At 37.7% G+C, this 60,948-nt stretch overlaps 1 protein-coding gene and 2 long non-coding RNA genes across 3 annotated transcripts; 2 read left to right on the top strand and 1 right to left on the bottom strand.

Annotated features, from left to right (window-relative positions):
• Positions 1 to 11,226: 11,226 nt before the first annotated feature.
• Positions 11,227 to 37,220, bottom strand: LOC134792218 (protein timeless homolog). Its single transcript, XM_063763471.1, has 22 exons — positions 36,852 to 37,220; positions 36,577 to 36,760; positions 35,010 to 35,144; positions 33,372 to 33,628; positions 32,678 to 32,875; positions 31,695 to 31,877; positions 30,943 to 31,230; positions 30,428 to 30,546; positions 28,414 to 28,573; positions 27,279 to 27,359; positions 22,696 to 22,805; positions 22,407 to 22,451; positions 22,258 to 22,330; positions 21,184 to 21,382; positions 20,079 to 20,227; positions 19,623 to 19,717; positions 19,135 to 19,344; positions 14,270 to 14,446; positions 13,631 to 13,825; positions 13,201 to 13,397; positions 12,435 to 12,885; positions 11,227 to 11,925 (listed from the first exon to the last, which is right to left on the bottom strand). Exons 1-22 carry the CDS (start codon positions 37,103 to 37,105, stop codon positions 11,837 to 11,839), a joined length of 3,849 nt encoding a protein of 1,282 aa, XP_063619541.1. The 5' UTR covers positions 37,106 to 37,220; the 3' UTR covers positions 11,227 to 11,836.
• A 3,160-nt stretch (positions 37,221 to 40,380) lies between these two features.
• LOC134792511 (uncharacterized) lies at positions 40,381 to 42,302 on the top strand. Its single transcript, XR_010144436.1, has 3 exons — positions 40,381 to 40,544; positions 41,511 to 41,564; positions 42,105 to 42,302. It is a non-coding gene; the product is annotated as an uncharacterized LOC134792511 (long non-coding RNA).
• An 11,458-nt stretch (positions 42,303 to 53,760) lies between these two features.
• On the top strand, positions 53,761 to 58,915 carry LOC134792223 (uncharacterized). Its single transcript, XR_010144401.1, has 3 exons — positions 53,761 to 53,907; positions 54,525 to 54,578; positions 58,246 to 58,915. It is a non-coding gene; the product is annotated as an uncharacterized LOC134792223 (long non-coding RNA).
• The last annotated feature ends 2,033 nt before the right edge of the window (positions 58,916 to 60,948 follow it).

Raw genomic sequence — 60,948 nt, 5'->3', positions numbered from 1 at the left:
AAATCATGGCGCAAATTAAAACTTCCAACATTCAGTGTTTTTGCGTTTACTTTTTCTATTAAACTTTGTTTTTCGTAGGTACGGGATGAGGCAGCTTCGAGATTTATCTACGCGATACCGTCCTATTTGGCTGGGGAAAATTCAATTTGGTTTTTACCTGAGGCGGTAGTGCGAACCCTCGTATCCTCTCCTTAATGTTATGGAATGCCCTCTACCAAAACACTTTTTAGAGCCGGCTTTAAATTATATGTTAGCGTTATCCGTTTGTGAATTCGGGAGCGCAGAATTTAATTTTGAAATGGCACAATAAGGCACTTTGAGAGAGAATTTGTATAATTTATAGTAGCAGTTAGGTGGGGAAAGTAAAACTGACATAATGCTCAAAACTAAACAATACCTTGTCAATCTACATATGTACTTAAGTCAATTCACAAAACTGACATAAATGAACTAAACGGTAAAGTTCTTCGGCTGTGATGGTAAACAAAAAGTACTTACACAACACGACAAAACGAACGCTTATAAAAATACGGTAAAACTCTTATATTTAGGTAATTGAATTTAAACCTGTTTTAATAATAAAATTCTTCGTAGACTTTTTGAACCATTTCAGACTTTTTTTAAATCAATAAAGCCAGTGATGTTTATTATATTGCTTTTAATAATAGCTTAGGGGCCCCCCTGCACGTGTCTCCATTTATAATAAGTAGGAACTTATGCCGCAGGAAACTTTTCAAAAAACGCCTAGAATAAATTCATGCGGTGAATTCGCAAGAAGGTTATTATAACTTTGCCTCGTTGTGTACTTACGGAGTTTTTTAAATATTTCTGAATGCCGACAATGAAGGAGGAAAGCGGTTGACAAAAGTGATTTTGCTGTTTTCATTTACTTTCCATTATTCTTTCATCTCGTTTGTCATCCTTTTCTCTCCGTCGTTGCGAGTAAAGAAGAAGAATGACACTCGTTTATATTTGCGTAACTAAGTGACTAGATGCTGTTAGTTCTCATTGCTACGGGGTCGAATGGATCGAATGCTCAAGCTAAACCATTGTAACCGTGAGCTCGAGATCTGTGACAAGTATGTCAAATCGGAGAGCGCATTTATTCTATTTTACCAGTTTTTTCTCGCCTGGCCTCGCGTATACGATTGGAAAAAGTGTTCAGAAAAGAAACATTCCGTACAACGATATCGGCAACTTCTGTTCGTTTCCTATATCGAGTCGAAGTTTAAACGTTTGCGCGTAACGAGTGCCGAGTGTGCTCACAATTGCATTGAGGGAGTTATTCCGGGTATGCACGATTCAATAACACGTGATGCTACTTTGAAATTCACCACAATCACAATTTGCAAGCTTCACGAGTCAAATAGGTAATCATTTTACCTTTATGGGCGTATGCTTTCGAAACTGCGGGACAAAGAGAATAAATAGGAATGTTTGGAAACACATTTTACCGCCACTTAGGACCATGATCACTTACTAATGTTTACAAGTTTAATGTGACTACTGTGACAGTAGACTTACCATGACTGCCTTAGTAGTGTCAAACTGACATATTCGCAATAAACTCGCATATTAGTGCGAGCGAGATGTATAGAAAGTAAGATACGCAGACGTTAGCGAATATGTCAGTGTCAAACAGGTGGTAGCCTAAAATACTTGTTCTTCAAGCTTTTGACCGTTTCTGGTGGCTAGGTAGTAGGTACCGTAAAGTGGAGGCTGATTGTTATCTACGAGTACCTACGCGAGCTCCGGTCTGTCATATCAACCTTTTTTTTGGCTACAAATATAATGACCATCAAAAAACCCTAAATAAAAAAATCATGCTTACCAAAAAAAAATACTGAACACCAAAAAAATTAGGGCTAAAAATACAAAAGTACCGCCACCGTTTTAATTACGACTACACTTCAAATTGTATTCAAATACCAAATATATTGAATGGTCACCAAAAATCATTAATGATCACCAAATCTTGAAGACCAAATTAATGCGATATTTTCACCTAAATAAACCACTATTATTACCAAAAAATGTATACATATTACCAAATAAAGTAAACTGTTGCCAAAATTACTAGCCCCTCCCGCTCAACATTTCGCGCATTTCATTATGCTACTAGAAAAGTAGGTTAAACTGCTATCAGTTAAGTGGGTTAGGCTAGGTTAGCATTGCGACCCATACAGAAACGAAATGCTACTAGAAAAGTAGGTTAGGTTAGGTTTGAACTGCGACCTTTACAGAAACGAAATGCTACTATAAAAGTGGGTTAGGTTAGGTTAGAACTGCGATCCTCACAGAACCGAAATGCTACTAGAAAAGTGGGTTAGGTTAGGTATCAACTGCGACCCATACAGAAACGTAATGCTATTAGAAAAGTGGGTTAGGTTAGATTTGAACTGCGACCCATACAGAAACGAAATGCTACTAGAAAAGTGGGTTAGGTTTGAACTGCGACCCTTACAGAAACGAAATGCTGCTAAAAAAGTGGGTTAGGTTAGGTTTGAACTGCGACCCTTACAGAAACGAAATGCTACTAGAAAAGTGGGTTAGGTTAGGTTGGAACTGCGACCCTTATAGAAACGAAATGCTACTAGAAAAGTGGGCTAGGTTAGGTTAGGTTAGAACTGCGACCCTTACATAAACGAAATGCTGCTAAAAAAGTGGGTTAGGTTAGGTTTGAACTGCGACCCTTACAGAAACGAAATGCTACTAGAAAAGTGGGTTAGGCTAGGTTTGAACTGCGACCCTTGCAGAACCCAGGACCCAGGCCCAGGACCTGCTAATGCAGGTCATAACCGAGTGGGACGTGAGTGTAGCGGTAGTGGCGGAACCATGGTGCATCCCCCCTCGAACAAACTGGGTGGGGGCAACGGACGATAAGGTGGCTCTAGTCATGCCAGCTGTCGGAGACTTCCCCCCTCTGACCAAAGTACACACAGAGCCAGGCATTGCAGCGGCTAAGTGGGAGAACATTATTCTGATCGGCACATACTTCTCCCCCAACCGGCCGTTGCCAGCCTTTGAGAGGCACCTGGAGAATTTAGCGGTGCTCATACGAAGGGTGGCACCAACTCCGGTGCTGTTGATGGGAGACCTAAACGCCAAAAGTGCGACATGGGGCTCGCCCATCACGGATCCGAGAGGGGCAACACTAAGGGATTGGGCAGCTACAATGGGACTGATAACACTCAACCAGGGAAATGCTAATACTTGCGTGCGACGACAGGGAGGGTCCATCGTGGATGTAACATTCGCTACCCCTGTCGTCGCTGCTCGGATTGGTGACTGGCGAGTTTTAGGCGACATAGAGACCCTCTCCGATCACCTTTACATACGGATGAGGGTCTCTCCCATCCCCACAGCTGTGGTGACAAGAGGAGGCCAAAGAAGAGCGGGAAGGGAGCTCCCAAGGTGGTCACTGGCACAGCTCGACCGGACTATGGTGGACGAAGCGGCCATGATAGAAGGCTGGAATGCCCCCTCACCAGATGTAGTAGGGACTGAGGCGCGGGCAATAAGCTTTCGGTCGTCTCTTACGACCATATGCAATGCGGCGATGCCCCGCATTAGGCGACCTTCTGGCAAAAATCAAGTTTATTGGTGGTCGGCAGAGATAGCGGCATTACGAACAGCCAGCAACAGCGCCCGCCGTGCTTACACTCGATGTAGGCGACGGCGTCATACTGTCGGAGAGGAAGAGCAACTTTACGCCACCCTTAAAGCGGCAAAAGAGGCCCTCACATCAGCCATTGCCAAAAGGAAGGATAAGGCAAGAGAGGAGTTTTTTGCCACTCTTAACAGGGCTCCATGGGGGCGGCCATACAAAATGGTACGGAATAAGATGAAACAAGCTACCTCAATGGATTCACTTGAGCCGGAACTCCTCGCCAGAATTGTCGAGGGTCTCTTTCCACAAGCGCCGGATTTTGATCCTCCAATAATGACCGCCCCATATGAGGAACCGGAGGGCCAGCTGGAAATACCACCAGTCACCGAGGATGAGATGGCGTGGATCGTCGATCGACTGCGGGGGTGTAAAAAGGCACCGGGACCCGATGGGGTGCCTGGGAAAATCCTACCCATTGCCCTGAAGCACCTAGGGACCCGGTTAAAAGACCTATTCACCGACTGTCTCCAAGAGGGTGTCTTTCCGAGGTGCTGGAAAGAGGGCAGACTCTGCCTCTTAAGGAAAGATGGTCGACCGGCAGATGCGCCTTCCGGATATCGTCCACTCGTCTTGCTAGACGAAACGGGAAAGGCGTTTGAGCGCATTCTCGTCCTGCGCATTGCCCGACATCTGAGGGAGACTGGCCCGGATATAAGTGACCGACAATTTGGTTTTCGGGTGGGACGGTCCACCATAGACGCCCTAAACTCTCTCAGAGAGTTCAGCAATTATGCGGCGGGAAGAGGAGAGGGGATAGTGGCGGTGTCATTGGACATAGCCAATGCTTTCGGTACCCTTCCCTATGCAGTAATTGCAGAGGCACTACGCTTCCACCGAGTGCCGCTCTACCTACGGCGGGTTATAGAACACTACCTAACGGACAGGGTAGTGATCTATAAAGATCAAAACGGCCTAAAACAAAGGGCAATGGCCTGCGGGGTTCCACAGGGGTCGGTATTAGGGCCCTTACTGTGGAACCTCGGCTACGACTGGGCAATAAGAGGTGCCCAACTTCCCCGCATGATCACCATTTGTTACGCCGATGACACTATGGTGGCTGTGCGGGGAAAAGATAAGGCAGAGACTATGCGAAGGGCAGCGGTAGCCACAGAGCTCACTGTGGGTAGAATAGAGCTTTTAGGCCTAAAGGTGGCGTTAGCAAAAACTGAAGCCATAATCTTTGGAGGGCGAGGGTGGAAGATTCCAGCAGGAACCAACATACCCGTTGCGGGCGAGGCGGTCCAGATCAGGGCCAACATCAAATACCTTGGCCTCATTCTGGACCGCAAATGGAACTTCGAGGAGCACTTTAACAAGTTGGCTCCTCGAGTAGTGGGCGCGGCCTCGGCCCTTAGTCGTCCCCAATATAGGCGGACCTGGCTCACTGTGTAGGCGCCTATACACAGGTGTTGTGCGGAGTATGGCGATGTACGGAGCTCCCATCTGGGCGGACCGGCTCTCCAGCCGCAATAGAGTACTCCTCCGTCGGCCTCAGAGGGTCATTGCCCTGCGTGTAACAAGGGCATATCACAATGTGTCATACGCGGCGGCATGTGTGCTGGCAGGCACCCCCCCATGGGAGCTGGAAGCGGTAGTCCTCGCGGAAAGATATAGGGTGAGAGCTGGCGCCAGGGCACGCGGAGAGCAGCTAGATCCTGAAGATGGGGAAAGAGCGGAAAGGCGTGCGTTGGACCGCCTTAAAGAGAGGTGGAAAGACCTACTGGAGGATTCCCCCTATGGAACACGCACAATAGGGGCAATCCTACCATCCCTAGACCAGTGGGTTGGAAGAAAATTTGGCGTCCTCACATTTAGATTAACGCAGGTAATGACCGGGCATGGCTGTTTCGGTCATTACCTGCATAGAATCGAGAGGGAGCCCACGCCGGTGTGTCATGAGTGCGGTGACCCAGACGATACGGCCCAACATACCCTTGAGGTATGCCGAAGATGGGACATGGAGAGACAGCAGCTCATAATTGATGCTGAAATAGGAGGTGACCTTTCGCTGCACAATGTGGTATCTGCTATGTTGCGCGGCGAGAGGCAATGGGGAACGGTTGCCTCCTTTTGCGAAACTATAATGAAGCAGAAGGAGGAAGCCGAGCGAGTGCGTGAAGATGACGTGAACGCACACCCGCTACGGCGCAGGCGAAGGGGAAGAAGGAGGTTACAATACATTAACCGCCTTCTTCCCCAGTAAAACCGCGGATTGGGGACCCGCAGATGAGGCTCTATATAATACGTCTGGGGAGGGGTTGTAGCGTTACACAATCCCTCCTCCTTCGGCCGAGGGTACCCCCGGTAAATTTGCTGGGGCAGCCGGGGGAGCATCCTGGTAGAATACTCGTGATCTCATGGTGCTCCCCGAAAACGGCAGAGAGGGTAACGCCGCAGGGGAAGTTAGTGGGTATTCTCCTCCCCTCCCTCTGAGTAATCAGAGAGAATACGGGAGGAGCGAGTCCCACATACCACCCCATCCCCAACGGGCCTTCGCAGCCCGGGGGTGAGATACGTAAACGTATTTACCCCTGCGAGGAAAAAAAAAAAAAAAAAAAAGGTTTGAACTGCGACCCTTACAGAAAATAAATGCTACTAGAAAAGTGGGTTAGGTTAGGTTTGAACTGCGACCCTTACAGAAACGAATGCTACTAGAAAAGTGGGTTAGGTTAGGTTAGAACTGCGACTGTTACAGAAATAAAATGCTACTAGAAAAAGGTGACGAAGTGGATTAATTAATTTAATAGGATAACCATATATTAAATGTTTGCACATTTTTAATTAAAATGTGGTTACAATTTTGGTGGTCCTTACCTACTACTATTTTTGGGTTTACAATTACTATTTTGGAGTAATTTGCTTTAATAGGATAGCAAGATTTAAAAATTTGTTTAATATTTTACATTAAAATGGAGTTCTAATTTTGGTGGTCATTTACTATTTCTGGGTTTACAATGATTATTTTGGTGTAATTTTCTTTAATAGGATAGCAAGATGTAAAAATATGGTTATCACTTCACATTAAAATGGGGTTTGAAGTATGGTAATAATTTACTATTTTTGGGTAAATAATTATTAGTTTGGTGTCATTTCCTTTAATAGGATAGTAAAATGTAATAAAATCGGTAATCATTTCACATTAAAATGGTGTTATAATTTTGGTGATCATTTATTATTTTAGGGTGGTAAAATAGATTTTTTTGGTATTAAATTTTACTAAATCTGGTGATCAGTTAAATAGCAGCCTTTTTTTTCATTAATACCTATGTGACTGAATAGAATACTGTGCAATGCAGTGTAGGTCCTGTCTTTTACTCGTTCAATCCATTTGACTTCTGGCGAAATACGAAAACGTAAAACATTTTCATTATAAAAAGTCACTTTGAGGAATTAATTTGCACTGTACGCGTTCGTTCTATGTATAATATCAGGTGACCAGTCATTATGGTGAATAATAAAAGCACAGGATTTAAACTGACGATATTTGGCACGATAACCAGGTAATATCCGTGCGGCTGACACAGCCTGCTGAATGGGTGATTAAACAGCACCCATAAAATTATATTACCTATCCACATTAACTCCATTGACATGGAAAATGTTGTTGAAAATGTTCCTGCTGAAATACGACAAGCTGACTGCATTCAGTGCTGAAAATTATATCCCCAATGTACTAACTATAGTAGGTATTAAACACCGAAAGCGCGACGTAGGTACCTTCTATCTAGGTACGGTAAAGTCTAATAGACGCTCAGTAGAATGACATGTCAATTATGAAGGAATTCGTTTATATGGTTCAAATTCTAATGATGAAATAAATAGGCGAATACATATATTTAGCAAATATCCTGGTGTCATTCATTTCAGGTTATGTAATCTAACGGAATAACAAATGGGATTCTAGAATTATGAATACCTAAAGACACTTTGTGACTAAGTGTTTTCTTTTATGAAATTTGCCTTTATTATTGTCGTTAAGCAGAAACGGAAAAATTATCAATGCCAGATTCAATTCATGGCGTCCAATTTTATTACAACTCAACGAGTTTTCGAAATTTTGCGCAGGTGCTCCGACTCCCATCGAAATATTTTTAAATCGATGTACCTACGATGTTTAGGTAAATCAAGCTCAAAGCAAACAGAATAAATCTTTTAAGACATACACCCTAGACCCTGCCCCATTTCAAAAAGACAGACCCCGAATTATTCACCGCCTAGCTTTAGCTCGCCTAGCAATAAATCTGCTAGTATTAACAAAAATCTGTAATAATAGATAGAATATTAAGTAAGGGTCGTGCTTAAGATCTCACTATCGAGGAGGGTAAGAATTAATCACTTAGTCAGACAAGCTCTGCAGAGATATCGTTAATTTAACACTCAAAACGTTTTTATTCGACTGGATAATTGTAAGGGGCGGTCGTAATGGGCACGTTCGAGCGCCGCAAAGATTGATGATGTGCTGTGTTGAAACATTAAAAAAGCTGACTGAACATTTGAATAAGAAAGCCGTGGCCCGAGGGATTACGCGATGAAGCGATCGTTTGTGTTTTTTTGGCGTGTGAATATATTCAGATTGGTACAGGGCTCTCGATTTTGAGTGGTTTTTCAATACCGCCGATAGCTCGCCTTAATACTGTTGTAACCTATCGATTCCGAAGTCAGTTTTAAAGTGAAACTCGTACATCATTCGGGATTGGCTAGCATAAGTGAGACAGAGCGAATTTATGATACTTTGAATCTCCGCAGGCATTCTGAATTTGCAACTGACTCAGCAACTAGAACAGTTTCCATTTTTCTAAATATCTATTAAGGTACCTACTTTTCCTTTGTGGGAAAATGAATTACATTAATTTGACCCGGTCCTAGGAATTTAATTTAGGTAATAACTGTTTTGAAACTAAGTTATTTTGTATGTGTCCTCGTGTTAAATTTATTACATAATTCAGTTGGATATTCCGAAGGTCTGCAGATATCCTTGGAATTAGTGTTTTTAAATAATGAAAGCTCTGATTGTAGCCGAGTTCTGTTCACCAATGTTAAACTGTACGTACCTATTTGATTTGGTGAAAATACTCTTACATTTACTTTGGGACCCGTCTATTTACACAAATTTTGCTTTGTGTACAGTAATAATTAAGTAACGTATAGCAAATTATGCCGGGTCCGCAGATTAAATGCAAAGTAGAAATAATTTGAATGTTATTTTAGGGTGGGACTGTTTATGGAGCTAGATAATGTTAGAAAAACACTGATACATTTCCGAGAGGGCGCTAATCTGATGGCAAGTGAAAAGATTTAGTGTAGGCCCAGCGAAATTAATCTCCGCAAGTTGTATGATAGGTATAATAGGGCTAATCTCTTACGGTACGAGGTCGAGGGGAATTTATTTAATTAGTAACGGGCAGTTTGTGAACGTATCTGCCCATTACCGGGATAGGTATGAGGAAACTACTTATACATTAATCCGGTAGGATTAAGAGGTTGGCAAACGGATTTGTTCAATTAATAGGTTACATGTCTAATGTGGGAGATACCATAACTGGTTTAAAACCGCAGCCACGTGTAGCTAACTGACAAAGGCACTTTAAAGGTACAAGCGGTTATTATACTTTCCTTGGCAATTAATCCAACATTTAGGCGGGATTCCACCAGCGTGCGGCATGTGTGCGGCACAAGCATATATTCAGTATAAAAATGCTTGTGCCGCATACTGGTGGAATCCCGCCTTAACACTATTTAACTACACTTTTCCACACACGTCAGTTTTGATACAGAATAGTTGAGTTTGTATCTAATATGATGATGCTGAAATAATACGACAAACCGAACTCTGAACTCAATATCGTCGTGTTCCACATTACTACAATAAAGTCAGTCCTTCTAAAAATCCGACAACCCCAGTACATCCTCCAAAAGCTCCATTTGCAGATACCTTCATATATTTCCAATTTGCAGTAACGCTTGGTTATACTGCAATTGCAGAGTATTTGCAATATCGGGCGAACACACGGTCTCGCAGTGGAAAGAAAATACCAACAAGTGCGCGCACTGAATCGACATATCGCTAGCTTCAATGATATTGGAATTCCTGCGTTTAATAAAGTTTTTTGATATTTGTATTACAGAGCCATCTGTTACGATACCACATTTTTTTAAATTAAGAAAAAATGATAGACTTACTGCTTCCGGCGAGTTCAAATCCATAAAGCGTGAAAGTACTCAAACTAATAAAAAACTATAAAGGATATGATGAAAATATTTCTGTAGTTAGACTGCCTAAGCTTTTGTTTTGTTAGCTTCTGGACGTGGGTTCAAATCTCGCCTGAGGCGATAATTCTTGCATTTTTCTTTATGGTATAAAACTGTAAAGCGCTTTATGTTTTTCATTACGGCTTAAAGGGATTTGACCCATAAGCAGATAACTGATAACATACGCCGATAATATTCCGCCGGCTAGCACAGTAGGTTATGGTAAGTACTATTGTTCATTGCTAAAATAGGTAGGTAGGTAGGGTTGTAGGTAGGTATTTATATAGTCATTTGCAACACGCATCGTCAAATAACTAGACAACTAACTCCTTGTCTTGTAGGTATCAACCGAAAACTTTTCAAACTTGCCGCATAGCCAGTTTGAAACAGGTACGAAACAGACCTAGGATCTCACCCCTATCTTGAAAGGATTTCGTAGATCCCTTATAAAATACTTTGCCTCGGAACACCAGAGCCCAATCGTTTCGGGGTTTTTACATTTTTAGCCCAAAATGCAGCACGACCAAAATACGAAACGAAAATTATACAAGCGATAACCCATTACACAGCTACCCTCACTGTTACCCTCAAACCAATAGGAACAAAGGCCGCTAAGAGGCCACCGCATAAACAAACGATTGTCCCTTTTGACATGTTTCGAGTGTAATTGTCCGACGTTTACATATACCGTGTTGCTCGGCCGAGGTAAATTAATTTGCATAGAGATTCGAAATACGCCACACTGGGTTTGCTACAAATATGCCTGAATAACCAGGAATTAGTGAATGAAATACGCATCAATAGACCATTAAATAGTAACTGCTATCACTAAATATTTATTAGTAATAGATTCGGATTTGTTCACTCCAATACTAGTTTATTAATGGACCGGATGGTTTACCCATTAGTTGGTGGTAGTAGTCAGTGCGTTATATCATTATGACATGTATGATAATATGTACATGGAATTAAATATAGAAAAGTGTTGTGCAGGACGGTCCCAATTATGTAAAATTGTAAATTGTAAGCGATATAATAAAAGTTTAAGTAATAAAAGCCGGTCTGAACTGGATAGCACTTAGTGTCGACAGACGAGGTAGTTCTTTCGTATTGTATAAAAATAGTGGTAATAATTATAGACCTAGAGAACCCCCATTTGAATTTTTTTAAATCTTAATTGTTAAAATTCCGTCAAAATTTCACAAGAATCGTGTTAGAAATGCGACCTGGAGAGGAGAAAAGGCGGACTACGTAAGCATTCTCCCAATCTGAAAGGTCGCTTTGCGCTCGCTCGGTCAATTATACGCACTTAGCCGGATTTCCCGGTGTTCACCTCTATCGGCCCAAATTGGAGCGCAAAAAGATTGAACGTTAAATATTTGTTCATGTAAAAATGTAAATATTTAACGGGCGCAATTTCTGTTTGATATTTCATTCAGGCTCGCCACGGTAAAGATTGCCTCAGCAAAAACAAACTTAAATTATAATACCCGCAGGAAATACTTTTTGGATTAAAATTAGATTCCCTAAGGGCCAGGCGAAACCAGCCAATTAAAAAAAAATCTGACTGATTAAGGGAAGGAGGGATTAAAAAAAGTTTTGTTTAACTTACAGTCATTATAATTAATGGACGTAGAAACATTTGAGGGAACAATACAAGACCGACCAAAAATATCTCAAGAGTATGAAAATTGTAAAATAATTTTGAACAAAGGAGTATTATATAGACCATTAGTCTTTTTTTTTGCTACTTACAAACTAACTCGTAATCTAATGTCTAACAGATAACGAATGAGTAAATCATTCTAAATTTAAAATGGCTCTGTCAGTGTAGTACAATACGAGTACGTGGTATGCGCGTAACCTCTATGGTGAGACGGAGGTGGTATATTACCGGCCGGTGCTGTATAAGGTGTATTAGTCCGAATCGTCGTCGATAATGACTCTGCGCCTCTTCTTGTCTCCGTTGATCGGCAATACTATTTGCTCTTCATCTTCGCTGTCGTCTGCAAGGAGACAATGAATTGATTAGACGATTTCCTTTCTAAAAAAGTCTTAAACAGACGCAGAGATAGCAGAGACTCAGCAGACATAGTCAGACCTCGTTACACACATAGTTCAAGTGGGTAAAGAGGCAAGCATAGGTATGCAGGTTACACTACTTTCTTGCTGGTACAAAATAGTGTCAGTCCATAATTTTCGCACCCACTTCTTCTTTCCCCTGCCCTTATCCCACGTTATGTGGGGTCGGCACAACATGTTTTTCTCTTCCATTCTTCTCTGTCTTTCGTCTCCTCAGCACTCACTCCTTTCTTTCTCATATCCTCTTTCACACAATCCATCCATCGTTTTTTGGGTCTACCTTACGCTCTCCTGTTGTCATTTTTGACTCTATTGTATAAAATTTACCCGAAAGCTGTTTTTATACTAATATAGCGATAAACCGCCTTGATCGAATGTTGACACGTTCAGTTTATTAACTGGTGGGGACTAAAACTTTAAAAATAAAACTTACCTGAATCTGCTTTAGGCAACCCACTTAAAAATTCCTCCGTATCCGGCAGTTCAGTCTGCAATGTCTTCTTAGCAAACGAGAGAAAATCCTCACTATCATCCCCACCATTCACAATCTCTTCCTCAATTCTCGGCAATTTCCCTCTGCTGTTCGATTCGTTCGATTCCACGCTCCGACTTCGTTTCTGACTCCTCTTGACTTCGGTACTTGAAGCGCTTTTTACGTTTTCAAGATTACTTTCCCTCATCTTTCTCAAATTGGCGAATAGGTCGTCGTCATCACTAGATTCTGCGTTCGTATTGTCATTTGAGACTTCGGGAACGTTTTCGATTGCAGTTTCGTCTACTGTGGGATCTATTATTAACTCTTTATTTACAGCTTTGATTATAATTTCGCGCCTCTTTCTAATCGTTTCGAAATGTAAACTGCTAGGTATCCTCCAATATGCTTCCTAAGAAATAAATCAATGCATGAGGAATGGTAATATATCCAAAATGCAATAAAATACAGTAATTTTTCTAGCAGCCAGGCTGCTACCAAAGATATTTGCCCCAACGAACAAAAAGAAGTAAAACGTACTTTTGTAATACATTTAATAAGCATTGTGGTAGGTACTTAAATAACGAAATCAAATTTGAAATAAACAAATTCATACACTAGCATATAAAATGAAATAATTAATTGCTTCAGTAACAAAAACATGTCAGCAAAGAAAAAAATCATACTTAAACGAAAATTGTATTTTTTCCCAAGATTGAAAACTTACTTGCTCATCACTCGGCGGCATGATCCCAATACCCATCAAGACCTTCTTGAACAACTCGTTCTCCATGGCATCCACACACTCGCTGGACAGGGGGAGTAGGGGGATACCTTCGGCAGTCGGATCGAACCCTTCCGCCTCTTGGTCGAGTGCCACTTCTTCTAAACTTTCAGCTACCCACTTTAGTGGTTCCGTGAGACCTTGATATGTGAGAAAAATAGTTTAAGAGGACACTATGGAATTACAAAATATTATATTCAAAATTACCAACATTATACCAATACGTGATGTGACCCTAATCAATATGAAATTTTCAGATATGTTCACCACATCCGGCCCGATTGCTCTGACTGAGCTACTTACCTAATATCTATGTCGCTAGGAGACGTCTCTGCTTTGGAATAAAAAAGTTTTTTATATTTAAAGAAATTACCATCGTCGACAGTGCTGACCAATAACTTGGCAATTTCGTTGGCGCTGAGTTGGATCTGTTTCTTCGCCGGTTTCTTTTTGGAAACTTCTTTGGCTTTCACAGTCTTTTTGACTGGTTTCATCGTAACAGGAGATGACGGTCGTGAACCATCGTCGTCGGAGTCCGAGTGCGCCGACGATTCGGAGGAAGACGAATCTATTGAAATAGAAAAGTGAGGCTATATAAATAAATAATTTAATTGAATAAAAAAAATATTGGTAACTTGAATTGTAGAAATTATTTCTGGGAGTAAATAGGGCACATCGTTTCTTATATAAAAACGAATTGAGAAATACCTAAATGAAGGTAAAGATAGCATTCTATGAGTAAGACGGTTACGGTGTCTGATGGTTAGAGCCTGCAACTCCAAGCACTCACTTCTCACCACTATTTAGACTTATCGTTATCGCTATTGACTTAATTTCACGTTTTCTTACTGTATATTTTAAATATAAAATAAATACTTCGGCCGCCAGCGCGGCATATGACCCATTATTAAACACTAGACCAAGTTTTAAAAGGCTCAAGCCATCAAGGCTACGGCTAGCCTACTAAGAACGCCTTGTCCTGATGGCTAGAACCTTTAACTCTGCAACTTACCACTAGACTTATCATTATCGCTGTTGCCTTTCACTTCACCGTTGCTCTTCATTCCTTTCTGTCTCTTCCTCCGACACTGTTTCTTGTCCTGTATAATACCCAGCTCCAACATCCTCTCGACGAAGCTTCGCTTCGGTCGCCTGCGCGGCATGCGGCCCATTATTAACAGCATCGGATCTGTAATGGAGGGAAATGAATAGAACTCTTTACAATAGCCGGTGTTAACGTTATCCGTTTATTGTATTGTAGTCGTTACTGGAGGTGTACAAAAGGTGCTACGTCCAATATAATTTCATTGAATATACCTATTGGTTTGATTTATTACACTGTATTTCTACCTGTTATATGTAAAACGTATTGCACATAATTAGGCACATACCTACAATGAATAGGTGCATTAAAAAATATCATGTGATGATAGTAGTTAAATTTTAAAGCTATAGTTACCTAATTATTATGAAAGAAAAAGGGATTAGACGAGACTAGGACCATAAAAAATAGAATGGCTGGCAGAAAAGTAAATTATACCTATGTAGTTTAGAACCGAGATACCCAGAGAAACAAAATGACAGAAATTGTGATGAGGTCATTGATTGTATGTATGTATACATACAGGTAATACGGCTTTAATTAAACACAACCCTCTCTTAAAATAATAATAGTAAAACTCTGTGAAATTCGTTCTCTTTCTAATAAACACATTTATAAATGATAGATAGGCACTAAGGATTATCAACGGCTTGTTACTCGTATGTATTTAAATATGTAGATTTGACAGACGTTCAAGAATAAGTCACCACAATGGTTTTACAAGTTAACTAAACAGTGATATCATTACACGTTTAATAGAGTTAGACCAAGGAAAGCCTGCAGCGATTTTGATAGCCCACGCAGTGCAAGTGTAATTTACACGTCATAATATCATAGAAGTTTGACGTTTAAAATGACACTTGCACTGCGTGGGCTATCAAAATCGCTGCAGACTTTTTTAGGTCTGACATGAGGTATTAATTCAACAACTTGAATGGAGATAATGAGTTTAATCTAGGTAATTATTGAGTGTTTCCAACGGCGGGGTTAATGACCTCAGCGAGCCGACCGGCAGGTTATATGAACATTTTAAAGGCTTACGAGGGCTTACGAGTAGCATTCATAATTATAAATTATCATTATTGGATAATGTCGCTGAGTATTAAAAGATTGATTTATCTAAGTGAAAACTATTATTGTGACTACTTGTGCTTTAGGTTGACTGTACGCCCACTTTATAATGATTTAATTACTTATGCGGTAAACGTATTTAGACATGACTTAGAATGAAAAACATAAAGTGGCATTTAGGCTTTTTAAAATAAATCGCCCATTATTCTCATATTGATCACGGGTACTGGTAATTTTTATTGTGAAAACCTAGTCCTATTGTACTTCGCTATTCATATACTACAACCCTTAATTTTTGTATTTACATTTCTAGTTAAATTTATTCACGAGTACCACCCAACTGAAACAAGCGTCCATATTACATTAGTATGGGAACACTTATGTATGTGTGGTGACCGTGAGTTGTCGAATTACACTCTAAGTGATATTAAGCCTAGGGGCTGTCCATAAATTACGTCATCGATTTTTTACGATTTTTGACCCCCCCCCCCCCCCTTAAAATCATCCAAAAATCATGCTTCAAATGACCCCGTTTCCTCCTACGTCATGCTACCGTCATCCGATGTCCAGACCCATAATTTGAAATGACGTAATTTATGAATAGCCCCCTATCAGTCATAAAAGCCAAATGACAGGTTTTTTTGGAAAGAATTTCAGTTTTGAATACCTATGTAGATTAAGTCAGCAAAGGGTTTTCTTGTTTATAAAATCGCGGGTCACCATGCCAAGTGTCTGTCCGTCCGGTGGTTCGCGGACCACACCTAATACCACACGTAATTTAGTAATCACGGGTCCACGGACTACTATTGCTACGGGTTACGGCGTAGCATGTGTAGCATTGTTTCGACTCGCAAAATAAATACTTAGCAATTCATTTAAAGAGTTTTAATAATATACCTACCTAAATTTAATATTAAAATATTAAACACAAATAAATTATTCAAATACTTAATGAAGAATTGGCAAGTTGAAATTACGGAGGGTTTTCCAATGGGGTCGTCGGACTCGTCCGAGTCGAAAGGCCCGGCTGCGGTTTACTTTGAAATCAGGGGCTGTACGAGTATGTATCATTCATAATGATGTTAATTTAATTACGCCATTGAATCTAACCTATCTAATACCTAGGGAATGCTCCCGGTACTGAGTTTGTATGGCGAGAACCGGGAATTCCCGGTTCCGGTACTGTGTTTGTATAGAAAACCGGTACCGGGAGCACTCCCTACTAATACCTTTAAACAAGCAATCCTTGTTATTTATATATTTCGGGGATCTCGGAAACGGCTCCAACGATTTCGATGAAATTTGCTATATGGGGGTTTTCGGGGGCGATAAATCGATCTAGCTAGGTCTTATCACTGGGAAAACGCGCATTTTTGAGTTTTTATATGTTTTCCGAGCTAAGCTCGGTCTCCCAGATATTAAACTTTTATGAAATGTGGTGATGTCACCATAAGTTTTGTATTTCGGAATAAAATTGTCACTGCTGCACATATGCAACACGGCCCTATGGATGACTTTTGCTGTAGGTAGAAGGTAATACTTCTTGTTATAAACCCAATTATGTAAATCAGCCTTTTTGACACGCCGCCACTGTTACCTATAAACCTACATAATAATGTATGCTTCATACCTATACCTGTCAATCGTAGGAAGCACAAACAAATGTACACAAAAGGGATAATAATTGAGACCTGAAATAGTCCAAACTAGGACGGGTTGTGCGTAAGGACAACATATATAAATATAATTATTAGAATGTCGGATTGGAATCGGCATCTGTTCAACAACGGCAACTGTGACAAAGCGACGAATCCTTTAGTAATTTACCCGGATTTCAGCTAATTTGCACAAAACATTTGCTGGAATCTCCACAATCACATTGCTACGTCTGCGGTCCCTTGACCAAATCTTGGACGTAACTTAAGTAACTTTGCGAGGTTTTGCGTTGACTAATAAGTTTAAACATTTAACCAACGGGATCACAGGGCCGCAGGGAAGTCACTTTTATCAGGGCGAAATGGCTGGTAAAATAGACACGTTTCGGCACAGCCAACAGCAAGAATGCGGGCGAGTTCATATAGAATAATTTTACGGTTTAGACTCACTTGTTTTAAGTCACTCGCGCGACATGTAAAATTATTCAATGTTAGTATGTCTTACAACAGTTTAAATTCGAGTTCATGTTGAATTAAACACGACTTTATTGTAAATTTTAAGTTTATAGTAGGTAATGAGTGTGCGTGTAACTGAACACTCCACCCTATTTGTTAGGTACTTCTGCTGCTGACTGTTACACTGTTTTTGATAGTGTTTGGCCCCGCCAGTCTTAACCTAAGAATTCTTACAAATAAATTATAAGTAGATAAGATCCTAGTGTAGACAATATAGTGCTATATACATATAGTGTATCTGTTGTAACCGCGCCTGATCAGGCTATTCTCTTTAGGTAACCTTCTTTTGTCGTCCTACAAAAGGCCGTCCTTATCTAGACAAGATAGCAGGAGTCCGTTAAATACTTTAGGCAGGTCCTTTTCATTGTAGACGTTTTTATTACACACTTTTATTTAGCTTCACTGCGTATATTTGTATATATTTACCTACCTCTATGTATATAGTGTGCTTCAAATCTTATAAATTAAATTTGAACCACTTCCCGGTGTATGAGTCAGTTGAAATTTGGACTATACCATACCTACTTTGGCAATTTCGATGACAATGCAATAATATGCTACCAAGGAGTTGATCAGATGATGCAGTCGGAAGGTAGCCAAAGGAACTGTTCGATGGAGAAACACATTAAAAAAGTTTCGAGAAGTACTCGATAGACATCCAAATGAGAAGAATTCAGTCAGCAATAAATAACTGTCACAATTTTTTTTTTACAGTTCTTTGTTTTTACTATAGTCATACCACAGAATAAATAATGGTACTAATTACAGAAGACTCACTCTCTAACAACGCGTCTGTTACGATCAGGACAGATATGGCCGCTAGGTGGCGACAGCGCCACGCGCGGCTTATGGCTAGCCACCAAAATTGGTATGGAACGGATGTACTTTTAGCTACCTGTAGCAAAGCAACAAAATCGCGGAGAGAGCCACGCCTGATCATACTGACTTACCAATAGAATCGCCAAACTCTTCCCAAAGCTGCCTAAGCATGTCATCTTCCTCCTCACTGAACTCCTTTGGCACTCTCTCCCGCTGCCGCTCCTTATTGCTTCGTTTGGCGGGAGCGCAGAATATGTGGCCAAGCTCTTTTAGTTCCTTGATGACGTTATTGTGAACGTATTTTAACTGAAATGATTATAAAAACTTACCAAAAGAATCGCCAAACTCTTCCCAAAGCTGCCTAAGCATTTCATCTTCCTCCTCACTGAACTCCTTTGGCACTTTGTCCCGCTGCCGCTCCTTATTGCTTCGTTTGGTGGGAGCGCGGAATATGAGACCGAGCTCTTTTAGTTCCTTGATGACGCTATTGTGAACGTATTTTAAATGAAATGATTATTAAAACTTACCAATAGAATCGCCAAACTTTTCCCAGAGCCGCCTAAGCATGTCATCTTCCTCCTCACTGAACTCCTTTGGCACTTTGTCCCGCTGCCGCTCCTTATTGCTTCGTTTGGTGGGAGCGCGGAATATGAGACCCAGCTCTTTTAGTTCCTTGCTGAACTTATTCTAACTGAAATGATCATAAAAACTTACCAATAGAATCGCCGAACTCTTCCCATAGCTGCCTAAGCATTTCATCTTCCTCCTCACTGAACTCCTTTGGCACTTTGTCCCGCTGCCGCTCCTTATTGCTTCGTTTGGTGGGAGCGCGGAATATGAGACCGAGCTCTTTTAGTTTTTTGATGACGCTCCGCCGCGTTCGGGTCTGGTCGATTAGGTTCTCGAGGATCCAGTCGATGACGTCTGTTCAATGTGTTATCAAATTTACTAATATTATAGTGAAAGTCTACAGACTTTGTTACGAAAAAAACTATAATTATTAATTGTCAATTGTCGTCTTGTCAAATCAACTGTAGCAATAAACAATGAGAAATACACATATTTCTCTTATATAAGGAAAGGTGAGGTAAGAGGAACATACTTTATATTGACCGGGTTAAGACAAGCCCATAAATGTGGTCCCTCTTTCCCCATCTGATCTTTTATATGTACGTTTAGGGGTGCATTAAAAATGTACGGACCTTGATCAGTTTGTGGATTAGACTGGTTCTCCATATACAGGTTCCGTAATTCTTCTTCTTGTTCCTCGCTCCAGGTACCTTTACCCACTCTATCCCTGTCATATAAAAAATATTTTAAAATAAGTAGGTATATTTCAATACAGGTTAGATCTTATGAGTATATGAAGTATATGTTTATTATATGCATTATGATTTTATTAGGAATAATGAACTGTATTTTGAAAGATGTTTCATCTATTCCACTGAGACAAGTGTCCCAGACTGCCCCTATATTTTGTACTAAGTAACATGATTTGTAAAGAAAATTACATAAATGTTTTTATTTAGTTGTCCATAATAGTGATTTCATATTGCTATATATTCTTATAGCAGTATCGCCTTATTAACAATCGACACTAAATTCAACAAACACTTAAAAAAATCACAAATTCGTTTTATAATATAATGAACACTTACTTTTGATCGGAGTAGAGGTCGTATCCGCACTCTATATCGATGGCATCCTTAGAATTAGTCCAGAAAAGTAGCTCGATAAAAACTTTAGGATTTTTCTGCGCGACTTCAGTAAATTTCCTTAGTATAAATATAGCGAACTTTTCTAACTCCTGAATAAAAGGAAACGAAATTAATGATTGAAATTTTTATTTGGCTTCGTTTTGGGGTCGTCCAGAAATCATATGATCGTATTTGGCCTATTTTTGACCCCCCCTCCCCCTTGGTGATAATGATGCGGGTACCCTTAGACGCTAAGCAATCAAGGCCATGGCGCCGATGCGAGCTTTTATTATGAATGTTTTAAAGTTGGTGCGATGAATGTTTTTTATTGGGTAATATAAAATAGAGTGCATATAAAATAGAGCGGATTATTTGATCTGATTTAATTTTTGAGTAATATGTATTGTTGTTCTTGGCTTTCCCGCTTTGAAAAAAAAATTTACACGTGATATCCCCTCCCCCATCGTGATAATTCGTGATATTTTTCTTACCCCCCCCCCCCCCCCCTCTTCTAAACGATCACATGATTTCTGGACGACCCCTTTTCAGAAAGTAAAAACTAAAGTTACATTTTTTTTTCTAACAAGTTGGATTTAAATAAGCCTTTACCAATATTTCTCAATTTCTCAGTTGTAAGCGTTCCACGTGGCAGGAATTAATTTCGACCTGAATATTTAATTAAGGTGGCTTGGATTAATTCCAACCAAAGGATAAATCTGACATTGGCGTATTTTCTTGTTAAAAACATGACAACAGCAGTAGCTGTTAATTTAATGCGTAAAATTTAAATAGGTACGTATACTAAGTATAATATAAGTACATATGTAGGTATTATAATAAGATAAGGATAGTTTTTAGGCCAAATTCTGACACAAATGTACTAAATTTCAATGTCTACACAGTGTTTGACAATTAAGTTCACGTAATATCTTATCAATCTTATCATACCTTTCTTTCTAACGCGGATGGCGTTCTGTTTGCGCGTAATAATGTTTTTTTTTTTATATATTGACTCACGCTTGTTCGGTTTTCAACCGGGGCGCAATCCCGCGGCATCAGTACCAACCTTAAATTGAGGCATAGGGTCGTTGAGTATCTTCTGAAAGACCAGAAACAGAGACGCTTGGAACATCATGGCCGGTCGCTTGCTGTCCCACGCTATTCTGTGCAGCATTTTCGCGATGCAGTGGTTCGTGTGTGGTAGGTTCTTCTCGTAGCCGTCTAGAAGGGACGCACAAGCGCTTACTACTTTCGGGCTGCAAAATCTGGTGAATAATTAAAGTCTTGAGTACTCAATGCACAAAACATACAACACGAAACGTCGATTCTTGGTCACTGCTAACCTAACACGGTTATCCTCGCTTCGCTCGTCGTCCCACGTGTCTTTCAACTCTGACAGAACGCCGCGAAAATTTGTTGAAACGCGTTAGAAGTAGTTTTAACATATTTTAAGGCATATTCCAGCTTCCACCTTTTGTAATATGTTTTGGCCAGTACACATTAGTTTCAATTTAACCATGGAATTATAGTACCTACCCAAAGTAGTGAAACTGGGGAGAATGCATTCTAAGGCCCACTTGCACCATTCCGCTAACCCGGGGTTAACCGGTTAAACCTGGAGTTGCCATGGTTACCCATACAATTTGACGCTAGGTTAACGGTTTAACCGCTTAACCCCGGGTTAGTGGGATGGTGCAAGTGGGCCTAAAACGTAGGTTAAATTGATCAATTAAATCGCTGCTCATGCTCCTGTAGTGCAATTCAGATTTCGAGAGTTGCGATTTAGTTTAGCGAAAATCATAAACTCCAGTCATGCAAGCAATAGCTCATCTAGTCTGATCAGGTATATTGGTGTGCCATTAATTAATGTTAGATATTTTGACACACTAGTCGTCGAGTTTGGCAGCCGAATTTAGACGCGACACACTTACTCGTACCTCGCTTTTGGAAGTAATGTAAATCTAAAACTTCATTCATGACATTAATTATACGAGTATGTACAAACGCGAGAGTTTAAAGTGTGTCATAGTTTCTTTAGAAAAGTATTTTATGTTATACTTTTCTAAACTATGTTTGTTCCTGCATTTTAAAGGTACGGAAGGTACCTTGAAGAACCATGTAACTTACGTCGCAAACGTACCTCTGAACAAAATCATTGAAATCAAAGTCTGTTTCAACTATAGCTGCACTTCGTTCTTCTTCTTCCTCTTCGTCTACAAAGAAAACATTTAATAATTAAATTTAATTAAAATTTTCTTAAATAACTTAATTATAGAAGGGTTGTTTTACCTTCCTCGTCCTCCGTATTTTCTTGATTATTTTCCTCGATCACCTCTGAAAATGTAATTAGGATTTATTATAATAATTCTGTAAATATTTCTAAACTAGCCTTTACCCGCGAAGCTTTCTAAAAAATAAATATAAATACATTGCGCACGACAAATGTCAATCTAGAGGTAAAATGTATCAGGAAGAAAGATGCGAACGGTCCGTCACGTGAGTTTTTTAAGTTTCCATTGGCGTTTTCTAGAAACAAATGTCACTTGGCAAGGCCCCTAGGAAACTTAAGAGAACTAACCTGGTACTTCGACTCCTAAATCGGTCCCGTAAATGGTCTCCAGCATTTCTAGCTCCTCTTCTTGTTGAATGTCAGTCGCACCGAATATTCCATCCTCCGGCCACACTTCTCTGTTCAGTAAACAATTGGTAAGTAATTGTACAAGTCAACAACGTTTTTTTGGGGAGGTATGATTCTCTCTTCTAGTCTCTCTTCCTTCTCTCCAGTGACATTTGACTATTGTCAAAATATATTGTATGTATGTCGCAGTCGGATCGTATAATCCGCCGTATTACATTACGGCTAGCCGTTTTCAAAAACAGGGGCGTTTTGAAATGCGGCGGTTTAACGATTAGCCGGATTGAATGCGGCTGAATGAGAATCCGTCGGAATGTATTCGGCACCATACGTTCTTCAACACGGCTAGCCGTAATGTAATACAGCGAGTCATTAGCCGCCGCTTTGACAGTTTTTAGTTCCCATTTTTAACACCTGTGGCGCTGCCTGACAAACGCTGGGGTGTCCATCAAATCTGGAGTTCGTCGGACTGTTTCTTTTCAAATAACATTTCCTTCGCAACTTAACTAGACGGAGCCCCGCTTCGCGGGGCTCCTATTTCTGAACGGTTTGCCCTTCGGGCATCTGAAGCTACCTAACGAACCTAACCTACCTACCTATTGATTTAGTGAGACGTCCGTGAAAACATTACACTTTGAGGAAAAAAGCGTAGGTAGGTAAGTAGGTTAGGTTCGTTAGGTAGCTTCAGATGCCCGAAGGGCAAACCGCCCAGAAATAGGAGCCCCGCTTGCGGGGCTCTGTCTATTTAAGTTGTGAAGGAAATGTTTTGGAAAAGAAGCACGTGTAGTGCGGTGGGACCATGGTAAAAATAAATTAAATTGCAAACATTGTCAAACTCCGGTTACGTAGGCGACCGAAAGAACTGGTCACTCTACAATCTAAAATAGTAGTACGATGCGGCTAAACGTAGGCCGCCTTATTGAAGAACGTATCGCAGTGACAATCCGGCTAATCGTCGAACCGCCGCATTTCAAAACGCCCCTGTTTTTGAAAACGGCTAGCCGTAATGTAATATGGCGGATTATACGATCTGACTACGACATGTATATTGTTATGCGAAGTGAGTGCTGAGTGTTAACCACATAAAAGCTATAATAGACTAAGAAAAAATAGTTTGAATTTAGAATTCATAGGGTGAGAATTCGTCAAACATTTTAATGAGTTTTCCAATGTCAAAGCGCTGGTGGCCTAGCCTAATTAGGTAAAAGCGTGCGAATTTCAATCCGGAGATCGCGGGTTCAAACCCCGGCTCGTACCAATGCATTTTTCGGAACTTACGTACGAAATATCATTTGATATTTATCAGTTGCTTTTCGGTGAAGGACAACATCGTGAGGAAACCGGACTTATCCCAATAAGGCCTAGTTTCCCCTCTGGGTTGAAAGGTCAGATAGCAGTCGCTTTGTAAAAACGCCTACGTCAATTCTTGGGATTAGTTATCAAGTGGACCCCAGGCTCCCATGAGCCGTGGCAAAAATGCCGGGATAACGCGAGGAAGAAGAACTGGACAAAATAAACAACAAACCGGAAAAATATACATTAAGAGCTATAATTCACACATTCACCGCTGAGCTACGGTCGTAGCGCTACGTTGTAGCCGATAACATGGATTTCCCGGTATGTAGCGGAAATGCTTCGTAGAGGCAAAACGACAACGTATTGTGATTAGCGCTGAATGGGTTATGTAATGTTTAATAAGAATATTGTATTTTTGCTTGTTAAAATTTAACACCCCGATAAAGTTTCGTTTATTATAAAAAGCACACACATTTATGTTTTATCATAAAAAGTACGTATGCATTGTTATTTCCTGTAAAAATATTTTACAGCAGATTTTACTGTATTAATTAAGCATTCATATCTCAGGATTTTTTACCTACAATGAGTAACTGACCTATAGTTATGTACCTTACAAAGTAAAACTCGAGCAAGTATTTCAAAATAGTACATTTCGATGCTAGTGCGGAAATGCGGCTCGTGGCAAGATATCTCGGTACTCGTGAAGTAATGACATTTACGCACGTGTATCGAACGACGTTTTTTAATACAGTTGCGAAAAAATAAGAAAAACAACAAGTAAGGAATTCTAACCTTTCTTATTTTTAGATTTTTCAGGCAAAGCACTCCTTTGCAATTGCAGCCTTCTCACAAATGTCTGGCGGTGTTAAATTAATTTCAAACTCTGATTCGCTCATTTTATAAGCAACTTTTTGAAAACTTAAGATTGGAAAACAAAGTTGTTGTAAGTTTCGATCTTTCGCAGTGAAAATTTTTGACATTATGAAGAAGTGTTTTCTTTTTATCTTTTTTTCGACTATTGAACCCACTTCAGTGAAAGTTTTTATTTCAAATGCATGTTTTATAAGACATAAACAATTGTAAATATAAAACATTGTATTATTATTACCTAAGTATCGTTATTTACGATTATTTGTGTATCGTATATTTATAAAAACAATATCGAATGTTGCCTTTGGAAACTTAAAACATGCTTGCAGTAAGAAAAACGCCTCGTCTTTGACAGGCGTTTAGGCAGCTATTCCGTTCCATTCAGACAACTTATTAAGAAAAAAAAAATTCAATATACAGTATAATGATGAAGAGGTAAGTAAAATGTGAAATATGTATATTTTTCGTATTCTTACATTAACAGTAGGTTTTTATGTTGATTACGACGTTTAAAGGAAACTAATATTAACACATCATCAATAAGTAGTCGTGAATTGGAACAAGTATAAATTAAAAAAAAAATGGAAAAGTGAAAAGCACTAGTTCGCGAAAACCAACTTTCCGCACGCTAAACAGCTACATAAAGTAGTACTTTTTGAGCAACTGTATTAAAAAATATTTATATCAATTGTCTTGACCATTTAACAATGCGTTTTTAGTATAAAATATCCACATCATACTTTAGATCAATTCGAATACAGTGGACATATAAATTTTAAACAAAGCAAAAGTTATGTAACACGTAAAAATAACTTGCATTTATCGAATGTAGGTACTAGGTATGTACGTAAATAATGAACGTAAATTTCACAAGTAACATGCTGGTATGTTGTTTAAAATAAAACGTTCCTACATCAGTAATTAACAGGCATGATGAATGCCATTTCAGGAGGCCAATGCGAACTTACATACTGATGTCAAATTATGCAATTTTGCTATCATTCGCCCGTGAGTCTCGGTCGCCCAATATATGTACGAACAAGTACGAGTGAAATGCACGCGCGAATGTTACCAAAATGGCATCAATTTGAAATCGGAATATAAGTTGAAATTGGCCTCCTGTTAATGACGTAGGACTTTGCAACTCGTATCACTCACTCATGTTAAAATATATTTAATTATAAATAACGAAGTGAAGATATGTGCCATTGGCAGGTAATAGTTTTGTTATTATTCATTATTGAAGTGATATGACCGTTCAGAGTATCTCCATGTATACCTACCACGTTAACTGGTATTTTACGTGTATATCCTGGTATTATTTAGTAATATCCCGGCTATACCTAACAAGTAACGAATGAATTATTGTATTGTGAGAGTAGTTCGGAAAAATACCAGACGATTCAACGGAACCACGCCGTTTTGTCGCCTAAATAGTGTTTAGTTTTTTTAAGTTTATAAAAATGCATATATATGTTAGTCTATAAGGCATTTGTAATATAGGCCTTGTTGGCCGATTTAAATAAATAAATATTATAGGACATTTTTACGCAAATTGACTAAACCCCACAGTAAGCTCAAGAAAGCTTGTGTTGTGGGTACTCAGACAACGATATATATAAATACTTAAGTACATAGAAAACAACCATGACTTAGGAACAAATATCTGTATCATCATACAAATAAATGCCCTTACCAGGATTCGAACCCGAGACCATCGGCGTCATAGGCAGGGTCACTACCCACTAGGTCAGACCGGTCGACAAATCGACACAAGTTGCGAATCACCCATTCGCACGTGCGGTAAATAAGCACCATATGTACTGTAAAATAATCATCATACACAGTAGGTCAAATGAATGCACATTTGCTATTACTAGTTTTTTTTTTTACTGTGATTAGAAATGATTGATTATTTATTTTACTGTGAATACTCTAGTATTGTAAACCTACATAATATAATTATCTATAAATAACAACTATCTTTATTCAATATATCATATTATAAGTAATACATAGGCAAAGGGTTAGGTAATACATATGTGGGTAGGGTATAAAAGTGGTTTCAATCGGTTCGGTTTTGCTGTTGCTAGATACCTTACAGATCTAAGAATGTTTGTATAACGTTGATGGTTGTTGTCGGTTAGTACGTTATTAGTATTTGTAGTATTTAGGTAATATATAAATATATATGTTGCAAATGTATGTATACCTGAAAAGGTAAAGTCTCAGCGCAACGAATGTGTAATTGTATTTTCGACCTGCAAAGTAACCTGATTCTTATATACAATAAAAACTTTGAAACTTTGAAGAAACAAGCACACGACAATTAAGAAGTGAATAGAGTAGTGACGTACCTCGCGGCGCGCAGCATCCCGACGGCGTCCTCGAATTTGTGTTCCCGCATGTGCCTTTGAATGTTCTTCATGCACGTTTCCCTGCAGAGAAATCATCGTCTTTTTCATTGGACAGATTGCGAATCTGGGTTAGTGAGCATGTTTTCATAGAAATGATTTCAAATCTTTTTTAAACAAAGAGAACAGAGAAAAATATGTTTTCCTAAAAAAAAAATAGAAAAATAATAAATATTGAAAAATAATGTGTCAGTAATAGTGTACTTAAGAGGAAAGGACAGAAATCACGATCAGAAAGACAGAAAAGAATAAAGGAAAGGGGCAGAAATCACGTGACCGCTTCTTCATACAAGCGTAGTTCCCATTTTCCTCTCTAGATATTAACAATACCTGTAGAAAATACGTTTACGCAATTTAATGTATTAACCACAGCTAACTATGGCCTGCAAAGGCCAAAGACTCACTTCTAAATAACTATGGAGAAACCATAAACAACTGTGAAAATAGATGTCTGTATATTTATGCTATTCTACTACTACATGCTATAAATACACGGCAGTGTGACTAATTACTAATATCATATAAATTTTTTATCAGTAAAAACCTTTGTGACAGAACTTATGAGCCGACTAGATCCAGCATTTATTTTTACTACAAGAATTTTTAAAAGGCAAAAATAAACCATCGCACCATCGGCCAATAACAAATTGCGACGATAAAATCTGAGAATCGCAATATGTGGTCATTCAAAATAAAGGGACAGGTATCGGAAAATCTCATCGCGTGGTATTTACAAAACGAACTCGCTATTTTAATGGCACTTTTAATAATTGCATAGTTGGCATAATTTCATTAATACAAGTGCCATGAAAATAATTTAATTTTCATTAATTGCATGCATAAAATATCCAAGTAGGTAATACGGGCTAACCCTGATACGTTATTATTTCGCGGATTATCATTGTAGTAATAATTTCGTTTTCATTTTATTTTTATTAAAAATTATTGAATAATAGCTACGTGGTATAAGTAGGTATAATCTTTAATAGCTCATATAAATTTTATAGTAGGTAGGTATGTTGACTTATTCTAGATGTTGTTGAATGACAAAGGCCGTTACCTTTATAACAGTACTTACTTCTGCTGGTCGACGGTTTGATCGGAGGCGGCGTCAAACGGCGGCGGGCACTCGTCGACGCCGGCGCCGAGCACAACAGCTAACTGCGCACGCAACTCTTCCCACTCCGGTATTTCTACTTGCTGGCTCGGTTGTGGCCTTTCTACCGCACGCTTCTTTTCTGTCAAGTTGATCATAATTAGAAAATAATTCAGTTGCGTTGTTTGGTTAGAGTTTATCATCGTATAACTAACTCATGTGAAAAGTTTCAAAACCTTTATTGAACACTGATGGAAAATAATTATCCTCTTAAGGTCCATGTTCCTACGCATAGATCTAAATAATTCAATGTAATTTAAATAACTATTTTAAATTTAAACACAGTTGTATTTATTTGGTTTCGTTAGACTTCAAAATAAAATAAATTCAACCATATTTCCTATGCTGTTGATTTAAATTAAATAGCAAATTTCCTTTGTATAATAACGAGCCTTAGGAGGTTATATTATCATCAAATTCATGGTTCAATTTAACTTATAACTTATACTTAAATGATAGTTTGATAACCCCAAAAAATAACAGTCTGTATTAAAACCTTATCTCAAAAGGTTTTTAGTAAAGCTTTGAAAATACTTGAAGCGCTGCAGGCGTCTGACGAAAAAAGCAACAGTTTTCGAGCTCGAGTTTCGGAGCGCATGTAACCTGTATCTATTTTTTAATTCACGAAAAATAACGTTGCGCATATAAAATTTGATTAAAACACGCCTCAAACGAAATTTTCGTTATAATAAAAATAGCAGTTAGGTAATCTTGTTCAAAGTTTTTTACTACATAAAATGCCGCATGTATGAATTGTTTTAAGTATTACCTATTTTACAAAACGCTACAGGTTTATCAAATTATCGATTTTTGTTCATAGCGATGCGTTTCCTGATTATAATAACAGGTTATGAATTTGGATTTGTGTCTGTGGTTGATCATGGCAGGGCCGCCATGTGATAACTGAACCGTTGTCTTCAGATATTCCAGTAGGGAGTGCAGTCGTGACGTAGCAGGGGTTATGCGGAGTAAAGTGACGAGGCTAGTCTAGGTTAATGATTGAACGCTTAATTTGATAATGCCTAACCTTTTATACATGTAGGTTGTCGCTGAGACAAGCAATATGCGTTTATATTACGGTAAACCAGAGTGCTACTGTTAAACACCGAAAGTGGCTAATTGCCATATGACAATCAGTTACTAATTCTGTATAGCGCCGTATTACGATCGCTATACCTATAATTCGAATACAATGACACAAAGTATGAAATAAAGGAAACATGGAAAATCCACTGCTTCTACGGGAGACCAGGCCGCCGTCCAGTCAACTGAGCTATCGAGATTTACCCGTCTGCAGCGAACATAATTCACCTCACCATAATAATATCCATTTAATTTTAGTTACCTATATTTATTCCGAATAGTGAAGTTTCGATAGCAGACGTTTAAAAAAAAACAATTCCAGTAAATCCCCCATGTTATCGAGCTTCAATGGAACATCATTTTCGAAGCCGATAAAACTAGATTAATATGACGTAACATGTTTATCACAAAATTTTGCGAGACCGGCGTGGAATTAAACGGAGAACGTTCAAAGTTTTCTTTGAACTATTTTCCACCGATAAATTTAAGATTCAATTATTTTTACAGATATGGTTCTGACGAAGCCGAACCGCAATTTGGCAATAAAAGAAAATGGTACACTTTAATTAGTGACCACGAGAGATATCATAGTTTCTATAGGTTGCCCCACGTTTATTATAGCAGGTACATTTTAAGTATGTATGTATTTTTTGTGTATATATTAATCCCCTTATTCATAAAACTTTACGGGCCTGATTTAGTTAAATTATGTTTTATCCCTTTCTTACAAATACATAAGTCAAAACGACAGATAAAGACAAACGATTATTAGCTAATTGGGGGGGTATGTTGGTATCGGAAGTATCGGAGCTTGCTTATAACAACACCAAGCCAATTACAGTGAAACACTTACTTTTGGATTTCGCTTTCCTCTTAACTTTCTTCTGCACGACTAATCCCGTTTTCTTGACGTAATGTTCCAGCATTTTTAAAAATAAATGTACCGTTTCTACTAAATCTACGAGATAAGACCTGAAAATGACATTTCATTAGCAGACGTTAAACATTTTATCTAAAATTATAAATATAACACTGATAATTTTATCTAAAAATGTTTTTTTTTTTTAACTTAGTTAGTTTTTAGGGTCCTTTCTATATAATTTATACATATAATTTTTTGTCTGAAAAACCTTGCTTTTGATGACGTGCATTACTGATCATTGATAGGTATGTGATAGTTCTCAAATGTTTCGTTAAATTCATTATTATTTATTAAGTTCTTTTATAATTGCCACAATGCTGCATTTATTTAAATTAACAAAAAATACATCTAACGCTGCTTTTATTTCTGCGAATAAAAGCAATTAAATTCCGAAGTAATAAAACTCAACAAAAACACGTTGTTAAAATATCTCTCTTCATAAATACCTTGGCATTTTATTTTCATCGTAACTTAAACACGTCGTTAGAATAAACTCTCTATATTCTAACACGTAGAAAATGTTACTCTTCAGTACTTTAGCGGACTCTTTGACACTAGGGTCCGTACTTTTATCCATTGCCAGCAATGTGTTAAGAAGTTCTTTATAAGCACGGAGGGCTAGGTGTAGTCGGCGCACCCATACGGCGAATTTCTTCTTTTCCACTTTGATCATGTCGTAGTATTTCTCCATTTGCTGTTGCACGTAGTGGAACATTGGAACTGACATAGTTTCGCTAAAAACAAATGTAGAAGAAACAAAAATGAGTACCATTTTTGTACAACGTTACAGCATTGCGATACAACGAGGAAATGCCGCCAACATCCTTGGTTGGTATAAATGCCTTAGGGTCTCCCCAGATATCTCGACGCGCATTCGGCAAAAACCGATAGGAAAAAGCTTTATGTCCGCGCAATAAGAGCGAAAAAAGTAGTCGTTCGGTTCGGCTCGCATTGGCCGGCGCCTGCCCGCGCGTCGACAGCTTTTTCGCTCTTATTGCGCGGAAATAAAGCTTTTTCCTATCGGATTTTGCCGATTCCGCTTCGAGATATGTGGGGGCCTTAAGGGCCTATTTTAGATTTAAGCTAGGTAGTTATTAATTTAATTTATAATTTGTTTATAATTTGTATTGTAGTACCTCTGTGTTTAATTATGTACCTACGTAAGTTGTTAAGGGGTAGTGAACTGTTCTGTTCTCACCTGACCAAGCCAACTTGAAAATCATGTCCCCTGTTAAACTCCATAAAGAATTTGACGGCCCACAAGTAGTATGATTCGTCATTCTGCTGGGCCTTGGATCTCACCAGGACATCCTTTACGTAGTGCATTAGAGGGTTGTATGCACTGTTTAGGAATTCTATGCAGAATTCCTTTAAAAATAGCCTGTAATCATTGTTTACGATAATACGACGAACAAAAATATATTTCAAATTAAGTTTTTAAATAAAAAAATGATAAATCGTCAGGTGACAAGCAAAAAAAAAAAATTAAACAAAAATCGACCTTCTTTTAGTACTAATATGGTTCACTATGGCTATGAACTTGTGGTGGTAATTAGTGAGTTTTGCTTGTCACCTGACGAAATAATGAACTGGTACTAGTGGCTCTGGAACACCAGTCTAGGGGCCCACTGATAAACAGTCCGTCGGACGGTATCGGCCTGTCAGTTAGAACAAAATTTTGTCAGTTCCGAACAACTGACAGGCCGATACCGTCCGGCGGACTGTTAATCAGTGGGCCCATAACGCTCAGAACTGAGCTACTAAATCTTACCAGATTGCGGCAAATAGGTATGTCTATTATTTTTTAAATAGAGTTGTAAGACTTACACTACACTGTTAAAAATTATGTAATTTTAAATTAAATTATGTAATTTTACATGCAAAAAAATTACATAATCCTGTAAAATTCCCGAAAAATCTGGGAAATTTACGGAAAAATATGACATTTTACGTAATTCTCGTAAATTTTTACGAGAATTACGTAAAATGTCATATTTTTCCGTAAATTTCCCAGATTTTTCGGGAATTTTACAGGATTATGTAATTTTTTTGCATGTAAAATTACATAATTTTTAACAGTGTAGTTATTAATTATTATACCGTAATGAAATGAAAGAGCTTCTAATAAAACAGAAAAATAAACGACATGTCAGGAAAATTCGTGTTAAATATTGGTCTTACCTAATAGCAAAAGCTGATCTTCTTTCCATAGTCCCACTTTCAACCGGCCTGCGATTTTTTGGCTTGACTAAATTAGACTTTTTACCCCCGCTAAAGTCTAGATTAGAAATCTTGTTCAAGGGCTTCAGACAGATGATTTCATTTTCAGATATAGATTTCATGTTTTGTACTACGTAAGTACCGCCAAAACGGGAATGCCTAAAAGTAAGTTGACCCCTAATTAGTTAATACCATTCACAAAACAATACTACCTATTGACATAACTGAACAAATTTGACAGCTGAACTAGATGGCGCTGCACAATGCCTTTCGTTTTATGGTAACAAAAAAGTCAGACGAAGACGAAGTTACTGCTTAATGTACAGTTGTAGCGTTCAAAAGTGCATTGATAGATGTCAACCGTAATCGGTGTAATGCCTTAATATGACGGTTGAAAGTGTTGAAACATCTCCATGCACTTTTGAACGCCAGTGTACAGTCAGCAATACTATTCACTTGGTTAGCACCATTGCAAACTAACTTCTGTGCAGAGGCGGGAGTTCCTTTTCTCTGCAGCTGACTGTACAGGTCCTTATAGCTATGTCTAATTCGGCTGACAAATTCGTGACTACATTATGTATTCATTTGCCTATTCTATTCTATTGTTTATAATTGATAAAAATCAAATTATACAAAAATTGGCTTTCATCCAAACCTTGATGTTGAAAACTGCTTAACTTTATTGAGCCGCTGCTTATTCTCCGACATCCTTATAGTGAGTAACTCTTGTTCATCCCTCAGTTTCTCATCTGCGCTCCGCTGCAGTGCAGCATCAGCCAAGCTGGTGGGATTCTGTTCCCGCAGCAAGTGGGATATGATCTCTAGGATATGCATGAAATATTGCTTTTCATTTTCTGATGACATGTACAGGATTATGTCTAGTATGCCTGATTGATTTAATGCCCACAGCACCTAAAACATGAAATATATTTGATGTTTAAGTGAAAGATGCAATGTGCCTGCTTTAAGGTAAGTTTACATAAGGAAAGTACACACATATAATTATGATAGGTATGTCACTGAAATATGACACATAAGACATGGCGGTCGGCGCTTACGTCGCGTAGTACTGAATTAGTATTAGCCAGATATGTGAAAAATACTTTATACAAAGTATTTAAATACAAAATACAAATACTTCCTTAATATACTATTTCAAATGCAAAATACAAAATAGTTTTTGAAATTGTATTTCAAATACAAAATAGGTATTTTCAAAATACTTTTTAAAAATACAAATACTTTACGATAAAAGGTACTCTGAACAGTGAATACCTAGTCTGAATTAAAAAGTTTACTCGGAATTTCCGAGTTGAAAAGACTCTCTTCATTCTTTGAAAACAGTGTGTCAATCAGTCTTCTATCTAAAGTGCAAATTTCTAATTGTTTGCTCATTAACTGGTAGGATGGATGGATGATGGTTTTTAACGGCCAATTTTTAAAAGCATTCATTTAGATTTGTGTTGTTTTACAGCTAGTATAATGCCTCTCGTTGGTGTGACGAAAACGTCTCGTTTGTGTTTCACCAGGGCAGAAAAGTTTGTTCTCCTCTCGTACCTTGAAACCCTCGCCTCGCAACACTCTAAATTCCACTTTTTTAACGCTTGTCGTCATGTGCGACGTTACTATACAGATTCAACAGTTCCATGTTAAAAGAATGAGAGAGTTGCCAGGATTGTAACATCAGAAGAGATGTAACTCCTACCTACATTAGCTACTATAAAGTATTTTGTATTTTGAAAATAGAAAATAGGTCCCAAAAACTATTTCAAATAAAATACAAAATAGTTTTCTTCAAAAGGTATTCAAATACAAAATACAAAATAGGCATTTTGCATTTTGTATTTGCATTTTAAATACAAGTATTTCAAATAAGTCACATCTCTGGTATTAGCACGACGCCAATAGGGGCGTACGCGCCGACTGCCATAAGGTCCCTTTTGATCTGGATTGTCACAATTTGTTGAGTCAGATACACCTTTAGTTGGTTGGGTAAATGTGATAAACATGTGACAAGACTGAATTAGCTTTAAGCAAAATTATGTGTAAATATATTTCAAGTACTCTTTTATTTAAAATAACATGATACAAAAGGCAGCTTTTCATAATGACTAAAATTGGCTATCTAGTTAGATGTAGTTACATTTACATTCCAAAAAAATGCACAAAAAATATTATCCAGAAAAGATATGTAGGATCCAAATTGTTCCATACAAGTAGAATCCATTAAATCAAACCCAAGGGATGACACAGACATGTTTGTGGAAGTCATTAAGATCACGGTAGCTCTTACTTGATCGTGCACACTGGCATCATTCTCTGGCCTCCGTTCCTTGTCCAAGTCCGAGGGCACATGGAGCACATTTCTGATGAGAATTAGTATTCTCTCAATGATCAGCCCTGTGTCTTCATCTCGTTCACTCCAGTCCTAAACATATAAGAACCAGCATAAGAATGAAATTAACACCTGGTGGTCAGACATGCAGAAAGAGAACCCGAGTATGCAGACAAGCCAGAACAGAGCACTGCAGTGAAGACATACAAGGAGACTCGGCGCCAGGTAGACTGAGAAGAGGGACAGGCAAAGAAGAAGATAAGAATAAAATCAACATAGTCAACAAATTCATAACTCAAATTCAACTCATAACTAAAATAAGATAGAGTTAACTGAAATATGTAGACATGTCCCTATTTAAAATGTATAATACTTTAAAATGCTGTCAGTTACTTATGTTTAGAACTAAGCACATTTCACGATAAGCCTCAATTATTTATGGCAGTTGCGATGGAGTCTGTCTGGAGCCATCCATATCCACGAGGAGCTAACAATACAAATGTGAAATACGCTCTGAGGCTGCCCGTTGTGTGGAAATCATACATTATCCTTCCATTTTTTGCAAGCAAATAAGGGTATATTGTATATATAAGGACTGTATCGTTTATTATGGGTACAGATAAAACCTGGTCTAACTGTTGATGTGTGTATTATTTTGTATTACTATGTTCTTAAGGTATAATCTGGGGGTATTTTTAAGCCATATCTGATATAAGAAGGTTTTACATTTATTTTATTTTAGGGACTTTATGATGATTTTAATACCATCTAGCAAATATAATTTTGACAAGCTTATCAAGCTTAATTTTAGACTATTTCACCGATTCCTTGGTACGATTTAAAGAAACAAAAGGTTAATATGCTGCCAAAATATGCCATATTTAGTATCCTTTTCATGATTGCTCAATTGAACATCCAGAGAATAAATGTGGTGAATTTTTATCTTTACATGAAAACGACTTTTTATGCAACATTTTGGATTCCCGTCAATTTCTGACACAAGCGAAATGAGGGAAACAGCTAAAAGAATCTACCGAAATCCAAAGCCTAACGGACATTCATGACGTTGAACCATGGCTAGAACAGGTTGATAGAAACACTCCATGATGGTTATATTGTATACCAAAGTTGGGGTTGTCATAAGTAACATGCCATATTCTCTAAAAGGCCACCATGCACAGATCCAAAACTTTTTTTCCAACTAAAAGAAATCATTAGACTATGCCCAGATGTTTCGCTTTACGAATCATATGTAATTGCTGTTTACATAGTACGATTTTTTTTGTGTAATATCTCGTCTTGTTCGCAAACCACAAATTTTCTTGTACAGGACGAAATGTTACTTATTATTAAAGCACTAATTAAACTATATGTGTAATTCTTTAATAAAAATATAATAACAGAAAAAACGGCTAAGTAAAGTTGTACCCATAATAAACAAAACAGTCCTTACAATAGAACCTTAAATGTAAATGGCAAAACTTCTCTTATGAAGAGAAGTGAATAAGTAAACAAAACTACTTACAATTTCTAGGATCTTAGTCAACTTCTTTGCAAAAACATTCCAAGTCTCAACTTTAGTGAATGCTTCTTCTTTATAGTTCTGCAGATGGAGTAATATCAGCAGATAATTGTGCCGGGCAGTTCGCTCAGTTGGCACTTCTTCTCTGTACAGCAATAGCGCTGGGTTTGTTAGGTTTACCAGAAGCCTAAAATAAAATTATAGAAATATTAAACTTCATAAATGAAATCTTAATGGCTTAAATTAAACTTTATAAACAATAATAAAGTTCGAAGTACCTGAGAGTAACGTCAAACAGTTCCGTATTTTCCCAGTGGTCAATCAACATAGGTATTAGATCAGTCTGCAACACTTTTGTTTGACCGAAATGTCTCCGAATTTCGTGGTCCTCGCCATCACGACGTAAGTATCTTATTAAGTCTTTTACCGTATTAAGAGTGTAGTCGTCTATCAAGTACTTCCCGGTCCTCTTGTCGAACGTACCCAGTGCATTGCATGTTGCAGAAAGTTCTGCAGAGAGTAGTGAACTCATTTTGTTTTGGATATGCTTAGCCGTAACTAAAATCTAAGTTGATTACGCATTATAGGCGTATAAACTCGACAGTAATCACATTTAAAGCACTTTTAAAGAATTTGTTTGCACATTATTATTCTTTCACTGACATGATGACTGTCTGGTTGACTTCTAAAAGCCCGCGAAATGAAGTGACTTCATGCGCAATGGCACACGAACAGAAATGGTAAACTTTTAGAATCTTTATAAATAATTTTGGTTGTTAAATATTACTAAATTATTCAATAATGTTTATAAGTATTAAATTGTGCACATCTATTGCTGCAATAATTAAATAAATTCGTTAGTCAATCGTCGTTGTGATCATACTCTGCGTGAATCGGAGCTCACCTTGCAGGATGTTCCGAGTTACGCAAGTTTCGGTTGACGATGTGCTTTGAATAATCTGTAGGCTACAAGGGCCCAACGTTTTCTGTTCTCTTTCATGTCGCAGCAACTAGTATCATTTCTCTCTCCTCGCTCTTTTAAAAATGCCGTTTGTCAAAAAAGGATAACCATACTGTTGACAAGGTGGACTTCAAATCAAGTGTTGCCTTTCTTGATGCGCCCAGGCTGTGTATGTGTGCGTAAAAGCGTATATGTGTGCTCTTTTAGGGATGTGAAAAGTCGATTTTAATCATGTTATATATCGATAAACGCTACACAGCGGAACGAAATAGCGATTAATTGAAGCTTCAATATCTTCGTTAAACATAAACATAATTGAAATGCTAATGGATAATGAATATATTATAATATAATAATATAATTCAATTATTGCGGAACACCTATATTAGGACGTATTCATGTATTTTAATTAAATATCTGAACTTTCCCTTGGTTCCCTGCTGGGGCGTGACTATAAAATTGTGATCTGATAACCACAATAAAGGATAAAAGCGTTTTTGGTAATTTTAGGTATCGTTAAGCCTTTGAAGTAAAATTAAAATTGCAAGAAATGTCGATAGTTTATCGATATGACTTTATCGACATGGCTACAGCAACGTGGGCCTCATTGTTAATCGTACACTAAACAAAAGTGGCAACAGTGACAGCTCGCTGAGACACCGTCTCTATATATTATAAGTCTATGGTAGGCTATATTCAAACTTGATTCAAACTGACCAACATTTGTTCAGCGACACATTTTAAAGTTTATTCCAAGACGCAAATCATTGCGAATTTTGTTATGTTATAAGGCGTGACAAGCAATTAACACAGTGCAAAGTCTGGGCTATTAAAATCGCTGCCAACTTATAGTTTGTCAAAGGACTGTCTCATTTCAATCATAGACAGAGAGAATAATACTATCCTTGTCTTACACTAGTACTAGCACCCAAAAGAAAAGGATGAGTATAGTTTTCCTGGTTCTTACTGACTGACAATGTGGTTTGACCAACTATACCTGGGTTATTCGCGGATGGTCTAGAACAAAGAGTGACTAGTGTAATATTTTGTCTATATCGCTATTAGTCTACATCGCAAACGGTCTAGAACGCAAAATGCCTACATTATTTTTTCCGTTTTATCTTAACTTTATAGCGATGTCGACGAAGCCCCGCAAGCGGGGCTCCTATTCTGTGCTGTTTGGCCTTCGCCCATTTGAAGATACCTAACGAACCTAACCTACCTATGTAAAATGTAGGTGATATAAAAAGTGGGCATTTTGCGTTCTAGACCGTTTGCGATGTAGACAATAGCGATATTATATAGACAAAATATTACTGTAGTCATTTTGCGTTCTAGACCGTCCGCGATTGACCCCTATACCTGCCTAACTCTCCTCAATTTATGATATTTACCTACCTTCAAGACTTATCTGAACCTTTTCTTAAGCAAAAAACAGAAACGACTTCACTAAACAATAAAATCACGAATCCTCTTTTTTGATGTCGGTTAAAAAAGGGACAATTATTGACCTTACGTAGATTTTTGCGCAGCAGAATTTTCTTTGCCAAGCCGCCAGAGTGTTAAAATTTACAGACTTAACTAATTCTTAAACGCAAAAAGCTAAAACCCTACTGAAACATTCGAGGAGTCATTCCTTTTAACTTCATCCCTCTTTCTGGCAGTTTTATTAATCTTTTTGGACACAAATATAATCTTGCTCGTGGAAAATTAGACTCGGCCCTAACTTTGCGCTTTACACCTCAGAAATACGTGTCGAGGGGGCTTCTTCCAACAAACCTTAAGGTGATGAAATATTCTTTTTCTGTGCTTAAATGTTTTAGGTATTTTAAAATTGAGTTTAGGTATACCTACTTTAGTAGAATACACATGAGAAGAGCAGATTTTAGGATGTGCCCGACTGGCAGCGAGAAAGCGACTAGAAATCTATTTCTGGCAACTATCAACAATTGCCTATGTAAACTTCCTGTTTGAGTAAAAGTCCCTCGTTCTGTTCCGCATCGCAATAACTAATAATGTATCGGTTGAATAAATGAATATGGCAACATTTCCTTCAGATACCGCAGGAGTTCCCCATCTCATCTCATAGGTAGGTACATTAATTTATAGTGTTTACTTATTCTATGACGTAGTTAAACAACAATGTAGGTATCTGCGCGCAATTCGATTTATTTATCGTAAGGTGGTTACACACTAGTTCAAATAACATGCACGTATTGTAAAATTTGTAAACTGTGCAATAAAGATTGTAAGTATTGCATTCAGTCAGCAGTATACACAATTTCATAGACGAATACCTTTTATTTCCTATAACTGTAATACTGTAAAATTATCCCTGAATAAATATTAAAATTCTTTACGAAACTGAAAATAATAAATATAAGTAGTTCAGTCGCCAAAAAATAATATCGGAGAGGACAAGGCGCTAACTATTTCTGAAGTCTTCAGTACCTTGATATGGTGTGATCAGATATTTTTGAGCGTTTGGCTGCCGATATTTTAAACTAAACTTATGTGTAAGTAGTAGGTTTTTAAAAGGGTTGGCAACGCGCATGTAGCACTCTTGGAGTTGCAAGAAATGTTCATGAAGACCCGTATTCTTTTAGAAATTTAGCCCACGCCATATATAGGGTTCAAGCGAAAAAAAAAGACAAACAGACGGACATTGCGAAATGAGGGTTCCAGGTGACTTCGGAAACTAAAATAAGTAGGAAACTTGTAACGTGTATCTTTATAAAACGCGACCCCTTTACTCGCCAGTGTGTACCGGGCCTAAAGTGACTCAGCACTAGCGCAGGCGCAACTACTTCGATATTTATTGCGAGCTCTTTCGTGTTTCAGTCAGACCGCTTTGAGCTGTGCGTCAGTGTACGTGAAGCTGACTGCCGAGAGTGCCGAGCAAGTGCAGCAGAGTGCATATAAATACAACGAAATAAGTGTTTATACTCCAATTGTATTGTATTCTCCAGCAAAGTCGTAATTCTATTTTATAAATTGGCCAAAGTTGTAGGTAAGCATTCGTTATGCGCATATTCAGTTATTTGCAGAGATCGGACTAATTTGAGTCATTGCTCGCAATAATGTGGACATGACTCTAAAATTGATTAAATTATTAATCATTTAATTAATTTCTTACGTGAGGTTTATTTTTGATTCCTAATCAATAAATAACGCAAAGATTTCTTATAATGTAGATCTATTAACCTTTTGAACGCCACAGACGGCAATTGACGTCAACGCAAAATCGTGACAACGACGCCAAAGACGGCATTTGACGTCGATCGTTTTTTGATGAAAATCTACTGAAAAACATCCCACTTTTAGGTTGGCATTATTTATTCACAAAACTAAATTTTACCCCCGTGGCGTCAGTGGCACGGCAGATGGATGCGCCGTTTGGCGTTGAAAAGGTTAAAGAAAATATATCTACCTAATCAGTATGTTTTTGTTTTTTCAAAAATATACTTAAGTTCTATTTATTGACTAGCGATCAAAATTAAATATCAGGAAAAAAATTAATTAAATGAGTAAGTAATTATTTAATCCATTTTTGAGTCATGTCCACATTATTGCGAGCAATGACGCAAATCTGTCCGATCTCTGCTTATCTTATTGCATATTATATCTCTACATCTGCATAATTAATAAACATACGAATGGTAAACATTGCACTTAGGTACTTATTGGAAATGATATCATAAATGCCACTACTTTAGATGAGTTATCATTGATAAAGCAAAGTTATATTTGTCGCAAATAAAACAAAACACGAATAAATTTTATACGGATCGGGGAAGCCCCTCGACAGCACCAGACAGTGTTGCCACATGTGATTTGTATGGTTCCGTAGTCAACTAGGAACCCTTATAATTTTCCCTTGTCCATTTGTCTGTCTATCTGAGGCTTTGCTTCGTGATCGTTATTGCTAGTTTTGATAGGTGTATTTATAAATAAATATTTATGATATTTGTTTCAGATATGGGAGGAAATAACGATCAAAACGAAAAAATCAAGACAGGTGCAACCGTAGGTAGGTCCTAATACTTTTTCCTATTAAATATGACAAATAATTTTGAGCATGACCAACTTAATAATATACTTACTACACGTATGTTCTTCTTTTAAACAAAGGACGCTTAGCGCGACGAATTTCGTACATTGACCCGCTTGTTCCTATCTCTATCGCACGTGCGTAATTATATTGGTGTCAATGACAATGTGCTAGCGAGACAGTTACACATCCTATGTAAAGGCCCCAGTACACAATGGGCCATCGCCGGCCAGTCCAACGGACGCAGCCATGCGGTAGAATGAGATAGCAATATCACTTGCTCCCTCTAACGCATAAATGCGTCCCCCAGAATGGCCGGCGATGGCCCATTGTGTATACAGGGGCCTTAACCAATATTTGTTTTTAACGACTTATTATCATTTTCCCGCAACTGTATGCGCAAGTGGCATTCGAACTTCTCCCGATTTTCGGGAATCGTGCGTAATTAGCATAAGTACCTTGCGAATTTGCAACAAAATGCTTTTAGATGTTTTCATTCGTTTTTCTTTGTGTGTTTAGGTGCAGTGGCGGGTACAGTTGCCGGGGCGGCGGCGCTCGGGAGCTGTTTGGGTCCGCCGGGGGCAGTGCTTGGGGGCCTCTGGGGCTTAGGGCTGGGCATGGCTTCAGGCGGCGCCATGGGCTCCTACGCTGGCAGAAAGAAATGAAAATAAACATAGCGTTGTTCTAGTGCAGTAGATGACGGAGGCGATCAGCAAACATATAGCACGGAATAATGGCCCCGCTTTTATCGCTCGACGTCTCATGCGTCAGTTTCGTACTTTACATACTAGTTATAACGTGACAGCCACTACGACAGACGATAAAGGGGCGGCCATCTTTACCCTCAGACCTGCTAGCATGAGCTGCTCACGCGTGCGGCTCCATACATCTATCGCGATTTCAAGTATAAGACTCGCGCGCATCTCATGCTAGCCGGTCAAGGACGCACTTCTGCGGCACAATGATGCGTTTATTGTTTGCCACCGTCATCTAAATCCAGCACAATGCGAGCAAAAGCAGATGTGATGTTTTTATTGGTACTTATTCGTTATAAACAGGTTATAAAGGTTTACAAATATAGAGATGTTATAGAAACCATCCGAAATAGACAATGTATCTACATATAATAAATTATGAACACATTTGTAATATATACCTATATATATGATTCTTTGCAAATAAAACTCTTCCAAAAAATGTTTTTTTTTTCTTTTACAAGCAACTACATTAAGTACCTAATCTAAAATAGTACACGATATAGAGGTATTCGTGAATAACGATGATTATTGCACTAATAGTAGGGTAAGTAAGTGCAGTAAGTATGCACTTTTGCCGCTTGGCACGATTGTTCCTAGGTCAAACAAAGCTGATTGTGTCCGGTAGCCACGAGATAGTATCGCCTTTCCGGTATCGGATGTCGGCGCCTATTAAAAAACAGCTGCAGGAGAGTGCCATATATGGCACAAGTTCGCCTTTTTTGAGTTATCCAGGTATTCTTTTTATTAAATAAGTAATAATGATTTAAGAAATGAATAGATAAATACAGAAAAACACATATGTCTCACATTTTACTTTCATCCGATATCCGATATCGGATCGGGCAATGTGAAAACGCTCTTAGGGGGTGAAATGGGGCGGTGAAAGTTTGCACAATATTGCACAAACACATGAAACAAGCATTAAAACACTACTTTTAAAATGCCAAATTACGTGTTTTTAAAGGGTCAAACACATTTTAGAAAAAGGTCGCTTCTGTGGACAGTACAATTAAAGTTATTAACGACTCTGGTACATTAAAGTTAACGACTCTGGTACATAGATATCCCGTTTTTAGAGTTCCGTACCTCAAAAGGAAAAAAACGGAACCCTTATAGGATCACTCGTGCGTCTGTCTGTCTGTCCGTCTGTCACAGCCTATTTTCTCCGAAACTACTGGACCAATAAAGTTGAAATTTGTTACACACATGTAAGTTTATGACCCAAAGACGGACATGTAACGTAAACAAATAAATTTTAAACATGGAGCCACTTTTGGGAGGTAAAAGCAAAAATTAAAAAATAATATTTTACAAACTATATTGTGTTACGTATCAAATGAAAGAGCTCATTGTGAGAATTTCAAATTTTTTCAAACTTAAAAAAATACATTGTTAAATATTGTGTAATGTACGGAACCCTTGGAACGCGAGGCCGACTCGCACTTGGCCGGTTTTTCTTATTTGAGTCTCAAGTATCTACTGAAAAAATGTATACCGTCTGTAAACGTAGGTGCCGCCATGTGCCACGTAAAAAATAGCTTTAGATTCCCTTAAATTTGCGATGTCTACAGGAAAGACGCGAACAAGTCCGAACACCTTATAAAAAAACGGCTAAGTGCGAGTCGGACTCGCGTTCCAAGGGTCCCGTACATTACCCAATTTTTAACAATGTATGTATTTCTGTTCTAAATATGTTAGTTTGGAGTTATATTAATTTATTCAATAGTGAAATGTAAATAGGTACAGAAATTAACAAACTTATAACTAGGTAAGTAAATATAAAAATTAAGGGTATTATATGCATTTGTAAAATATGTAAAAGTGCCCTTGTGGCCTATTTGCTGAATAAATGTTGATATTTGATATTTCTTATATGTGAAACGCGAGTGAATTGCCTTTAAAACCCGTAGGGTTGGATCAAAAACCAAGTAATTAGTCCGACTCACGCTTGACTGCACATGTCTAATAGGTTTTCCTGTCATCTATAGGTAAATACACGGAATCTGAAGTTTTAAAACAAATAACAAAGCTCAAGTCAGAAAAAAGCTCAGGACCTGATGGGATCTCCAACGAAAGTATTAAGTTCGCAAAGACTCTACTCTTAACACCTATAACACTACTATGGAATAAAATACTAGACGAAGAAGTAGTTCCGCAGTCGTGGACAGAATCAGAAATCGTACTGTTGCATAAAAAAGGCGACCCAAAGGATATTGGAAATTACCGTCCTATAAGTCTTATGTCCTGTCTCTACAAGTTATTTTCTTCAAGCCTTTTAGGAAGAATATCATCGGACATTGACTCTCACCAACCCATCGAGCAAGCCGGTTTTAGGAGCGGGTTTAGTACAGTAGACCACATACAAGTAGTAGACCTAATAATTGAAAAATACTCGGAATTTCGTACACCATTGTATATAGGTTTCGTTGATTACAAAAAAGCTTTCGACTCCATATCTCATAGCAGCATTTGGACGGCATTACGAACACAAAATATCAATGAAAAATATATAAACATTTTAAAAAATATATATAGCAACTGTTCGAGCCGGGTTAGACTAGACAGATTAGGAACAGAGTTTAAAATAAACAGAGGCGTGAGACAAGGGGACCCGATTTCCCCTAAACTCTTTATAGCCGTGCTACAACATATAATGGCGAACTTATCATGGTCAAAACGAGGCATCAATATAAAGGGAAAAGTTTTAAGTGACTTAAGGTGCAGTGGGTTCAGAAAACGAAGTTTTTAAAAAGCCGTAACTCTTTTTTGGTTCACAATACGGCTGCCATACATTCAATTAGCAATCTTGAGGGCTTTTTCTAGTGACTTCCGCGATTCGAATCCTAAGTTTTTGACTTTTGCTCGATAGAAAACGATCACGAACATAGGTCTAAAACGGACTTCAAACATTCGTAACAATTTGTGCACAAAAGATAAAAATATGAAAACTGCTTCTAATAACGCGCAATTTTATGCTTGAGCGAATTCCGCGATTACTTTTTTTTTTATTTTAACATTAAATAAATAAGTTCAAAAACATGATATCAGCGGTCCCGTGCACGCAACTTCTTTGATCAGATGCCCGCTGGGCTTGAACGAAGGCGGTCCTATCGCGGGGCGCACTAAACTGACAGTTGTGTTTTGCAATTATTTTGACACTAAATCATATACGTATACGAAAAAGTATACCAGTAGACAAATTGTATTTACAAAAATAGGGTAAATTAATTATCATCACATAGAGCTCGAGTCTCATCTTAAATTTGATTTGTTGTTGTTTACGGGGGATAATTATTGAAAAACGCAGTAAACTATCTTAAAACAATACGGTTCTAAAATCATTTAAGTAATTTGCTCCTTGAAACCCCGCTTAAAATGAAAAAAGTTTGAAGACTCATACTTACTGATTGGAGTTAATTTTCATTATGCTGGTATTACCTAATATTGCGTAATTTTAAAAACGTACCCATGTGACTTCTGTACGTCAACGTCAATGAACTGATTGTGATGACAATTTTGTGATCTTGTATTTATGTTAGAGAACTTTTGATCTTCAAATATTACCTATTAATACGGAACGATATGTAAATATTTCGTGTACTACTTGAAAATCTTGAAGCGGTACACCTATTTTGTTGCTGTGAGGTCCGCCCAGATATATAATGCGGTTACGTGCTGTTCTGCAAACCTTCATGAAATCAAGAATAAATAAACGACTATGGTCTAGCCTCAGTCCTAGTGAGTTTTTGCGGCTCGTGAGGCCGAGATATACTTGCCTACGAGGCTTACAGGCTGCGGACTGGTTTACTGGGATTGTCTATGTATCGATTGTTATCCAAATTTACTATAAAATAAAACAAAGTTTTTAGTTCAATTATATTCTGTGCATACTTATATAATTTTATTTTTTATACCTCGTCGATGACAAACAAGCATACGACCCGTCTGATGGTAAGCAGTCTCCGTAGCCTATTGATATAGCCTGCAACTCCAGAGGTGTTAGGTACATGCGCGTTGCCGTGCCTAACCCTCCGCACCCTCGTTGATAACTGGCAAGCATACTCACCGGCAGGAACAATACTATGAGTAGGATCTAGTGTTATTTGGCTGCAGATTTCTGTAAGGTTGAGCTCTGCTCTAGATCTGGAATTACATCTGCTGTGCTGTGTCCTACCACACAAAGCGAGATGTAATTCACAGTGGCCATACCTCTCTTTTGGACGTAGTTCAAGGACCAGAGGAATGTCCATATATCTTAAGTATTTTCGTACTATATAACTACACAGATTCAGATTCTGAATATATAACCGTAAGTTTACCAAAAATTTGGCGTAGCTGTACAGTCAGATGCAGAGAAAAACAATCCGCCTAAATTAAATTTCCACCCTGCCAGGACTTTATTTATTGATAAAGATAACGATATGTTTATTTGCAAAAATGTAGTGATGAACATAGGTGGACAGTAATTTTGGATGCGTAGGGGAGAGCGGGGAGAAACGCAACACTTTGTACTTTGACCTTAGTTTCTGGCTAACCGTTATTATTTTGATGAAATTAATGTAGTCATATATGTCGAATACCGATGGTCCTAAAAGCGGTGGGCGCGTGGGGTAGTATCTAGATGTATTACTTCACAGCTAAATTAGTATGCTACCAGTGCATGAAATAAACATTAGGACTCGTTAACCATACTAGTGCCTACTATACTTCAGTACTAAATGTTTAAAAGAACTAATCGCTATTAGAATGTTGACTGGTTAAATTGAGAATGAAAAGATCACATGAAACCGTTCAAATCTTTATTCAAGTCAAGCTAGGCCGGCTCCAACCCTACGCCTCTAACATGAGAAGATTTAGCCCTATATGGGACCGGCAACAAACTCAGAGGGACAAATCTTTTCAAAACAAGTTAAAACAACACATAACACATCATTTCTTTATTTCACAAAAGTAAGCTTCTAATGAAACATAAGAAATCAAAATAACACTTGAAATAAAACACTTAGCTAAATGGTTAAAGAACGCGGGATTCTATAAGCTATCAGAATAATCCTTCAGGTATAAACTTTCAGGAACGTAGCGAGTTAGGCACGAGGTTGGCTAACGAGTACGTCCGATCTCTAGCGCGGTCCGATCAAGAAAAAAATACCAGCGGCGGAGCCTCTCCGCTCCCGCCTCAGTCAAGTTGGCAAACCTGCTCGACCAGTCTACCAACATACCGACAAAAACGCCAACTCGTGCCTACGCTCACTCGAGAGAAACCTCTCGACGTTCCAAAGCCTTCTACCTGTCATCTCAGTTCAACAACACTGAACACCAATAGATGGCGTTACTCTCTACGCAACTTTATTTCAACAATGCGCCAATAGACGGAGTTACTCTCTACACAACTTTATTTATTTTGTTACAACCAAATAATACGTAGCTCAACATTGCTAATCGATTTTATACAGGCGTCTAAAATAATGAACTATAACGCTGCAATACGTCTTTCTGGTGTGAGGTTCCGACATATATAACTTCATTGCATGTTCTGTAAATTAACATCTTGATTAACCTTATAATTGTGTATTTTGTATGTAAGTACTAGAGTGACTAAAAAATCGTCTGTTGTTACTTATGACCCCGTTGGCGTGCAGAAAGTAACACATGTGAGTCAAAAGTAACAAGACACAGTGGGCTGTAATTAATATAATATGACATATCAAATCAAAAAAGTACTATATAACTATGTAAATTATTATTGATCACACACTTTAATATTTGCATTTTAACTACATAAACATTAGCATTTTAAGAAAACAAATCAATATTAAGTCCTCGTTAGAAATTGTTTTTATTTCAAGTGATGAGATCAATTATTCTGTTATAAACATGTTTCATACTCAGATAATTCAGGTTCAGAGTTTCTTCACTCATAAATATGGCATACATCGTTTAAATCATCATTGACGCATTAAGCATGTGACCCCATATTAGATTCAATAGGTATATATTGTATGGGATGTAAATGTTACTTTTGTACCTATACGGCTTTGTTACTTTTGTACCCGACCGCATTTTTCTGAAAACATGAAAGATATCTTTGAAACGGAACGTGTTCGAGAAAATAAATTGCAATCAATCGAATCAATAATCAATATCCCTTCGGGTGGCAGGGCCTCCGGTTGAAGGGTAGGAAAAATGACGCGGCCATTTTTTTAAATATGCCCCTGCTTGGCAGAGGCCGGGAGCCGGACACTTCCCTAATTGGCGGCGAACCGGGAGACGGTTCCGTCATAACAAGCCCGTGAGTAGCAGAGACCGTCTCCCGGCCTCTGTGCGACATCGTATTTCGCGCCTAAAATAAAACCGTTAACCCTATGCCTTGCTTGCTCACTCTTGCAAGATACATTCGTCAATAAACAATTATTAAGGATGGTATTCCTTAACGGTCGAATTCCCGCGTAAAATAAAGTTTGTTAGAACTGTCGTGTGAATCATATTAAATGTATTGTTTTGTCATAAAAACTGCTTTTTCTACAATCAATTGTTTTATTTCCTAATTATACGTATTTTTATACATGAAAGTAGAAAAAATTTGGTAATAATATGAGATTTGATCAAGTCCAGCATAATTCACATAAAATAGAATGTAATTCATTGGTATACAATCAAATAAACCACTTTATGCTGAATTCAATAATACATAGGTAATATATATCATTCATACATATTTTTTGAGAAACGGTCATATTTCTAACACGCGCCAAATTCGCGATGACCACCCTGGAGGCCCCGCCACTTGACGTATATTTTTCCAAAATGGCCGCGCCACTCAACTTCAACCCACCGTTAAATCTGAGGCGCCGCCATTCAACGGCTTGTTATGTCTGTCCGTCTCCCGGCTCCCCGCCACCATAGAGACCGGGAGCCGGACAATGCCACTCTAGGGGATATGCAATTATTCAGAAAATGTATGTATTTTAATACAACGTAAACATCAAATAACTAAAAGTCGAAAAACGTACTTTTGATTAGAAAAATCACGTTGCGTTTTCTCACACAACCTAATAGCACGTGGCGCCCGTTTCGACTGAATGCAAGTGAAGGGGGCGCCACTGTCTATCACCTAATAGCAGCGGAGTGGTGTTTTGACTATTAGATAAACTTACAGAGCAATAGTTACTTTCCTTTCCACCCGCCGTTACGTTTGTCCCCGCTCTCCCCTACATTTCACTTGAAAAAGCATGCAAAATTTTCTTATTAGCTAGGTACTACAACTAAATATATACAGATTGAAGCTAAGCTAACGTAAGTAAGTTATATAATAATAACATCATCGGAATACACATATGATTTCATTGAAATTGTCATTGAATTAATTTTGCGCCTTATCGAAAGCCCTATTGAATAGAGTAGTACCTAAATAACGTTTTTCATCTGACGACTTCTGTATTTATTCGGTTTATTTAGTACGCGTATCTAATGAATTCGATTTTAGTTAATTTACATTTAAATACGTCACATATGACATGAACAGACAAGGAGAGTAAGATAAAATATATTGTTTCTCTTCCTTCTTTCAATGGAACTTTTTTAGAGTTTCTCTTCCTCAAAGGAGGCTAGTGGTTAACACGAAACTTAAAATACTCTCATTTGCATCTTAAAAAAAACAGGATGGGTCACTGACCTGTCCCAGTAAAGTGAGGTAGTGTGCGTGAAGTGTGCTTGTGTGTGAAATGGGGTAATTTGACAGAATCTGAAAATTTTCCTCGGGCATACCTCGCCTTAAGGTTCGCTGATGACATTATACTGTTTGCAGAAAGCCCTTTACAATTAAGTACCATGATAAACGACCTTAATGAAGCCAGTATAAAAATTGGACTAGAAATGAACCTTGAAAAAACGAAAGTTATGACGAATTCACACACTGCACCAATTTTAGTAAATAATATACCTCTTGAGTTCGTCGAGAGCTACGTATATCTGGGAAAACAAATCTCTTTCAGCAAAGATAGAAACTCTACGGAGGTCGACCGAAGAATAGCAATCAGCTGGAAGAAATACTGGGCAAATAAAGAAATTTTTAAATCGCAACTCCCTCTGCCTACCAAAAAAAATAGTGATGGATTCGGAAATACTACCATGCCTCACCTATGGTTGCCAAACTTGGACGTTCGATTACACAACCAGACAAAAAATACAAACTACGCAGAGGCGAATGGAGAGAAGCCTACTAGGCATAAAATTAAAGGACAGAGTGAGGAATGATGAGATTAGAAGAAAAACAAAAATTACAGACGCTTTAACATTCTCACTCCAGAGAAAGTGGAAATGGGCAGGACACGTTGCCAGATATAGAGACGACAGATGGACCATACGAACAGTAAAGTGGTCTGGGCCGCAGGGCTCAAGAGGCAAAGGCCGACCACGTGGCAGATGGTCAGACGAGCTAGTAGAAACGGCGGGTCCAAAATGGCTAGAGACAGCCCAAAATAGAGAGGAGTGGAATTCCTTGGGGGAGGCTTTTACCCGAAAGGGGCCCACATATCTTTTAAGTTAATTTTTAAGTTATCTTTTACTTTAATGTTATATATCTATTTTGTTTGAAGTATGTGTGGAAGAAATAAAGCTTTTTTATTTATTTATTTATTTTTATTTATAGGTAAATAACTATTATGTACATTAAAAAAAAAATTTAGACCCAGTAGTTTACCCAGGAGATAAATGGGGAGGGGGGGAATGGTCATTATTTGGCTATTTTCTTAAATAACTTCTAAAGAGAGTACCATTTTGTACCATTTGGAGTTGAAACTCTAGGTCCATGGGGTCCCAGCGCGCATAAGTTGTTCGCAGAAATCGCGAAGCGTCTGGTTGACGTAACTGGTGACCGAAGAGCTGGCGGATAAGTACCTCGCACAACGTATCAGCATTGCGATACAGCGAGGAAATGCCGCCAGCATCCTTGGTACAATGCCTCAAGGGCCTATTTTAGATTTAAGCTAGTTATTAATTTCTTTTAGTAATACCACTGTATATATCTTACTTCTAAATTATTTATTTTAAAATTACAAAAAAAATATATTTGAGATTCTCAAAATGAGCTATTTTATTTGATATTTAACACGATATAGTTTAAAAAACATTATATTTTAATAATCTCATTTAGCCCCCAAAAGTGGCCTCCATGTTTAAAATTCATTTGTTTACGTAAGAAGATGAAGAAGATCTTTGGGTCACGAATTTAGATATGTGTACCAAATTTCAACTTAATTGGTCCAGTAACTTTTGGAGAAAATGGGCTGTGACAGACGGACAGACATCAGACAGACAGACGCAGGAGTGATCCTATAAGGGTTCCGTTTTTCCCTTTTGAGGTACGGAACCATAAAAAGGGTATTTTCTGTGGACAATACAATCAAAGTTAATGACTCTGGTAGGTACATAGGTATCCCGTTTTTCTTATTTGAGTGTCTCAGTATCTGAGTACTGAAAAAATGTATCCCGCCTGTAAAGGTGCCGCGTAAAAATTAGAGGAAAGACGCGACGAGTTTGTAAAAAAATATGTATGACCCGAAAGTCTGCGTATGTCCGGACAGGGATGCAAGCGCAATAAATAAATTATGGTGCCAAAAATACTTTTGGTATTTTCTTTTAATTTAATTGTCAAAAGTAAATTTTCAATCAACGAAGTAAATATTATTGCTGTAGAAGAAAATTAATTTCTTATAAATATAAAAACTGTGAAAAGTTTAAATCTTAAAGATCAAGAACTTGCATGCGATTTTCGTTACATTGCGGTAATTGTACTCGTAGGTACCAGGTATGCCTTTAATCTTCAATTTTTTTTAATCGGTTAAAAATATATAGTTATATGTTTCTGTGCTCAAATGCTCAATTTAAAAATTAATTTTATGGCTACTTTAGTACTACGAGTATGTACCATCGCCTACACTTTTAACTGTACATCGGTGGACCTTATGTCTTTTGTAGTAAGGTCTACAGTTGTACAGTTAGGAGTGTTGCTGTTTGTACTTGAGAAGAGCAGATTTTGGCAGATGTCAGATTGGCAGCGAGAAAGCGACTAGATATCTTTTTCTGACGCAATTACCGTAAGAATTGGTACGTGGAGATCCCATATGAACAAAAGAGATGCATATTAATTGTTAAATATTGATTGCAGATTGTTCTTAGGGGAGACCGAGGTGACTTGTGACAGAGGAGAGTTGAAACATCGTTGATTTTTTGGAATCTATTAATCAAGTAACGAGCTAACAAACGCACACTGTTGCGAGCTCGCTAACAGTCATTAGATTCCAAAAAATCGACAATGTCACAACTCTCCTCTGTCAAAACTGCATGACCTCGGTCTCCCCTACTGCCGATGAGAACTTTTACAAAAATATTTTACTTAGGGCTGATTTAGATGGCGCGCGAACTCGAATGCGATTTCAGTGATTGCGGACTGTTGGGTACGTCCAATTCAATCGACCGGTCAAAAACCGCAATGTAATGAAACTCGCACGCGAGTTCTCGCATCGTCTAAATGAGCCCTTACTCGCAAGTAAATGACTATGCTTGAGTAAATTCCCCGTTTGCGCAAAAAGTCCCACGTTCTGTTCCGCATTGTATATGTATCGGTAGAATATGGCAACATTTCCTTAAGATACCGCAGGGATTCCCCGTCTCATCTCATACAATAATTACCTATGGCTCTTTCTTCTATGACGTAGGTACACAACAATATAGCTAGGCCGGTTATAGTGTAATAGGCGGTTACTCACTGGTTAAAAAACAAGTAAGTACTCGTAATGTATATTTGTACTGTACACAACTTCATAGACGAGTAGGTACCTTTGTTTCCTCGTGAAACTGAAAAAAAGTAATAATACATCAGTCGACATGATCACGGTCTAACTAGAGTCTTATCCTAATCTGTAAATCTCACTTCGGTCTTGCAAATATGTTAAATGCGTTTATCTCAGAGACCGTTTGATGTAGATAGAGTTAAACCAAGATAAGTCTGCAGCGATTTTGATAGCCCATCAGACTGTGCAAGTGTTATTTTAAACGTCGAACTTCTATGAAATATGACGTATAAATAACACTTGCAGTCTGAGCTGTCAGAATAGTTGCAGAGTTATCTAGGACTAACTCTACTTAAAATTTGGAAACAGTTACCTAATACTTAGCAACTACAATCACAAACACTGTTAACAAGTCAAAAGAGTTTATTGCTTATTTTAGGGTTAGATTTAGGGGTTGAGAGTATGCCACTCTCAATTCTGAATTTATTTTACAATTGTCACTATTGTCAGAAACATTTGGTATACCATTATTTGTTATTCTAACGCAACTGACAAAACGCTTTTAAAATGGGTCCCGGTAAGTACCTAGGCACCTAAATATAAATACTCGCTGGTCTGTACCGGGCCTAAAGTGACGCAGCGCCAGCGCAGCCACTTCGATATATATTGCGAGGTATTTCGTATTTCAGACCGTTTTGAGCTGTACGCGAAACAGCCCGCCGGCGCCGATCAAACAGAGTGAATACAAAATACGAAGTGAATACAAGAAACGAAGTAAGTGTTTATAAAATTTGTGTTGCAAATAATATATCTACTTGTATCGTAATGAAGGTACTATTAATTATTGTTTGTATGTATGTTAAAAATTAGCCTAGGTTGTATTTTTGCGCAATTTTAGTTATTTCATGTTTTTTAAAGCTTAAAAATAAGCTGTTTGTGATTGCATTTTTTTTAAATTACACTTATGAAAGCGTAGGGTGTGAAATATGTGATTCAGAACAAAATATTTACCTGGAGGTGCATAAATGTAAACATCAAAAGATACAAAAGCGTTTTTGCGAAGAGGAAATAAGTAAAACATTAGGTAGGTAAGTATACCTAATTTATTTTATCAACAACAGTTTGGATCTCGTACGTTCTATTATTTGCTGGTAAATAAAAAAGCTGAATATTTATTAGGTAATATAAATTATTAAAGGACATGAACAGGAATATAAAACTAAAACTAACTACAATTAAAATAACGAAAACTAAAAATTAAAAATACCTATCAAAATTTGGTGCCCTCGGGACCCGGCCACCATACCTTATCGGTAAGGTGGTTTGAATCCATGCCTGCGCGCTAAATCGGATGTTCAAAATTGATTCAATAAAAAAGTAACTTGTTTCAGATATGGGAGGAAATAACGACCAAGGCAAAAAAGTTGGTATTGGAGCAACAGTTGGTAGGTCCTAATATTGTTTTTTCTATTAAATACCTATAACAAACAATTTTGAACATGACCATCTTAATAATATCCTTCCTGACACGTAAACTTCTTCTAAACAAAGAAGCGTCCTTTGTTATAAAAGGTAGTACATACCTATATTACACGAGTAATTTCGTACATTGACCCTCCGGCGGTCAATTAAACTGTACGAGCGGGACAGTAATAGAATTATGCGCGTGCGATAGAGATAGGAACAGGTGGGCCAATGAACAAATTCCTCGCGCTAAGCGTCCTTTGTTGACTATGAAACATATTTGAGCAAAATAAAAAATAAAAGTTCAAGGATAAAGGAGATCGTCGATTTTGGGCCCGTAAGAAAAACCATCGTGTGTATGGTACAGACTATTACAGTAATTATACAGTGTGTGTCTTTCATAACGACACTAATTTTAAGGGCTGAAAGTATAAGTCCTAATGAACTGAAATTAGCATATTTAGTTAAAAAATAAAATTTTTCATAGAAATTAATTGGGCACGCAATGTATCAGTAATAAATTTTATTAAACTTAACAATTGACACGTGATTTCATTGAAATTTCGCTCTTAGTGACATCCTGACACCTATTACAATTACCTAACGTAACAAATATAAGAGCCTCGGTAGAGAGTACCATTTTGTACCATTTGGTGTTGAAACCCTAGGCCCATGGGGTCCCAGCGCGCATAAGTTGTTCGCAGAAATCGCGAAGCGTCTGGTTGACGTAACTGGTGACCGAAGAGCTGGCGGCTACCTCGCACAACGTATCAGCATTGCGATACAGCGAGGAAATGCCGCCAGCATCCTTGGTACAATGCCTCAAGGGCCTATTTTAGATTTAAGCTAGTTATTAATTTCGTTTAGTAGTACCACTGTATATATATTGTATGTAAATAAATGTTTTATTTTTCATTACCTACATCGTACATGTCGGTGACACTTTTGATTGACAAGACCAAGTCGTGGCATTTTGGCAAGAAAATTATGACATGACAATTTCATGAAAAAAGTCACCTAAATTTACGTCAACCTACCTGCATCCTGTCATACCAGCCAGTGCAGTCAAAGATTGATGTAAGTAGGTAACTTTGTGTTAACTAAGAAGGCGGAATCAGATAATCGTTTTGTTTAAGTACCGATTGACAACTTCACATTGATTGGGTTGAAGTGTCAAGATAACATCGAGTTTGTTGATCAACACAGACATTCCTAATAAATTTAATAAGCATGTTTTAACTAGGTAATGTGATTTCTAAGAAGTGATAATAAATGTATGTGCAGTGATTTTTGATATCAGTGTAGTTCAGTGAATATTGCGATTCATAAATGTGGTGGCTAAGACACAGAAAGATTTGTTGATGTAAATTTGTTGTGCTCGTGTGGTCAAAATCGCGTATGTTTTAAATTGCAGTGTTTTCTAGTGGATAATTCAGTAAATAAGTTAACTTCGGCAACATTTCCGAGTTACTTTAATGTTTTGATCGAATTTAAATGGAAACGAAACTAGCTCTTCCTCTCTGAAACGTCAAATAAATGTTTGCATTACATTGCTACTCGAGAATTAAAAAAAAAAAAATTACTCTTAATAATAAAAGGTAATCGTTATATTCTTTTGATAAAACTGTTAACAGCACTTTAAACTATCGTTACTTAAAACCAATGTCGTTATGAAAGACACACACTGTATACGGATTTTATCACGGAAAAATATATAATCTTGGGTGTAAATGAAACGGGAATTAGAAATACATAATAAAAAGACATTACATTATTTATTTCCGTTAGTCAATATATTTATTAACAAACGCTTTGCCGTCGTCAACATCTTTATTAGCATTGACATAACCCTCAAATTCACACAAACCGTGAGGCTGTTTCACTAAGGAGCTATATATATTCTCTTTGCACTAAGCTTTATGGTGGGTAGACAAGTCTGTATTCTAGTTTGACACTAACTGCCACTGTCTGTCATAGCCTCATAGCTGACATACGTGCGTTTCGATACTATTAAAAATATCGCAATTTATTTTTATTTTTTTGTATCTACGTTTAATATACAAACGGCTATCAAAATACCTAACATACGTAGTTTAGAAAAATACTTAATTGTCTTTGCATTTTGGTTTAAAGTTAAGAGATGTAAATGTATTCAGAATAATGATAATATATACATACTACTCCTTTTATACAACGAAACGCATCCATCTTTTATCAATCTGTCACATATTTGCAAGCAACGCCAACCTTAAATAAACCTTATTATTGTTGAAAGAAGTATTACAAATGGTCAATAGGGGATATTACTGCAATGTTCTGCCGCCAGAGTGCAGCACTACCGCCTCTAGTAAAATCATAGAGTAACTTATACATACTTTACCTTAAACTGTTTTTTGACAAGTTTTCACAGACAATAAAATATGACATTGATGCATCAAGGCGGTTTGTTAACAAGGGCCTACCGGGAAATGCGAAAATCGAAACTGAGTTATCTGCCTCTTTATTGCTTGAATATCCAAGAGTGATAGAGTGGTTAGATAACGAAATTTCGAATCTCTTGTTTCGCGGTAGACCCCCAGATTGTGATAGATAGTGGTAGTGGCGCCACCTACGCAGAATTCCCGTAATATTCCCTATTAACAATATGTTCACTTTTATTAGGAAATAATGAACTACAGACAAGATCAAAATATTGCTTCATATTATACGAGAAAAAGATTTCAGTTATATTTACACGCCAGATTTTGTAATTTTTTCTGAAAAAAAAACCGCACTTTATTTACGGAATAGTATGAATGGTATACGTGTAGGTGTACTATAGTAGTTTGTGTTACAAGGGATCAAAATGATATATTTCCGTCAAGGGCGTACTCAATGTCCTGAATGAAGCGATGGATTCTACAATATAAAATAGAATCCTGAGCGTAATGAGGGATTCAAGTGTTAACGCCCAAGACGAAATAATTTTGATACCGTGTGACACATACTGCTTTTCACATCAACTATGAGGAAAATAAAAAAATATTAGTGTTGACATAATTATTATGTTTCAAAATATTATTCAAGCTAAAAAAAGAATGCAAAAAATAACAAAAACAGTGTCCTAGAACAGAAAAGTGCCACTTTGATCCCCCCTAGCAGGGAGGAAAAATGCCACTTTGATCCCTCCTAGCGGGGAAGAAAAAGTTCTTTTCCGAATAGGTGATGTGAAAAAGTATTTCTTTCTAGATTCATGTTTTTACTGCAGGATTTCTCATCATTCCCGTTTTATTTCGTAATTCTGTGTTTACTTTCGTAATTTTGAGATTATGACGATTAATAAGATGTTCGATTCAATCCAAAACGCTCAACTTTGTTCTGGGCCCAAGTGCCGAACAAAATCGACGATCTCCTTTATAATCGTATTCTATGTACCTATCTACGTATGCATATGTCCTGTGTAACCAATATTTGTTTTATTATCATTTTCTAGCAACTGTACGCCCAAGTGGCATTTAGGTATACCTGTCTTATTTATTTAAATCATAAATATATTTATAAATATATTTATATTTATGATTTTCGGGAATCGTACGTAATTGGCACACCTTGCGCATTTGCTTCAAAATGATTTTAGATGTTTTCATTAGTTTTTCTTGGTGTGTTTAGGTGCAGTGGGCGGTACAGCTGCCGGGGTGGTGGCGGGGTCCATCGGGGGCCCGGCGGGAGCAGCGGCCGGGGGCGTCTTGGGTTGCGAGCTGGGCATGGCTCTCGGCGGCCTCTTAGGCGCCGCCGCAGGCAGAAAGAAATGAAAATTAAAATAGCGTTATTCTAGTGCAGGAGATGATGGTGGCGATCAGCAAGCGTACAGAAGCGGTATCATGGTCGCATTTTTATCACCTGTCATGCCATGCGTCACTTTCGCACCTACCTATTTGTTAGAACGTGACAGATGCGACAAATGATAAAGAGCCGACCATCTTAGCCCGACAGCACGGAAATAATGGTCCCTCTTTTATCACTTGTCGTGTCATGCGTCAGTTTCGTACTTACATATTAGTGGTTATAACGTGACAGCCACGGCGACAGTCGATAAAGGGGCGGTCATCTTTACCCTTGGACGCACTTTTACGGCACAATGATGCGTTGACGGTTGCCGTTTGTCACCATTATCTGAATGCACAGTGCGAGCGATAACAGACACCGGTTGTCTTTGTCGCGCGCAACTCCTTACTAGCAGTCGCGCTTGACATATTATAACTATGCTAGGAGGTATGAGATGGTCTTCATTTTATCTATTATTGTGTCTTATAAATTAAAAATTTCAATGATTTTGAATAGTTAAGGTAGGCATACATACATTTTTTTGTAAAAAAATAATTTAAAGCGCGTGGCGGTAACGATTTCCATACAAATTTGTTTTAATTTTATTATATTTTAAGTTGCATTTTATTATTCTCCTTAATTAGGTATATCAAGAAATACATGTAATATAAACAAAAAAAAATTGTATACTAAAATTAAAAACTACATAAAGCTACAACTACAACTAAAATAACCTATAAACTAAAATATTATGTATGTTTAAATAGTATCAAATGTTTAATCGTTGATGTGTAACAAGCCCTTGCTTAAATTCATAAGATTGTTTTTTTATTAATTATTAAGTAAGAATATATGTAAATACTTACATATTTATTTTAGAAACTTTTCATGTAATATATTTGTACTACAGAATAAAACGCTGTTTCTTTTCATAGATACCTACCCAAAATTTTTATTAAAAAAATTATAACATCGATATACAATAAGTGCTGATCTTGCTTATGCTTATAAAAACAATCGTCTACCATTTTAAATAATCATAACATGAAAATAGCTAAACTATCCATTAAAAAAACAGAGTCGCACCATAAGGGTTCCTTTTCTGCCTTTTTGGTACGGAACCCTAATAAAGATATCTAATATTGATACTGTTTTAAATTTGGAGCTTGCGGGTCTGCTAGTACCTACCTACCTTAGAATTATGATGATCGTGACTCAGTGTGTCAGTGACAAATTATAGGACTTTGACGTGCAATAGTTGTTAAACCCTCGTTTGGTTACTTTTGCTACTTATCTCAGAAGGGTAATATGTACTTAGGTACTATAAGTAAATAGGCAGGTATGTACATTGTAAATAGAGTCTAAAAGTAAATATGCCGATACCTTTTCTACTAATGGCTATTGGCCATTCAGCCTTAAAGCCTCATTTATCACACAAACAATCGGTCTAATTCAAACAGAGTGCAGCCACGGGTACAGGCATAAACTACTCTGAAGCTCAATCGATCACCTATCACAGCTGAATACAAACTTTCCATTGAATGGTAAATATAGTGGTTCGCTACACGCATCTGACGCATCGTACCGACGCGTAATAGGTACAGACAAAAACTATCTTCACTAGTTGCTAAGATCAGATAGAGATCACTAGTAGTGTAAAATAAAAATATACTTTAACGCTATGTAACGCATATGTAGATTCCGTAGTTAGACCCGATAGCTTAGAGAAATGAATGCTCTTTGGCCAAGCTAGTGCCCTCTACGTTAAAAAAAAACAGAATAATGAAATACCTACCTACGCCCTGGGTTAATGCAATGTGGATGCAATCGAGGAGATGCCTGAAAAGAATTCTCAAACGAAGGAATATAAATAGAGTATTTGACTACTAGTCAAATAAGTTTCTTTTATCGAACTGTCAAAACGATTTTGCTACTATGGGATTTATATGAATTACTAGCATGTGACGTCACAATTAAATTACCTACTCTTTATATAACAGTTTTATACGGGTTTTAAAATAGAAATTGTGTCTAAAAATAACTGCTGTCTACGATTATCTATTAATCTTCTGGTGCTTTATTTCATGCATGGTGAAAAATAATTTATTTTAAATACAGTCAAATACATATCCTATTGTAGAGTCAAAACTCATTTATTATATAAAGTGTTATAAAATGAATATAAAACTAAAATTAACTACAAGTAAGATAACTAAATATAGCCAAAAAATTAAAAATACTTATCTATCAAAATTTTGCACCCTTTGTAGGGTGCCCTATTTTATTTTAGGTATTCGATATCATGAGAACAAATTGTAATTTGTTTTAACTATAAAGGGGCCCACTGATTACCAGTTCGCCGGACGATATCAGCCTGTCAGTCAAACGCAAAATTTGACAGCTCCGAACAACTGACAGGCTGATATCGTCCGGCGAAATGGTAATCTGTGGGCCCCTTTAGTTATCTATTTAGAAAGCAAGACAACAAAGCCGTATAAATAAAAAAAATAAGTACAAACAAGATTGTGTAGGTATAGTTTTTAGCGT

Source organism: Cydia splendana, chromosome 7 (genome assembly GCF_910591565.1).
Source record: "Cydia splendana chromosome 7, ilCydSple1.2, whole genome shotgun sequence".
Classification (NCBI taxonomy): Eukaryota; Metazoa; Arthropoda; class Insecta; order Lepidoptera; family Tortricidae; genus Cydia; species Cydia splendana.
The sequence above is the reverse complement of the archived record's forward strand: the minus strand, read 5'-3'. Positions and strand labels throughout refer to the sequence as shown.

What these genes read in the sequence shown, in the direction of transcription:
- LOC134792218 (XM_063763471.1), bottom strand. Translation starts at nt 37,105, where the DNA reads ATGAGTTCACTACTCTCTGCAGAACTTTCTGCAACATGCAATGCACTG. An exon ending in ACCCTATGCCTCAATTTAAG is followed by an intron (nt 20,228 to 21,183) that starts GTTGGTACTGAT and finishes CCTTTTATTCAG; the next exon opens with GAGTTAGAAAAGTTCGCTAT. An exon ending in GTTGCCTAAAGCAGATTCAG is followed by an intron (nt 11,926 to 12,434) that starts GTAAGTTTTATT and finishes GTCTCCTTGCAG; the next exon opens with ACGACAGCGAAGATGAAGAG.